Raw genomic sequence first — 72,089 nt, forward strand, 5'->3', positions numbered from 1 at the left:
GTTGTCCTGTGAATGTAGAGAAATTGTCCTCTGCCAGCGGAGGCGGCCATCACGGTTCTGTGGGGAAGTTACTGTCCGTCGCTGCATTTCAACTATCGTCGGCTTGTGGAAGGAGAGTGGCCCCCAGCTAGCGGGTGTGTCTTGTGGAGGGAACGAGAGAGCCCCCGGTTGCCATCTGCGACGGACTACTACATCGCGTCGGATGATACCCTGCCCTATCCTCCCCCCTATCCCAAAAAGAGGTGACACTCAAATGATTGATGCTGTCCTGTGAGAAGAGTAACCCCTTCCCTTGTTGTCAAATTCCTACCAGTGCCTGCCGCAACACCTACCTCCGGCCGAAGAGGAGTTGCTGTGTGAATCCTTGCCAGTGCCTGTTCCATTACTCACCTCCGGCCGAATCCTTAGCAGTGTCTGCTCCATTACTCACCTCCGGCCGAAGAGGAGTTGTTGTGTGAATCCTTGCCAGTGTCTGTCCCACTACGTATGTCGGGCTGAAGAGGAACCGCTGTGCGAATCCTTAGCAGTGTCTGCTCCATTATTCACCTCCGGCCGAAGAGGAGTTGTTGTGTGAATCCTTGCCAGTGTCTGTCCCACTACGTATGTCGGGCTGAAGAGGAACCGCTGTGCGAATCCTTACCTGTGTCTGCTCCACTACTTATGTCGGGCTGAAGAGGAACCGTTGTGTGAACCCTTACCTGTGTCTGCTCCACTACTTACCTTTAGCCGAAGAGGAGTTGCTGTGCGAATCTTTACCTGTGTCTGTTCCATTACTTACTGCCGGCCGAAGAGGAACTGTTGTTCGAACCCTTACCAGTGTCTGCTCCATTGTCTGCTTCTGCCTGTCCGAAGAGGGATTGTTGTGCGAACTTCCCACGCAACCTGGTAGAAGCGAGAGGAGGATCAGCCAGTGGATTTTAGTTTGAGATTGGACTTATTTTAACTAAATAAAATACAAGTTTTTGATAATAAGTATCTTGTCTGTTCTTTGGTGTCTCTGGGTAACTCCTCGAGGTGGTACGTTTAGAAGGGGAGGGAAGGCCGCCCCGGCCTGTGACAGTAGCCTGCAGTAAATGGACAGACCCCAAAATTGGCCAATCACAGCACATAGCACATGAATTCTGTTGACATCCAAATACAGTAGTCATCATTAACTAAGCATCAGCTTCTCATGACTTCATCATGCATCATGTAGCACCTCAACTAAAGTGGTGACTTGGAAACTACTTGATGAACAATGTGTTATTAATGATGGCATAATTGTGAAATGACATGAATGTTGTGAAAGGAAAATGTTTGGTTTAAACAAGTTTTATTTTTTACAAATAACAGTTAACAACATGTAGATAATGAAAAAGACGCATTGGGATTAGCATTTACAGTCATTCTAAACTCTATTGGAGTTAGACAACACGTGTCAGGACCTACTCATTGTTGTAATCATACTATAGATCTAATATTGTCACATGGAATCAATGTTGATGCCATTGAAATTCTGCAGCAGAGCGATGACATCTCATTATCTAGTCTCATGTATACTTAATTTAGCCAAGGTTGCAAAGCCGACACTGTTACAAATATGTTAGACCTATAACTTCTGCCACTAAAGATTGCTTTATTAATAATCTTCCTGATCAGTTTCATCTCGTCAGCATCCCAGCTAGCTTAGAAGAACTCGATGTTGCAACAGAAATGATTGACTCTCTCTTTTTCAGCACTTTAGACACAGTTGCTCCTTTGTGCTTAAAGAAGATTAAAGGAAAAAGTCCAGCACCGTGGTACAACGAGCACACTCGGGCCCTTAACCCTCTGGGGTCGGCAGTCAGGCCGGCGTGACCAGCTCGCTTTTTTTCTTATCAGTGCAAAAGAGACCCATTAAATGTCTTCTTTTATTTGTGTGCACTCATAATAAAAACAAAATGTTGTGTTCTTCGTAAAATAAAGAAAATAAACATGATGCGCGATCTGCCGTCTCTCTAAATGTGAAGTTCATTCTGAAACGCAACAGAAAATGACCTGTAACTCAGTGAATGTTTGTCACACAGACTTGAGACGTATGTGTCAGCATTCGGCTGGGGTTTTTCTGTTTTTTGGCCACTAGAGGCCCCCATTGTGCTTTTTGTCTGATCCTTTTGTTTTTCCTTGGTTCCAGTTATTATTTGCACCTGTGCCTCGTTTCCCTTGAATGTATTTAAACCCTTAGTTTTCCTTTGCTCTATGTTTGAATGTTAGCACCCAGCCTCTGTGAAGCTGTGAACGTTTGTTGCTCCAGTTGGACTCTTGTGGTACTCTGTTTGGTACTCGTTTATTTTTTGGATTACCTTTTGAGGCTTTTTCTGCTGTACCTCCTTAACTTGTGGATTAACCTTTTGACTTTGTGGATTGCCCTTTTTTTCTCTTGGAATTACTTTTGACGTTGTGGATTTATATTTCAGCCTGAAGAACTTTACTTTTTTTTTCATCATTAAAACTCTGTCTCTAGTACTGCTGTGTCTGCCTCATCTTCTGGGTTCTGCCAACTAATAGTGGCTCAGTTTGCTAAGTGACTGTTTCTCACACTGGAGACCCGAGTTCGTAACCGGGTCCTGACAGAAACACAGAGCCAACATGAATCCAGAGGCAGCCAGTACCCAGGAGCTTTTCGCCATGCTGTCCCACCACGAGGGGACTGTCAACACCACGAAGCCGCTCTGGCTCAGCAAGAGGCCTTGATGACTAGACATTCTCAACTTCTGTCGGAGATCCTGACTTCCATAAAGCAGATATCTGATCGACTTCCTCCGGCAACCGCTCCCGCCCCAATACCTCATGTTCAAGTGCCCGTGGCAGTTAACCCCCTGGCTGAACCTCGTCTTCCGCCTCCCCAATGGTTCTCAGGTGATCCGAGTGCTTGTAAGGGTTTCTTTACCCAATGTTCTCTCTCCTTCGAGCTGCAACCCTCGTCATTTCCCACCGACCGGTCCAAGATCGCATACATCATTACCCTGCTGTCGGAAAAAGCCCTGGCATGGGCCACTGCTGTGTGGGATGCCCAAAGTCCCTGTTGTGCCAGCTACTCTGCCTTTGCTGAGGAATTCAAGCAAGTGTTCCAAGGTCCTACCAGCGGCCCTGACTCAGCCAAACAGCTCCTGACTCTCCGCCAGCGTGACGGACTATGCCATCCAGTTCCGCACGGTGGCAGCAGCGAGTGGCTGGAACGACAAGGCGCTCACGGTGTGCTTTCTTAACCCTCAGGGGTCTGAGATCACGCCGGCGTGATCTGCTCGATTTTTTTCCTTATGAGTTGATTGAGACCCGAAATTCTCTTTTGACTTTGATTTTACAAAACAAGTTTCATACATCAATCGATTCTGTTAAATGTGTATTATTTTTGTGTATACTCACAATAAAAACAAAGTGTTGTGCTTTTTGCCAAATAAAGAAAAATAAACACGAAGCGAGTTCTGCCTTCTCTCTGTCCGTGTAGTCCATTCTGAAACGCGTCCGAAAATGAACTGTAGCTTAGCGAATACTCAGTCAAACAGGCATTCAGACACACAGGCATGAAGCTTAAATTCTCTACTTTTTAATGAAGTAATTTATATAAAAAACAAATATTCTCATCTTGTGAAATCTGTATTAAAAGAGAGCGATTCCAGTCGACCTCATTAGAGCTAATTCAAATGTAATGTGACTCCGCCCACAGAGAGCGCGTGCTATTCAAACGCAAATGGCTGAGGCAATCCACGCAATCCTGTGAACGCCCCTATCATCAGCACAAGAAAACCAAAACACCAGTTTATTCAGAACATTACTTGTTTACAACGCAGCGCTGTGAGGAATAATGACGAATACGAGGAATACGAGCTGAGGAATACTAGTAAGTTTTTCCTTCTCAGGTTTCTGTTTATGAATGAATGAACGGCATAGATGCGCGCTGTTTACCACAGCTGGCAAAAAACAATATTACGTGACAGTTGACTTTCAAACATTCACAGGTACCTCAAAACAGAAAGTACAAATCCTTTCTTTAAAACGAATTTCGTTTTGTATCAATTGTATCTTAATTTTAATAATTTTTTCATTAACAAATTTCCTGGATTTAAAGTAAATATAGGCTAGCAATCACAACATAAGGTGCTTGAACTGGAGATCATCAACCAGACCGTAGCCTACTCGCCTCACATGTCTAAAAAATGTGAAATATATTTACATTTACAGCTGGTTCTAAACAAAACCATCCAAAACAAAAAAACTATGTAGCCTAATAAATGTGCGTTTCTCCGGTGCGTTCACTAGCCTACTGCGAAGATCGCGAGTCAATAGCCTATCATATTTTTTTTATTTTTTTATTTATTTATTGCACAAGTCATACATAAATTCATTCATTCATTCATTCATTCATTCATTATTACATGCATGAACGAATAAAAGAATACTTTATAAATGGATCAACCCCAATCCTCACCCCAAACACCAAATATTTTCAGTAATACCTATCTTTACACTTAATTATCATCATTTTAAGCATGTGTAAGCGTATTTCATGAAAACAACGTTACAGTCAGGTGAAATATGAAAGACAACATTTTGTTTAGTAGATTTGGGTACAGTTTTTACTGTAGAATATACTGCCTCGTCAAATAAGCTTTTGTTTAGCAATTTCTATATATAAAATAGCCTACTAATTTTGTCAAAAATAAAGTCATCAACTAAGATGTTAGCTGTTCCAATGTTGGCTATATTCAAAGTAATGAATACATAGATAAAATGTAGGCCTATAATCTTTTTTTTTTACAAAGAAAGAGTACACTTGAAATATTGTTGAAATTGTAATTATTGTTGTAATTGTAACCTTTTTAATAAAATAGCAAAACATATTTACAAGATAGATGTAAGCAAAATCTTAAATGGTCCTTGCATTGTGGCTCAGTCAGTTGTCACACCTGAGTGAATGGCTCATCATTATGCAGAGTGGGTGGTAATTCAGGTGAAAACCACTCCTCGTTCACGCCCCCCTCGCATATTGGCTTTCCAAGCAAAACCTGTTTTACATCAATTTAAATCAATGTATGGTTTTATGTGAACGATAAAGCAAGACTATTTTCACATAATTTTGAAGAAAAAACTATAGGCGATGATATCCTTTAGTCAAAAGTCTTATTGCCACATATTTAGTATGTGTTTTGTGGCCTTATTTCTGCAACTTTCATTTTTATTTTTTCCAATAACCACGCATAAACATTATTCTCTTAAAAATTCAAACATATACATGCATGTTGATCAGATATTTTGGTAGCCCTGTTTGTGCTATATAGAGTGAATTTACACCTTTGCCATTAACATGTTTATAAATAACTGAAAAAAGCACAAATGTCAGAGCATGTCAGAACACCTCCAGGGCCCAGAAAACAGCTCAGACTCCAGAGGGTTAAGGGTCTCTGGCCACTCGGGAACCACTGGACAATCTCAAGTACCTGAATAAGTTGGCCTCACGTATCAGACGCATCTCCCAGGCTGAAAGAGACCGCCGCGCGTGTCCCGGGCTCCAGGGAAACGCACTGTCCCGTGCAGGCCTGGGGGGACTGTAACGGGAAACATAACCTCCTGCCATCTGTCCAACTCCCGTCTGCTCATCCCAGTCACTCTTTCCTGGGACAACCACGAGCTACCCATTCAAGCCTTGGTAGACTCTGGAGCTGCAGGAAACTTCATGGACGGTATCTGGGCAAAGAAGAATGGCGTCTCCTCTGAACCTCTCATGGACCCCATGAGCTGCTATGGATACCTACATCAAGGACACACTGGCAGCAGGCCTCATTCGTCCGTCCATCTCACCCGCGGGAGCAGGTTATTTCTTTGTGGCCAAAAAAGCCGGTGGATTACGTCCATGCATCGACTACCGGGGACTCAATCCACAACCGCTACCCCCTACCCCTTATGGCCACAGCGTTTGAGCTGCTCCAGGAAGCAGCCGTCTTCACTAAGCTTGACCTGCAGAACGCATTCCATCTTGTGCGGATCAGACACGGTGACGAATGGAAGACCGCTTTCAACACGCCTACTGGTCACTACGAATACTTGGTGATGCCCTTCGGCCTGACCAACGCCCCGGCTGTGTTCCAAGCGCTCATAAACGATGTGCTTAGGGATATGCTTAACATCTTCGTGTTCGTTTACTTGGATGATATCCTCATCTTTTTGGGCTCCCTTCAAGAACACACAAAGCATGTCAGACAAGTAATCAAACGCCTCCTAGACAGCCATTTGTACGTTAAGCCGGAAAAATGCGAATTCTATTCCTCCCGAGTACAATTCCTGGGATTTGTAGTGGAACCCGGTCGAAACCAAATGGACTCCAGGAAGGTAGAGGCGGTAGCGGATTGGCCCCCTCCTAAGACCGTTAAGGAAGTTCAGCATTTCCTGGGCTTGAACCACAAGTTCATCAAGAACTTCAGCTCGGTGGCAGCTCCTCTCTCAGCTTTAACCAAGGGTGGCAACGCAAGGTTTCTGTGGTCAAAAGAAGCTGAGACGGCCTTCGAAGGACTCAATCAGCGCATCCTCTCTGCTCCCATCCTGACACTACCCACAGCAGATGAACCTTTTGTGGTGGAGGTAGATGCCTCAGAGGTTGGTGTTGGAGCTGTCCTGTCTCAGAAGGGTGAAGACAAGAAGCTCCACCCTTGCGCCTTCTTCTCACACCGGCTTACCCCGGCTGAGAGGAACTACGATGTGGGGGATCGTGAACTCCTAGCGGTTAAGATGGCATTGGAGGAATGGAGCCACAAAAATCTGGAGTATATCCAGCAGGCGAAGCAGCTGAACTCAAGACAAACTCGATGGCCTCTTTTTTTCAATCGATTTCAGTTTATCCTCACCTATCGGCCCGGGTCGAAGAATCTCAAACCGTTCGAGAAGATACTGATATGCATGTCCTTCCTACCGCTAAGATCGTGGCCCGATCTCGTGGCAAGTTGAGGACACCGTGAGACGAGCTCAAGCTACCGAACCAGACCAGAAAGGAGGTCCTGCCAATCGGTTGTTTGTCCCCAAGGCAGCGAGGTCCCAGGTCCTTCTGTGGGTACACTCTTCTCGCCTCACCTGTCACCTGAGCGTATGTCGCACCTTGGAGTTCATCCAGCGAAAGTTCTGGTGGCCCACCATAAAAGAAGACGTTGGCACCTTCGTCAAGGCCTGCCCCATGCTGCCAGGGCAAAACTTCTCACCTCCGCCCTCAAGGACTCCTTCACCCTTTATCTATCCCCCACCGACCCTGGTCCCATATCTCCTTGGACTTTATTACTGGCTTTCCTCTGTCCCATGGTAATACTACTATCCTAGTCATCATTGACAGGTTTTCTAAGGTGGCCAGATTCGTCCCCTTGACTAAGTTAACTTCTGCAAAGGAAACGGCTGAGCTGGCAATTGAGCTAGTATGAGAGTTTACTCTAATATGGTGAATATTAAAATGTTTAGACCCGCATTTACAGTTAAATACTGTGTTTGTGGATATCTGCTCAAATGTAGATATGTATAATATGGTAACAATAATGTTTCAATAATGTTTTGCTGATCGATCGCTTCAGTAAATGTTCTCTGCATGCGCTGTGAGTTTAAGTCACTCACGCTGTCCGTTTGAAAAGCAAAAGAATGGGTGTGGCCTTTGACTATATAGGCACCCATTCGGCTATGGCATTCATATTTTATCTCCTTCAGCGAACTCTGATCTCTCTGGCTGGGCCTTGCCGTCCACATTTATGAGGTTTTGTAACTTGGAAGCGAGGGTTCTTTCAGTATAAAGTATTAAGCACAATCCCCCTCAACGCTGACGACCTGGCCATTATGATGAGACGACAAACATGGGAGCAGATGCAGGCCAGCCTAAACCAGGACATGGACACCTTGGCAGCCTACCTGCGTGAGTGGCGTTTACAGCTCAGCATCGGCAAGACAGTTGCAGCAGCTTACCACCTGAACAACAGTGAGGCCAGACGGGAACTGGACATATTCGTTAATAACAAGCGCCTTGAGTTCCAGCAAGCCCCACGGTACCTTGGCGTACGCCTGGATAGATCTCTAACATTCAAACAACACCTTGAAGAAGTGACGGCCAAAGTGTCATCAAGGGTCGCAATAATTCGACGTCTCGCTGGTACTAGCTGGGGTGCAACTGCCAAGGTGCTTCGAATATCAACAGTAGCTCTCGTCTTCTCCACAGCTGAATACTGTGCCCCAGCCTGGTGCAGAAGCCCACACGCCAGGAAAGTCGACACTGCCATAAACACCGCCCTTCGGACTATAACTGGCTGCCTGAAATCTACCCCTGTCTACCATCTGCCAACACTAGCGGGAATTGCCCCGGCCGGCCTCCGACGAGAGGCTGCTACCCTCGCTCTTGCAAGGAAAGCCCAAAGATACAACTGGCATATCCTGCACAATACCACCACAACAGCACTGCCTTCTCATAGACTGAAGTCCCGCCACCCGTACAACAAGGCGGCACAAGACCTGCTCAGGTCCATCCCTGAGGACCTGTCTACAGAGGCATGGCTCGCGGCAGCCTGGAAGCAGGAGTGGGAGTCAGCAGGGCCCTCACGAATCCATCGTTACATCTATGACCCTGGAGGCGGTCTTGAAGGAGAGGATCTGCCACGCCGGCAATGGACTCTGCTAAACCGCCTGCGAACTGGGGTTGGACGTTACAAAGCATCGATGAGGAAGTGGGGCCTGGAGGACAGAGCAGTGTGTGAGTGTGGGGAGCCAGAGCAGACCGCTGAGCACATAATCACCACCTGTCCACTGTATAAACCACCCTCGGAGGCCGGCCTCTTCGACGTGGGACCTGAGATGAGAACGTGGCTGAGTTCTACTGAGCTGGACATTTGATGACGACACACGAAAGAAGAGAAGACTTTACTCTTCTATGAGCCTCAGGCTTCCTGCCCTGGATTATAGTATGGGGTGAAGTTTTAAGCACGCACAGCGTTTTGAAGGGGGTTCCCATAGCGTAAGCTAGCCTTACGCAATACGAGAGAACTCTCGAAAAAGAAAATCTCGGTTACTCACATAACCTCGGTTCCCTGAGATGAGGGAACGAGTATTGCGTAACCCGCCGTGCTACTGTGCTTCGATCAGGGGATCACTTCAGTCGATAAAAACCTGAATGCCATGGCCGAATGGGTGCCTATATATACATAGGCTATGACCATTCTGGCGGGCTCTCCATAGGCCTCAGTATAGGCTTCACCATAGGCTTATGCAGTTGCACAGCCAATGACTGCGCTAGTCGCTCATCTATGTGTCTGCTGTGCAGCTGCACTGCGTTTTTAAAATTTGCTTCAATATTCTCGAGAAAAGGAGTTTTCCCATAGCGTATGCTAAGCCTTACGCAATACTCGTTCCCTCATCTCAGGGAACAAAGGTTACGTGAGTAACCGAGACGGCTTCATGTTTTTACTCCAATCTCATTTCATAATGTCATAACGAATGGAAACATTTGAAGTAACATGATAATCCATATATTTTTCATTTTCATAAGTTTTCCTTTTTAACGATTTATAGGCCGCCTGCTATAGGCTATTTTTATTATTTTATGCAGCACTACACGTATATGTAGGCACAACAAACCTGGTGTTCATTATTTATATATATATATATATATATATATATATATATATATATATACTGTATCAGGGATGTAGTGGAGGCTAAACGCACGTAAACGCCGTTTACGCACCTCCCAAAATTTGGCAATAGCGTTTTCCCACCTCCCAAGTCACCAGGTTAAAGACTCTTTCCTCTACAGGGAAACACTGATCCACATTTTTCTGATAGACCAAACAACTAATCAATTAATCGAAGAAATATTCAACAGAATAATCAACTATGAAAATAATCCCAAATTCCTAATCATTATGCACAAGTGCATTGCATTGGAAGACCTGGATATAAGCATCCCTCTCTATCTCTCTTAAATCTCTCTTTAATATTTTTGTTCTCTCTGTTTTGTCATTTAGTAAACTTTATAGATTTCAACAATATTATTCCTTTTTGAGTCTCTTTAACAAGAACTTAGATTAATGTATGAATTGAATAGTGATTGTGTGACCTATGATGAGGGAACAACCAATGATACCCTTGGTAGTACCATAAAATGATAGCCTATAGCTATGTCATCAGGATACACATACACCGGTAGGCGGTGGCCCACCTTACCGGGTGACCACGTCGTGGTCCACCAGAATTTATAGTTTATCCACCTCTTTTTTTACCACTACACCACTGTATATATATGTGTGTGTGTATTTTGTAAATTTTGAAACGCAATTTTAACCAGAAAATCTAAAATGTATTCCCAAAATCGTGCAGCCCTATAGTTTCTCTTGATATCAGCATGTCCACAGCTGTTGTTGTTGTTTTTTACAGGGACCAGATGCCCCACTGATAAGTCCTGCTGACTTCAACATTCACATGAGTCTCTGTACATGAACATGGTAAAGTGAAAAATCAAACACCTTGGATATGTTCAATGCTCTTTCTTTAGATCAGTGTGTTCAATAATGTGCTTTTTTTGTCATTTGTTGTGTATCTTTGGATTATGTTGTGTTGTAAATAAATCCAAACAATCAAAAAGCCATTCTTTTTTAAATCTCTCCTCATTCTATGTGCAAGGTTCCTCATAATGATAGGGCCTAATAGCACCTGATAGGGCCATTATGTCAGACGTCAGCACACCTCAGACCCCAGAGGGTTAAGAGAGCAACCAGAAAAATGGAGCGTAGCTGGAAGAAAACAAAATTAGAGAAGTTTTTCGCATTTTGTGGAGAGAGAGCGCAATTGCGTACAGAAAGGCCTTAAACTGGTAGATCTGCTTATTTTTCAACACTTTTAGAAGAAAACAAACACAACCCTAGGTATTTATTCGAAACAGTGGCTAAATTAACAAAAATAAAGCTTCAACACCGGACGTTTCCAAACAGCACAGCAGTAATGACTTTATAAACTTCTTTACTTACAAGATTGATAATATTAGAGAGAAAATTATAACTATGCAACTGTCTACTACAGTATCGCATCAGACAGTGCACTGTAGTCTCCCTGAGGAAAAATGTCATTCATTCATTCATTGCTATACGCTGATTTCACGCAGCCACCATTTTGAAATCGAAAGTGAGGCTCCGGTGGGAAAAACCCCGGAAGTAAAGATAAACAACAATGCCTTTGGACTACCAACCTGAAGCTGCTGCCGCGATTTACACTATTGGATGTTAATATCCAATATAGGATATGTTTATAGTTCATTCCTGCTTCTTTTTTTACTTTCTGAATTATATTAAAAAAATATTTTATTTATAAATGAATTTCACTGTATATAGTCTAAAGTATAAAAGAAATGTATGTACAGTTTTAGAATTGACACAACATCATTAAACACAACAATACGCCATCGCATTCACGACTCTCCTGTGATTAAAGGCGACACTTCCGGTTTTCTTCCCACCGGAGCCTCGCTTTCGATTTCAAAATAACGGCTGCGTGAAATCAGCGTATAGGAGAGGAAGGACTGTCTAAACTTGTTAAATCATCTAGATCGACAACATGTATGTTAGAACCTATACTGACTAAGCTATTGAAAAAGATGCTTTCAGAGGTCATAGATCCTCTTCTTAATAGATCCTCTTCTTAATATCATTAATTCATCTTTGTCACTAGGATATGTACATATACCTAAAAAAAACTCTAAGCTGGCTGTTATTAAACCTCTTAATAAAACTTGATCCTAGAGAATTAGTCGATTACAGGCCGATCTCGAATCTACCTTTTCTGTCTAAATTAATAGAAAAGGCAGTATCCTCTCAACTATGTTCCTTTTTTAGAAAGAAATGGTATCTGCAGGATTTAGACCATGTCATAATACTAAGACTGCTCTCATTAGAGTTACAAATTATTTGCTCTTATCATCCAATGGTGGTTGTATCTCTCTATTACTGTTCCTGGATCTTAGTGCTGCATTTGATACCATTGACTACAACATTCTTTTGAATAAACTCTAAAATTATGTTGGCATTAGTGGAATTGCACTAGCATGGTTCAAATCATACTTATCTGACCATTATCAGTTTGTAGCAGTAAATGAAGAGATGTCTTATCATTTACATTACATTTACATTTATTCATTTAGCAGATGCTTTTATCCAAAGCGACTTACAAATGAGAACAATAGAAGCAGTTAAACTAACAGTAGGACAACAATATGCAAGTGCTATGCCCTTCTCAGCGCAGTACATGTTAATTTTTTTTATTTTTTATAATAAAATAGAAGAGAAGAGAAAGTGTTAGTATTACTGAATCAAGTGCTGTCGAAAAAGAAGTGTTTTCAGCCGTTTCTTGGAAGTGGCTATGGACTCAGACACTCTGGTTGAGTTAGGCAGATCATTCCACCAGCTGGGAACAGTCAAGGTAAAGGTCAGAGAAAGAGATTTGTGCCTCTTTGAGATGGCACCACAAGACGTCGTTCGCTTGCAGAGCGCAAGTTTCTGGATGGCACATAAGTCTGAAGTAAAGAGTTAAAGTAAAAGGGAGCAAAACCAGTGGTTGTTCTGTAGGCAAACATCAGTGACTTGAATTTGATGCGAGCGGCAACTGGCAACCAGTGCAATTTTGTGAGGAGAGGAGTGACGTGCTCTCTTCGGATCGTTAAAGACCACTCTAGCTGCGGCATTCTGGATCAGTTGCAGAGGTTTGACTGTGCAAGCTGGAAGACCAGCCAGGAGAGCGTTACAATAGTCCAGTCTGGATAAAACTAGCGCTTGGACAAGGAGTTGTGTAGCATGTTCTGATAGGAAGGGCCTGATCTTCCTAATGTTGTACAAGGCAAATCTACATGACCGGGCAGTTCTAGCAATGTGGTCTGTGAAATTCAATTGATCATCAATTACCACTCCATTAGGTTCCTGGCAGACCTTGATGGAATAATGGATGACAAGCCTAGCTGAATAGTGAAGTTGTGATGGAGTGTTGGGTTGGCCGGGACCACAAGTAGCTCTGTCTTCGCAAGGTTTAGTTGAAGGTGATGGTCCTTCATCCAGCCAGAAATGTCTGTCTGTCAGACAGGCTGAGAAATGATCAGCTACCGTCTGACGATACGTCAGGCTGGAATGAAAGGTAGAGTTGTGTGTCATCAGCGTAGCAGTGATAGGAAAAGCCATGTTTCTGAATCACAGATCCTAGTGATGTCATGTAGATGGAGAAGAGAAGTGGTCCAAGCACTGAGCCCTGAGGCACTCCAGTAGCTAGATGTTGGGTCTTACACACCACACCCCTCCACGATACCCTAAAGGACCACCTACCTGAGAGGTAAGGCTTGAACCATTGGAGTGCGGTTCCCGAGATACTCTTCATCTTTAGGATTGACAGGAGGATCTGGTGGTTAACTGTGTCAAAGGCAACTGACAGATCCAACAGGATGAGAACTGAGGATTTGGAGGCTGCTCTTGCCAGTCTCAGAGCTTCAATTACTGAGAGCAGGGCAGTCTCAGTTGAGTGTCTGCTTTTGAAACCAGACTGATTGTTGTCCAAGAGGTTGTTCTGTGTAAGGAAGGAAGAGATCTGGTTGAAAACAACTCATTCAAGTGTTTTCGCAATGAATGGAAGAAGAGATACCGGTCTGTAACTTTCCAGATGTGCTGGATTTAGAGTGGGTTTCTTAAGCAGTGGGGTTACTCAAGCCTGCTTAAATGCTGTGGGAAAGGTACCAGTGTAAAGAGAGGTGTTTATGATGTGTGTGAGTACGGGTACAACTGAGGATGAAATGGCTAGAAGTAGGTTAGTGGGGATAGGATCAAGCGGACAGGTGGTAGGGCAATTGGAAAGGAGGAGTTTGGAGACTTCTGCCTCTGAAAGTAGAGAGAAGGAGGGTAGAATGTGTGTGTTAGCTGGTAAAATGTGTGTGTCAGTTTTTGGATTGGTAAATTGGGTGCTGATGGAGGTTGTTTTATTTATAAAGAATGTAGCAAAATCGTCAGCTGTTAGTGTTGATGAAGGAGGAGGAGGGTTGAGAAGAGAGGAGAAGGTTTTGAAAGCATGCAAGAGTCAGAAGAACTGTTTATTTTGTTGTGATAGTAAGTCATTTTAGCAGTAGAGATATTAGCAGAGAAGGAAGAGAGGAGGGATTAATAAAGGCCAAGGTCAGTAGGATCTTTCGATTTGCACGATTTCCACTTCCTCTCTGCACCCCTGAGTTTAGAATGATGTTCACGGAGACAGTGTACAACACGCTGCAAGTGGAAACTATGGTAATGCTGGCCTGTCAATCAGCGGCCGTGAGCGGGGCCTGAGCCGGATGATGTCACACTGCTCAGAGAATCAAAACCGCATGTCTAATGAGATTGCTTTGGTTGAATGGGGATTCAATTTTTTATAATTGTAGGGTGGTTGTCTTCACACACTGCCAGCACACATGTAAATGGTGTTGTCCAAACACCATGTACATTTGGATTTTGCATAATAGGTGCCCTTTAAATGAAACTTCTGTCAGTAATTACTCACCTTCATGTCATTTCAACCCCATAAGACATTCGTTAATCTTAGGAACAAAAATTAAGATATTTTTGATGAAATCTGAGAGCTGTTTCACTAGCTACGTTTACATGGACACAATCGGAATGAAATCAATACGATTGATGAATCCGAACAAGATGTTTACATGAATGATAAATAAAGTAATCGGGTTGATGTGCGCGTTTATATGTCACAAATTTCAAATCGGATCTGATGTTTTGACATGCGCACACTCCACGAATATACAGAGTTTCCCGCTTTTCGCGCATAAATATTCTCCTCTATTGGTTCTTTATTTGTTTTAAACAGCAGACGTAATATTAATTCGTCTCTGGTCATAATTTAGAGCATATTAACCGTTTTGCCGTGCTGCTTATTGATCACGCAGTAAAAATGCCCCTCCCCGTGGCCAAAACCAGACGTCTGTGGATGAGAATCCAAAACAAGGACTGGTGGGACGTTGTCCTGCTTCACTTCACAGACGCACAAGTGAAATGAGAATTTTAGAATGACGGGAAACTTATTAATATGACACTTTATTCAATAGGAAGAACAGCTCGTTCCGCGCGTCATACGTCATTACGCTATTTAACGTCATCGCACATGCGCAGTCCTTTCAGTTTCGGTTTTCAATCCGATCAAGTGTTTACATCAGGGGTCACCAAACTAAGGCCCGCGGGCCGACTCAGGCCCGCCACCCCCCTTTGACTGGCCCCCGAGCCCCTCTGCCCCCGCTACTTGAACCGGCCCAATGAGGCAATCCCCAAAAGTCGTCATGGCCTATTTTTTTAAATTGCTTTTTGTAAAATAATAACATATCTGCATCTGGTATTTTGTTGATTTTTTCAGTTAAAATTTTTAGAATTTACCGAATTTTCGTCACCCGACATGCTCGAGATCAAGCAGTGACAGACAACGCGCGCGCACATAACTGTCAGATCAGATAACGGTCAGTGTTCAGGACAGCAAAATGGTTAGCGTTAAACGAAAAGTTGATAGAGAGTGCAGAGTTTTCAAAGAACAGTGGACCAACGAGTATTTTTTGTTCAGTGTAAGGACCGTGCCGTTTGTATTATTTGTAAAGAAAGTGTGGCGGTTTTCAAAGAATATAATCTGTGTCGTCACCACGAAACCCGCCACAAAGAGTATGCTAGCTTGCGAGGGCAAGCAAGAGAAGACAGGATTCGGAGGATGAAAGGCGGACTGGCTGCACAACAGAATTTATTCCTTCGCCAAACTCAGGTCAACCAGGCTGCTGTCCGAGCTAGCTATAAGGTAGCTCACCTACTAGCTACCCATGGAAAGCCGTTTACTGATGGGGACTTTGTTAAAGAATGCATACTTGCTGTGGCCGAGGAGGTGTGTCCCGACAAGAAGGATGCGCTCAACGCGGTGAGTCTTTACGCAACTACTATGACCAGGTGGGTCGAAGATTTGGGGGACAACGTGTATGACCAGCTGAATGAGAAAGCGTCAGAATTCGAGTTTTTTGCTTTGGCCATGGATGAGAGTAATGACGTGCAGGACACAGCACAACTGCTCATTTTTATCCGTGGAGTAAGCGCAAGCTTTGAAGTGTCTGAGGAGCTGGCAGCTCTAAAAAGTCTCACAGGTACTACGACAGGAGAGGATATTTTTGTCCAAGTGTGCAAAACAATGGAACAGTTGAATCTAAACTGGTCTAAATTGGCCAGCATCACTACAGATGGCACACCTAGTATGGTTGGCACAGCGAGGGGGCTAGTACGGCGCTTGAACAGCGAATTCGAGGAACGAGGTCTCACCCCCCCACTACAAGTCCACTGTCTGATTCACCAGCAAGCACTATGCTGCAAAGTTCTGAAGTGGGCAAATGTCATGAAGGTGGTTGTGCACTGTGTCAACTACATCCGAAAACATGGGCTGAAACACAGACAGTTCCAGGCCTTTCTCTCCGAGCTCGAGTCTGCCTACGGGGATGTGCTGTACTACACAGAAGTTCGATGGTTAAGCCGAGGCAGAGTGTTGCGCCGTTTCTATGACCTGCTACCCGAAATCAACACCTTCCTGCAGTCTAAAGGTGAAACAGTACGAGAGCTGACTGAGCCAGAATGGAAATGGGACCTCGCGTTTTTAACTGATGTGACTGAAATGTTGAACCACCTTAACGTCCAGCTCCAAGGCAAAGGGAAGCTAATCAGTGACATGTATTCCCACATCAAAGCGTTCGAGGTCAAACTAGTGCTGCTTGTGCGACAGGTCCAACAGCTGGACTTCACGCATCTCCCTGCCACCCAAAGCTACAGCGCTGAGAAACCAGCTGTCCCGTTCCCAGTCGAAAAGTGCAAGGATGCATTGGAAATGCTGCAGGGATGAGTTCAGTGCGCGGTTCCGTGAGCTTCATGTCAACGGTAAAGGAATACGCTTGTTCCAGAACCCCTTTGCTGCCGACATAAATGATGCCCTTCCCTCTCTTCAGTTTGAACTAGCCGAGTTGCAGAATTGCGATATCCTTAAAGACGCATTCAAACCTCATTGAGTTCTATGCTGCGCTCCCAGAGGAAACCTACCCACACATCAAACAGCATGCAATGAAGATGTCCACAGTTTTTGGCAGCACCTACATCTGTGAGCAAACCTTTTCTCGCATGAAGCAAACCAAGAATCCAACAAGGAACAGACTCACAGATAAACACTTGCATCAGACCTTGAGACTGGCTACCACTAGCCTGCAACCAGACATTGAACTTCTCACCAGCCAGAAGCAAGCACACAGTTCACACTGATATGGTAAGCACACTGATATAACAATTATTGATTTTAATTGCTATAAATATGAAATAAGCAAGGCAAGGCAAGTTTATTTATATAGCACATTTCATACACAATGGCAATTCAAAGTAGAAGAAATTAAAATAATAAAAAGAAATAAGAATAATTAAAACAAATTAAAATAAAATATTAAGGCTCTTTTAATTTGCTACATAGTTTGTACAATTATGTCACAGAGAAAAGCAGACAGCAGCACGTCTTGCCATTTACTGAATTTATGGTGCTGCTTGTGTTAAATCTGTCATCCCTCCATGCCAGGGCTCCAGAAGGCACCCTGAAGTGAGGAGAGGAGATTGCTGTTGATGACCCCATTCCAAAGACAGCACAATTCATCAAAGTACAAATCCAGCTCACCTACATATACCACTGATTTTGATTCCCATAATTCTGTATTATTGTTGTGCTTTAGTTTTGAGCCTACTGCTCATTTCATTTTCACCTTGACCTAAAAAATGTTTACTGAACATGCTCACCTGGATAAGCATAAGAGCTGGCTAGTTGTTCTATTACTCATGTTATTACTCATGTTATTATAATTTCAATGTTTATTTATTTATTTATTTTATAGGCCTATTTATTTTACATTTATTAAGTGCTGCACATAATTATTATTAATATTAGTATTAATATCAACAGGCCTAAATATAATTTATAATTTTTCACTCACCTTTGCCAGTGTCAATCGCCTCAACTAGGCAGATGTTTCTTTCTTCTTTCAGCTTTGATGTTATTTTTATTAGAAAATAAATAAATGGAATATCTGTGGTATTTCAAATTAAAACAAAGTGTGAAGACTCGATTACTACTTTTGCAAACCACTAGTAAAGAAACAAATATGTGCCAGGAATCAAGTGTTGATATAGTAGTGTGGATATAGTAGTGGGGATGGCTGTGCCAGGCTAGTAATCTCTACTACACAATGAGGCCTGCTGGTGGTCATTTTGGTCTGGGTCATACAATTCTATGTTATATAGCTGACCCGGCCCCCCATCACAGTCAGGAACGATAATGTGGCCCCCAGAGAAAAAAGTTTGGTGACCCCTGGTTTACATGTTCTCTCGATCGGATTACAAAAGGGATAAACCACCCCTTTCAATCCGATTGAGTCGTCAATCCGATTATAAGTGTCCATGTAAACGCAGCTACTCCATCATAGGCTGCTAGGTAATTGTTAAGTAAAGTTAGTATAGACACTGTTAAAAAAGTCTAAAGTGACTACAGTGGCTCAACCTTAAGTTTATCAAGCGACGAGAATACTGTTTGAGTGAAAGTATAAATATATATATATATATATTATAAATATACTAAAAATTATATATAAAATTATTTTATTCAACTATAAATTTTCTTCTGTGTGGGCCTCTGACGCGAGTTCACGAGAGCGCCACGACTCATGCGCGAGAATGAGCTTGAGTGAGTTCAGAACTACTATCCGCTTTGTGGGGTGTGGTTCGCTAATCTCAATCGTCAATGTCCATTGGCTTGTTTTTGTGTACACTCGAAGATGATTTGGCTCTCAGATGAGATCCCAATTCGTCAGACACCTGACATATTGTCGAGCGTGATTTACTAATAAGAAACTCAAACTTCTGCTCAGTATCTACAAGACATGTAGCCTAATACAAGGTTCAAAACTCTCTACGAGCCAGTCAGCGCCAATAGCCCCATGGTTAACGTGCCGACATATAGCGCAACTGCGCCTCCGGTGACCCGAGTTCGATTCCCAGCTCGAGGTCCTTTGCCGATCCCCTTCCCCTCTCTCTCCACCCCACGCTTTCCTGTCAAAATCTCTACTGTCCTATCAAATAAAGGCACAAAAAGACCAAAAACATAACTTGCAAAAAAAAAAAAAAAAAACTCTCTACGAGCCATAAATTACAAGTTTCTGACTCGGGGAAAACAAAAAACTATTGTATTGTTTTCACTTAGACGGCTGCTAAGCTCTCAGATACAAGTTGCTACTAAATTTACCCACTTCACTAATTTCTTTAAATTATAAGATTCATCTTAACTGAGATGCAGAAATATTACAGAATCAATGTTCTGAAAAAAATAAGTAATAATAAAAAAATTATATTATTAATACAAATAATAATAATAATAATTCATGCAAAAATCATGCAAAAGAATCTGCTTACCAACACGGCCGGTAACCTTTGAAATCAACTGAACAGTGTCGTAACGTCAACCGATAACTGACGCGAAGGCCGTTGATATTTTTATGATCATAAAGTGAGTTTCTTAAAATACCTTCATAACTTTGCCGGCTAAAATGTGTCCACGCTTGTGTTTATTTGTATAGAAAGGTGTCTTCTAGATTGATCTCTGTATCCATACGTTTGGAAGACTTGAAATATTTGATATTTTTGAATAAATGATTGTGACCATACTTTTATCTGCCTGTTATGTGTTTCATATTGAGAAATGGTTAGGGTTAGGGGTCGGGGTCGGGTTAAGTGCTCAAAAAATCATCTATAAAATAGTCATACCCCAGAATATCATGTCATGGCGACACAATTATGCCCCAATATATAAGGTCATGATGATAAAATTCCCATGTCTGTGTATTGACGCCAAAGGTTTCTCAATGAAAGCAATGAGCTACCGGCCGCAGCACAATAAAGAGGCTAAAGGGCGCTTTTGGCGTCTGTGTAGTGTCACGCACATTTGTCTTGGACACGTGGCCATATCGGACACCTTGGGAATGAGAAGCCGTTGTCTCATAGCCTTTTTACAGTTAACAAGATGCGATTTCTCAAGAATGTACGTTACCTGTCAATTCTGACTCTCGTCAGTATTTCATCAGCCAAGATAAATAAGAAATCGGTGTTGCAATGGCAAAAAAATCCTTATTTCCTTAAATCCTTTTTGCAATAAATCAAATTTCTTTATTTCAAATGCAACGATATTACTCAATCACAGAGTGCTAAAATCAGGGAGGAAGTCAAGTCAAGTCAAGTATATTTGTATAGTGCTTTTCACAATACAGATTGTATCAAAGCAGCTTCACAGTATTAAATTAAAATAATACAACAAGGTTTGTTTCAAGTGGAATTTATTGATTGATAAAATAAAATTAAATATCCCCAAAATATCCCCAACTGAGCAAGCCAAAGGCAACAGTGGCAAGGAACCGAAAAAACTCCATCAAGTGACCTAATGGAGAAAAAAAAAACCTTGGGAGAACCCAGGCTCAGTCGGGGGCCAGTTCTCCTCTGGCGTTTATGAACTAGAGGTCGGATTGTAGTTTGAACTGTAAGATTAAAAGTATTATATGAATGCCTGGCCGAAAAGATGCGTCTTTAATCTAGTTTTAAACTGGGAGAGCGAGTCTGGAATAGTCTTCCTGATACTGTTCGTTGCTCAGAGTTTTGGAGCTAAATGTGAAAATGCTCTCCTCCTTTGGATGATCTGGATATCCTAGGTATGACCAAAAGCCTCGAATTTAGTGATCTTAAAGAGCGCGATGGATTATAGGGCAATAGAAGATCGGTTAAATAGACTGGAGCTAAGCCGTTTAGGGCTTTATAAGTCAGTAGCAATACCTTGTAATTAATACGGGACTTTATAGGTAACCAATGCAGTGATGTTAAAATCGGTGTTATATGATCATATTTTCTTGATCTAGTAAGAACTCTAGCGGCGGCATTTTGGACTAACTGTAGCTTGTTTATTAAGGATGCAGGACAACCAGCTAATAAAGCATTACAGTAATCTAATCTCGAGGTCATGAATGCATGAACTAACTTTTCTGCGTCAGAAACTGATAGCGTGTTACGTAGCTTAGCAATGTTTCTAAGGTGGAAAAAGGCTGTTTTTGTAACATATGAAATATGATTTTCAAAAGACAGGTTGCAGTCTAGTATAACACCCCAGGTCTTTTACTGTAGAGGATAAAGTAACAGGACATCCTACTATGTTAAAGTTGTATTGTGAGAGGTTTTGTGGGCGGTTTTTTGAACCGATAAGTATTACCTCTGTCTTGTCTGGATTTAATAAAAGAAAATTGCGCGTCATCCAATCTTTTATATCTTTAATACACTCTGTCAATTTGGATAATTTAGCGTTATCATCCGGCCGTGATGAAATATAGATTTGAGTGTCATCAGCATAACAATGGAAACTAATTCCATGTTTCCTTATAATATTTCCAAGTGGCATCATATATATTGAGAATAACAGAGGGCCCAACACAGATCCCTGCGGCCTATGTATGAATTACGACAGTTTTGATGTAATTCTACTAACATTAAAAGAACAATACGGGAAATAAATATTGATATATGATCTTTTTACATGAAGATACAAAAATGAAGCTGAAATCAGTGAGTGAACTGAGAAAATGTACAGAACAAAGATATTTATTACTAGCCATTAAACCGAACTAGCAGAATGTTGAATCTACAGTAGATTTAGTCGAATAAAATCTAATGGTTTTAGTTAAATTGCATTAATTTAGAATTTCTCAAATATTTCCAAACCCATTATATACTCCTGGAGAAAACATCTATTAACCTGTAAATGTGAATGATTTTAAAGTTTGAACATGCAATAAAGAAACAGATTTAACTGCTGTGACATTAAAAAAAAACTTCTAAAGTAGAACACAGTCTTCTTTTTAATGAATGATATATGCATTCTTTATAACAACTTGCATACATCATTCTTTATTCTTTCAAACAGACATATTTATTTGTATAAATTAAATATAATTAATTCTTATTAAAGAGCAGTGAATGGTTTTCTCTTTTTTTGTTGATGAATATTAAGGGCACAAACGGCATTAGGTTTATTACGCACTGTCACTTTAAGACCGAATGTTCGGATCCAATTGCAGTATTGCACTGATGCACATACATTACACACACACACACACACACACACACACACACACACACACACACACACACACACAGTCACTCACTCACTCACACACACACACTAACTCACACACACACACACACACACAGTCACTAACTCACTCACGCACACACACTAACTCACACACACACACACACACACACACACACACACACACACACACACACACACACACACACACACACTTGCTCTCATTCACTTGCTCTCATTCACTCACACACACACTAACCCTAAACCTACCCATAACAGGAAATGTTATGCATTTTTAATAAAAAACTGTTTAGTATGTTTTGAAATATGAGGAAATATAGGAAAAGTACTCATAAATCACGTTGACATTGTAATACCGGTGTAATACCCATGTCATTATACAAATTTCTGTCCCCATAAATCAAAAAAACAAACACACACGCAACTCTTACATCAGACATTCATAAACCCGCCAGGTCTATAGATCTGCTGTGGGTCATTTAATGTATGGAGCATCTAATGTATCTAATGTATCAGGAGTGTGTCTGTGGATGGATTGTTAGTATCAAGTCATTGTTCTTGTAGCATCTTTAACCTGCAAAGACCAAAGACATTAAAAAATTAAGATCAGGCAACATTTTATGGGAAAAATGCAGAATTCCACATATTTTCACAGGTTTCAGACTTATTCTTGCCTCTATTATCAAAGTGCAGGAACTCTGTCCTTCTACAGCGTCTCTGACACACTGAGCCTCATACACACAGTCCAGACCACATTCACTCAGCCGCTCTATCCTGGGTTTACGGTTTATGAGGGATCATCAGTGAAACTGTGTTGATGAATGAGAATAGACTGATGAGAGACTCTACCCATAATGCTTTGAGCTGCATGATAAATCAGTGACAGTGAGATGTTCTAGAGTCTTTTATTGTCTCTTCATTACATTAATAACACAGCTGAACTTCTGTCAGTGAAATAACATGTCAGAATAAATGTGTGTAATGGATCCTCATATAGATAGTCAGATCAGTGTGTGTTTATGAGTGGCGGTGTGTATCTGTGCTTTTCTCAAACTATATTCAGTTCTTATTGTAGTGTCACATTAATCATTATTACTATCAATATTACCATTGAGTTTCAAATGATCACAAACAGGCATCATCAAAAATGCAATACTGCACTGTGAAATAATATTCAATACCTCAGAAGACCTTCATGACAGTTTCTGGACATACGAGCAAAATACATCAACTGATCAAAATAAGAAAGGGCATATATATATATATATATATATATATATATATATATATATATATATATATATATATATATATATAAAATGTGTAACATTTGTTACTTTTGTTAAACATCTCACATATTTCATCAGGTTTGAAGTGATGAACTTCACATGTAATCTCATTGTACCTGTGATGCAGTTGCATGATGGGACAAATTAAATCTCTGCGCTTTCATCCAATGAAAATCATGATGAATGTGTTTAATGTCACGTGCAGTTTTCTAATGGCGCCACAGACAGAGTAAAGAGAGAGTAAAGATGGTGTTTAATGTTTTAATGGAGGATGTCAGACACTCTCATTAGTTTCTTCTGCACGTTCAGAGACGAGCGACCCGTGTGATCTATACGATGACCTTTGCCGCTCCTGCGAGACGAGCCAATCCCACCCGATTATGACCCCTGTCATAGATGCTGTAAAACTGGGAAAGGAACACGTCCCCCAGGATCCAGATGGCTCCCGCGGGAGAAGGGAAGTCTATGGACTGGAAGCCGCTGAAGCAGATCTCCTTATTGTTCAGCATCTCCTACACAGAAAACCAGGCATAATCAATCATTCATTCATTCATTTAAATAGCTTTTCCCTTGAAATAGTCCAGTAAAGCAAGGGATTCATCTTTTACACCAAGTACCACCTCAGAAAATATTTGGCTCTCCAAGTACCGCCATAATGACCAATATGAAAACACAGTAGCGTAGTAGGCCTAAACTATTCAGCTACAGTTACGCACAGCTCAAAACCAGCCAGTTTTAGTCCTGATAAGAATATTTATTAACAGTTTGAACATTAACACTGCTTACATACAGGTAAATAAAAAACTTAAATAATGATTCAATTAAAATTTACTGTACCTAAAAGTGGTTTCATGCATTAATTGCTAAGATACACACACTTGGCCTGGGCTCTTCCCCTCTCCCACTCCAAATAAATCAAAATTTGATGTAGTTCGTTCGAGTCATAATTAGTAATACCCTTTAATGCTAGATGTTTTGCTATAAATTACAGACATGACATCTGAGGACTATTTCAATCATAAGCTTGTAGAGCACATACTAGAGCACGTTCACACATGCGCACTCTTCGATAACCATGCTTTAAATCTCTTGACAAACTAAAAGATGTAAATGATATTTGTATGTATTTTAAATAAAAGATATAGATTGTGCTGAATGTCAGATTGCTTATTTTGCTCAAGATAAGGATTTATTGAGTCCACGTCATGCAAACTAGACACTATATTTCTAACCACAGGTCGAGAGCTGTCGATCAAACACACAACTTTGTGATGTTGTTTGCGAATGTTCGTTAGAACGATGGTTTCGGGAAACACTGACTCGATTAACTGCTGATAACGACAGACCTTGCGACCATAGTTGGCTAACAATGCTTTTGGGAAACACACCCTTGATCCGCACTTCTCTTGCCAGATTGAAACCACAATAGCAGTTTCGTTGAACTTTTCATCATTTCATCATCCACCAGTAAAATTAATATTTAATTCAGTGATTCCTCTGCGCACCACTAGAGGGATGTTCGTTAGAACGATGTTTTCGGGAAACACAGACTTGTTGAACAATGATGATAACAACCGTACCACTCGAGGGAGCCTGCATTGAGAATCAGTGCTGTAGAGACTATAGAACAATTCTACATAAAACATCTGAAAAACATCCAATGTTGAAATAAAGGGAGGAGGTTACATTAAAACCCCACAAGTACTTGGTCAGGTCAAGAATAATTTATGCAATCGTACATTATTTATTTAAAAGAACCATTTCCATCTTTGTATTGTTCAACTGGTCGAGGTTGATATGGGATTTAGAAAGTGATTAGTAATGCTTTTAAAAGAGAATAATTAGAACAGTACACTACATACACTCTTGAAGTCGTTATTAGTAGCTGATAACTCATTACTTTTTAAGAGTAACTTCCCCAACACTGAGGCTGAGGTAGAGTTTGAACATGTAAATGTAAGACGGCACCAATTCATCTCAAGAGATTATGATGTCAAGCAGAACAGAGGTCAACCCGTGAACATTTTATAAGAGCGTGTGTCCCAAGAAACACAAAAAGACTAGTTTTATCATTTCAGACCAAATTATTTCAGTATTCCGCTGCACGATTAATTTTATTTTAATCCTCATAACTAAATCTGCTGCTCTTGATTCATTAATAAGAACCGTCGCAACTGGTTATTTATCCTGAAATGTTTATTTTCGTTTTGTCATGTGCACTATCTTGCATTGGTAACAAGCCTCCACAAGCGTTCATGTTTGAGGTTGCCAGATGTCAATAGTTTAAATCCCCCAAACAGAGCTTTTCTCTTAAGAGGATACGGCTTCTGCCAGGTGTTTGACTTAATCTGTGAAATCTGGCAACCTCTCACACTCTCTCTCTCACTACACTGCAACCGATGATCTGATAACACGATCTTCATTGAGATGCTCAAATGAAAGTGTGATACAATAGCCAGTCTGTGTCTTCATGAGCCGCTTGTGCGGTCTGTGTGACTAAATCTGCCAGAGATCTGTAATAAATCCAAACATCTTATGAGTGTTTTGAAGTGAACTGCGTTATCAAGAATTTCATAACCAGCATGGTCTAATGATGATCTGAGCTAAATTTGGTGAAAATCTGACGAAAAGGCGTTTACAAAAAATGATTACAAAAAGCAATACTTTGAACAATACAGCATTTTATGGCAAACAGCCAATGCTAAAGGAAAACTGGGTAATTGATCTGTCACACAGAATCTAAAGAGAGCAGTGATTTTAGGAGAAATGTTTCAGAAGTTTCAGTTTCAGAAGACCCGTAGGTGGCGCTGTGATGAAACTGCTCAGGTACCCTCAGCTCATGGTTGTCATTACACACACCAAGTTTGGCAAGGGTGGACTTTAGTCTAAATCACTTAGGCTATTGTGATTGTCAAAACTTTGGTAGCCTAACTGAACAATTTTATTAAGTTTAGTGACAACATGTTACCATGCAATGACTGGTTGGCTACTGCTTTTATTATTGCTTGATACAAATTTTACAATTTCAATTCAGTTCTTGTGATTTGAGTCTGATCTTGTTTCAATATCTATTCATTTGGATAAATATTAGGTACAGTAGATGCATGTTGATTTTTCTCAAGAAAGAAAATCTCACCTAATGCTGTAAACATAGGATTCAGAGAGCCCTGTCAGCTGGTATTATTAAAGGTTAAAAATCAAAAATCAAATTAAATATAATTTAAAATATAAGTACAATGTAAAATTGCGTTCAAGTTCAAGTGTATTGTATCAAATTATTGACTTAAATGTTAGTAGTACATAACAGTTAAAGACACCCAAGATAAAATGGGACCAAATTATGTCATAGGGTGCAATGGACTTTGCATGGGAAACAATTTTTGTTTGTAGGCCTCAAGTTTGAGCTTTGGGTGGTACTATAAATTTGAGATTGAGACTCCCAAGTTTGCTATAGTAAATCTTCAAACTGTGTGGCAAATTTCATAACTTTCTTATTCACTGTTCTTTGGGCTGCCATAGACTCAAGGGAAAAAGAAGAATGATTAGTCCATTAGTCAAAGTCCAAAGTAAACCCTGAGTTTGTGTTTTGTTGTACTCACCCTCCTGACATACTGCTCTCCAGTGAGGGAAAACTCCACACCGTTGATCATGAAGGACACTACAGGAAGACTCCTGATCCTGGCACAGTCTAACAGATACTAAACCCACAAACAAACAAGCCTTCATTTACTGAAGACGTCCATCAACATCAGTGAAGTCACATGCTCACTGGATTATCTTTTACTGAAGATAACCAATCCATACTCGCCTCTCCGGCCACGGTAGGCGTTCCTCCGAGGAACTGCTGGAGGAGCATGATGTCTTTCACTGGGCCGCCGATCAGAGACGTCCCTGTGTCCACTACAGCTTGACAGCCATGATTACTACTATAGCAGAAACTCAGAGCTCCCTGAACCTTCACACTGGACACAACAAACACACTGATTTCTGCGGTCTTTGAGTTCAGCTCCATTAAAGACACTTGTGTCACACTCACCCATCTAATCTGATCTGCCAGTAACCCTTCTGAGTGACTGGGGCCCAGATGATGGGAGAAACGAACCGTGTTTCATCCACTCCTCCGAACATCACCTCCCCTCCAAAGCTTGAGTCGCCGTTCCTGTAGTCGGGATCAGGACATACGCTCTCATAAATACTATCATTTTTGCACATTATAGTACTTATCGGTTACACTTTATTTCGATAGTCCACTTTAGACATTCTGCTAACTATAAGTAACTTTGCAGCTACAAGTCAACTAACTGTCATTAGAGTATTAGTGGACTGTCTGCTTTGTATTTGCAAACACTTTATTTTGTTGGTCCCCCAACAGACCTTCTACTGACTATAACTTGGCAACTACAAGTCAACTTATTCCCCTAACCCTAAAACCTAACCATAACAGTCTACTAATACGCTAATGATAGTGAGTTGACAAGTTACTAATAGTTAGTAGAATGTCTAAAGTGGACTATCGAAATAAAGTGTAACCGACTTATCAAACGGATAAATGAACATGAATGTGAGAATGTCTCTACAGGGGTGACATGTAGAAAACCTGATGATCATGTTCATGAACGAGACGTCAGAAGACATTATGGGAACCCTGTAGGGTGAAATCATTCTGATTGATGAATACAAACGTAGTGTTTACATGAACGCTAAATAAAGTGATCGGTTGATGTGCGCATTTATGTGTCACAAGCTTCAAATCTGGCTTAATCTTTCGACAGGACTGTTTTCTGTTGAATAGAGTTGCAACACAAGTCCCTCTCCTGATGAATAACAGTGAGCGGCGTCTCATTCCCTCTTTCAGGGAACCTAAGGCCCTGTTTACACTAGAGCGTTTTCGTTTTAACACGCATAACTTCGGCTACGGTTACGCCTGGCGCCACTCTACTCCAGAGCTTTCAACCCTTGAAAACGGAGAGTTTTGGAAACGCTGCAGTTTTAGCTTGAGAAATCTGGGGTTGTGTTTCACTGTAGACGGACCAAAATTGAGACTTTGAAACGAAGGCCCACATTCGCTCCCTGATTTGTCAAGCGCCATCACATGACCATTACGCTACTGGAATACGACAATACCAGACCACCCTCGACGACCGTGTACACAATAACATGGAGACCGAACTGCATCCATTCCCTCCATCTTTCTTGAGAACCAGAAAGAAAACCTTTTCTGCATGTCCTCGTGAGGAACTCTCTTTATCCTGTAAGAACTACAAAATGCCGGACAGTCTGTTTAAAGAGCGACCAGACCCTGAGAGGACAAAGGACCTCTCTGGAAATTACCATTTGAACTCCTCCTCATGCACCATCGAGACTAAAGTCTCACCTCCGAGTCATCTAATCTACATCTCTTTCCCTCTCCCCTCACCCCCTCTCTCTCATGCTCAGATGATCACCTGAATTCACCCAAGAAAATGTATAGTTTAATGTGAATGATTATCACAGAATATTTTTCATGTTTGGTATCATTTAAAATATCACAGTGTGACTGGTACAAATGTCTCATTTCCAAAAAAGTAAAACAAAAGGTAATAAGGTTTTTAAGAGTTTATGGATAACTGACTTACAAAGCTACCTCTTCACCAGAGAATTTGATGTTTTGTATTGATTATCTTTGAAATGATTATGAAATTGGCATGATACATTTACCTGACATAATAAATTGTTACATTTGATTATTGTAACTGACTTTGACATTATTTTACTAAAGAGTTAAAAGGAATAGTCAAACATTCGCTCACAATTAATGATCCACAGATATCATTAAAACCTTTTCATTTATGGAGTCAGATGAAATAACGAGAGAATACATATTCAAATGTATTGCATTTAATCAAAAAATACTTTGCCTCGAGAAAAGGACAGTAACACGTAAAGACCTTCCGCGCTGGTCGGATGCCGGACTTTGGGCCGATCGAGCGCGAGCTTACAATCCCATGATCTTTGAGAATAGACTGATCCTCTCTACTTAATATTCTCTGCATCCCGTAACAAAACATCTGAGAATATGACACCATTTTACAAGCTGAATCACATAACCTGCAGCATCCATGGATAAAACCTAGTTCAACACTACATTGGTCATTGTAAACCCTGAGTAAACACAATCCTGGGTTATCTAGATTCACGTTTCACATTGCTCATAATTTACCTGGGGTCAACAATTAATCCGGGGTATATTTATGAACTGCAGTCTCTTACTGGCATATTTTAAGAGTCAGTGTCATTGACTAGACAAATGCAGCATACAACCCGTGTAAAGCCTCAAGCATAACGCAAACCTTCATTAATCAGCTTTCGTTAATCTTTCCTCCCAGACATTTTGTGTCTGAAAGTGAGACTCCTACAAATGCATATGCAATAAGGTCAGCCGCAAAAATACCGGTCCACGTCTAATTTTTCACTCCATGTCTTTAGTAAATCCTGGGTTTACGTTTGCGCGAGCTGTTGGTAAATCTGGCCCTTAGTCCATTGCCATAGCATCAGTGTCCAAGTTCCTGATTTCATTAAAAAGCATCAAAGTGTGGATCAGTAAGTGATGTTGTGGTGATTTCTTACTTGAGATAGAAGGAGAAGATGGGTTCATCCAGCAGGCCTTGCGCTATCATGCTGTCGAACACAGGAGAGCCGACCTCCTCTGCCAGCTGAGGGAAACCCAGACCCAGAACCCCGTCAAAATGAGCCAGGACGAAAGAGAAGCCCGGCTCGTATACAGCCTCACCGAACACCTGATTCTGGACCCTCACCGAGCCCACCTGAACCCAAACAAGACATTCTCATACAATATAGTTATTGCCAAAGTGAGGCCACTGAGGATCATGAGAGCCAGTCCACCTCAGAAATGGCCTTTTAGGGCTGAGTGTGAACGGATACCTTCAGTTGTTCTCTGGCCATCACTCCCTGAAGGTGACCGGAGCCGTAATGGATGCCGAAGACTCGTCCGTCGTGTGCGTACGTGCTCGATTCAAAGGCCTTGAACTTGTGGTGGATCGCTGTGTAAACAACAGCCAGGTCACTTCATCAACATACGGCAGTTCACACATTAAACGCGGGTGAATGTGTGTGTTAGTTACCGCACGCTTGGCTCACGCAGTAGGACGACGGGACCCAGAGGTCAGAGGATCCCGTGTCAAACACCACCGTGAAGTTCTGCTCCGGTTTACCCAGACTGATCTGACCGAAGAACTGCGCCTTCACAACACATGATTCAAAGCCAGTTTCAGTCTTAATCTTTGGCCTTTTTAAAAGAATTTAATACTTTTATTCAACAAAGATGCATTAAATGGATCAAAAGTGACAGTAAAGACATTTATAATGATTTCTGTTTTAGATAAATGCTGTTCTTTTGAACTTCCTATTCATCAAAGAATCCTGAAAAAAAAGTATCAGTTTCAACACTGATAACAATCATAAATGTTTATTGAGCATCGAATCAGCATATTAGAATGATTTCTGAAGGATCATGTGACACTGAAGACTGGAGTAATGATACTGGAAATTCAGCTTTGATCACTGGAATAAATTACACTTTACTATATATTCACATAGAAAACAGCTGTTTTAGGCTACACTGGAATAACATTTGACAACATTACTGTTTTACTATATTTTTAATCAAATATATCCAGTTGAACAGAGACTTCTTTCAAAAAAACATTAAAAAAAAATTACCGACCACAAACTTTTGAGTTTGGGATTTGTTGTTGTTGCATTTATTCCATATCTCTATAAATATATCAATTTTAGTTGATAGTGTACTATTTAAAATACTTAAATGCTGCCATTGTTATGCATTGTCTTGTAAATATATTGTATATTCCATAAATAATAAAAAGTCATAATGTCATGATCCTTTGAAGACGCGAATGTTTTAAAGATAATTTAACATCTCTGCTGTTTTTTACCAGTCAAGATGGGATGAAGACCATCTTAAGATGTCAACCCTCATGATTTAAAGTTAACAGCTGATAATTGTAGAAACATCAGCACTCGTTCTAAGAAGCATCTTTCCTGACTGACATTGTTAAACTAAAACGGTCAGCCCCATTACCATCAAACCCCGTTACCCCAGACAGCAACATAGTGAAGGCCCAGGTCCGGCCCACATTAGGTACACTGGTACCCCGGATCTGGGCCGACACTATGTTGCTGTCTGGGACCCTTCTGAACGCGTGATTTCATCGGTCTAATCCTGCCCCGTCGAGGCCGGTGTTTGAAGGAATGAGGTTTGGCGCGTGTAACAGCAGATGAACACAGATCTCGGCTCACGTCCATGTAATTGTAGAGTCTCTCCTTGGCTCTGCCGCCCGTGCGCAGGTAGTGCTGAGCGGGGGGGAAGCAGTGGGCGTAGCGCCGGGAGAAGGCGTCGGGCTGGTGCTCGCGCAGGAACTCCTCCAGCTGCCCGGCGGCGCGCAGGCGACCCCGCAGCGGGGGCACGCGACTCAACGGCACCCTGGGACGGGACAACACCTCGTCACCACCACATCTCTCAGAAATTACTCTCGTATTGAGAATGACTGGGCATTCTGTGGCCTAATAGTTGTACAGTATCTGTGATAAACTCTCAATTTCTTTTGCTTTCAGAAGTGACTATAAAAGCCTTTTTAGATTTGGGAAACAAAATGTTTTTGTAACACTTTACAATAAGGTTCATTAGTTAACATTAAAGTATTAAGTAACACGAGCAATACATTTGTTACTGTATTTTTTTTTTAATCTTCACAATTTCTTTGATTTCAGAAGTGACAACAAAAGTCTTTTTAAATTTGGTAAAAAACAGTTTTCTTTCTGAAATAATGATTAATTTCTCCCAGTTCACATACTAGAAAACGTATTTAGTTTTGTGTTTATTAGAGTTTTTCTACAAAATAGTTGAAACCATTTCTTAATCTTGCAGCTATATGGTTTTAATAAAAATGTATAGTTAAACCATAGTTAAAACCATGGCTAATTTTGTAGTTATAATGGTTATACTGCAATTATGTGGTAAAAACATGATTGTCTTTATAGTTAGTATGATTTCACTGTAAAAACCATAGTTAAATCATGGCTGAAACACTCAGAATATGATCATTCATGGGCATTTATTGTAGTAGTAGTGAGCAGGTAAGCCCGTTTTAATCAGAAAGTAGAGACAAAGCAATGAAGCGTGTTGTTCTTACCTCACCAGACTCTGAACAAAGCCCAGCAGCCCCAGCAGGATCAGACCGGTCCTCATGGTGCTCTCGATCAAACGCTCACTCAGGGCCGCAGTGACTCCAGCCGATGTTTAAATGCAGATGTCAGGTCACCGCGGCCCTTTCACGTGTTGATTTAACACTCAGCAAACAGACCAGAGGTGAAGACACGAGAGCTTAGGACACAAGCACAAGTACAACAGCTAACATTACTGTGCTTTTCTAAATTTCTCTGAAATATAAACCTTATTCCCCATTCCGGTTTCCCCAAAATTAAACAGAAATTCAGCACTTGGTGTTTGCACAGAACACGCTCAAAGAAAAAGACCATCACAATGTTTACAATATGAAAACTAGTAGTAGGCCTATGCAAGAAGCTGAAGATGTTCATCTCCTGAAAACCAGACGTTGGTTTATTGGATGTTGATGTTTATTAACTCTCGCCTAAAGCAGCTCGATGAGGAGCACCACAGATCCAGCGGGATTCACAGTTTATTTAGGTTTAGTAGAAATATGTAATAGGTTTATTATATTTATGCATGACCTACAAATGAATCATTTAAACGAGGAATACTCAGGAAAAAAACATCCTCTCAATTTCAACTGATTTTTTCTTAATGTGTAAATATTTGTATGGACATAAAAAGATTCAGAAACAAACACTGTAACTGAACACGTAGAGCTTCTTTACAGCAGAATCTGAAGTGGTCTCACATCACAGAGTTATTTCCCTGTTTGTCCCGGTGAAGCTGCTTTGAAACTCTGTCCCGTGTGAAGCACTGTAGAAATAAAGCTGACTGGACTTGGCAAGAGACTCGAACACAACAGGCTTGGTTTGATCGTGACAGTTTTTATTGAGTAAACAAAAGGTCAAAAGCCAGCGCTGACATTCAGACATGCTCGAGAAGTGCATCGACACAAGAAACTACAAAACAAAGAGAATCCGCTTCCTGTCAATAAATACACGGGCCGCTAGCGGTGTGTGTTCAGCAGGGGTGATGATCCGGCACACGCTTCCTGAAACACAACAACACACACACGTTAAACACACGCTAAAATAGCTCAACAACCTCTCAGCTGAGTCTCCTGAACAGATGAAGCTGTTATCTACACCGTTACTGAACTCAACACACACACAAAAATACCTCAACCTCTCAGCTGAGTCTCTGTCTCAGCACAGACTGACTTAAGACTATCACACTATTGTCTCTTTAGAGCAGAGTTTGAACTCGTATTTTATTTAGTTTGCATCATTTATTTAGATTTCCACCCAAAGTTCTGAGCAAAATTAGATCTAGCATAAAGCATTTCCATCCCATGTGCTCGAGAACAAAATAGTCTCTCCCTAAGAAATTGGTGCAAAATATCTAGTAAACATGGTAGAATCTTCAATCAGGGAAGAAACCTCCATCATAAAGGAGCTGTGCCTCAGAGCGTCAGACGAGACACGATAAACGCCGTCACGTTCTCTTGTGTTCGGATGCTGGTGTTGACAGACTTTTAGATCAGGCGTTTCAGAACAACCAAAGCTACATCCGAGATGCTGCAATGCCATTGGTCCGCTGGTTAGTCCAGTCATCCAATCACATCCACAGCTGAGGCAAAGCCACCTGAGGTTTGTGTTGCGCATCCAGGGGTTTATTCTCTATAACTGTTCTCATCGCAGTTTGTGCGCATGTCTTAGCAGATAAAAAATGATGTGCCTCAATCATGTTTATGTGCATTTTTAGAATATAAGCACATAATGTAACGTTTGCACATTTCTTTATCATACTTTTTCAAGTCAATGTAAACAGGTCGGGTATGGGATGTTTTTTTTATTATTATTTATTGGTAAAAAAAAAATGTTTTTGTCTTCCAATAAAACTTGCTTGACAAAAAAAAAAAAAAAGGACACAAGCCCATCTTGACATTTCCATTAAGCACAAAAACAGCTAATAACTCCTACGGTGTGTCCTGTATGAATAAAGCTGAGAGCACTGACCTGGGAGCAGCTTTGATGATGTTGTCCACGCGCAGGATCATCTCGGCCGCCTCGGCTGCGCTCAGCAACACCTGCCTCTTCACCTGGAAGCTCTCGGTGATGCCCAGATCCGCCATGTCTCCCACACAGCCCTGGGTCATGTCTGTCAGACGGCACGGGTCAAGGGTCAAAGGTCAGAGCAGAGGCGCGGGCTAGCCTGACATCAGGTGTGTGTGTGTGTGTCTTACCCAGGCCGAAAGTGATCTTGTTGTCCTGATGGGCGGCTCTCAGCTGGGACACCAGCTCTGCGCTGTCATATCCTGCGTTATCAGCGATGATGGTGGGCAGCTGCAACAACAAGCAGCCTTAAAGCTTGAGAACAGACACCGATACACATTCAGAAACTAACAGGTGCTGAAGTGCCAGCTAGATTAACTAATAAATGCCCCCAATATACAGATGCAGGGGCACAAAAAGCACTTACACATACATTTACATCACATGATATAGTGAAGCTTCATCACAGGCGAGCGGGCCGTTTTTCCCCAATATCAGCAAACGGTTCAATACACGACGTTAATAGTGACTGCCATTTTAGACACAATAGTGTCCGTTTTTGTTCTTTTCGCCAATAAAAATAGCAAATCAGTTGAGTGAATGATTCATCAAGTCACTCATTAAAACAGTGACTTGCTTCTTTTCAGAATGAATAAGTGTTTTGAAACCAATCGTTCGAGTGAATGATTTAATGATCCATTCATACAGTCAGGGGCTCTATCTGACATCACATACTTCCCGATTATAGTAGTGTGTCCAAATTCACAGTAGGTGAATAGCAGCCATTCTGAAGCGCACATCCAGTGGACACCTAACTGTCCCTTCAGGCAACAGGAGAGGATTCGCCACTGAATGATAGCATAACTTCGCAAATAATGCTAGTAGGTCACATGACAAAGCAACATGATGGGTGTAATAACTTACTCTCCGAGTAGGTACTTCTTTTGAATTTGCAATTTTGTACACAGACAGACTCTTGCTTAATTCCTGAATGAATCCATGTATGTGAACGAATCGGTTGAGTGAATAATTCAATGACTCACTAATTAAAGGCTTTGGATGAATCGGTTGAGTGAATAATTCAATGACTCACTAATTAATAATTTTAAACAAATCGGTTGAGTGAATAATTTAATGACTCACTAATTAAAGGCTTTGGATGAATCGTTTGAGTGAATTATTCAATGACTCACTAATTAATAATTTTAAACGTATCGGTTGAGTGAAAAATTCAATGACTCACTAATTAAAGGCTTTGGATGAATCGGTTGAGTGAATAATTCAATGACTCACTAATTAATAACTCTGAACAAATCGATAATTCAATGACTCACTAATTAATAATATTAATCGGTTGAGTGAATAATTCAATGATTCACTAATTAATAACTGAACAAATTGATAATTCAATGACTCACTAATTAATAATTTTAAACGAATCAGTTGAGTGAATAATTCAATGACTCCGTAATTAAAGACTGACAACTTCTGGTGGTTTAAGTTTCACATAATTTCCTTTTTTCCAATGTGTATGCATTATGTGATTGTAATTGCACTGTAAATTTCCTACAAATATGATGTATTTAATAAGTTAAGAAAACTTATAAAACTCATAAAAGGTAAAAATACACATGGAAACCAATTTAAGGGGAGAAATATATCCTTAAGGAGAAGTAACTCCGCATCCCTGCACTGATCATCTCTAAACAGCCAGATATCAGCTGACACAACGTGACGCACCATCATCAGGGCTTTAGCGAAGGACTCCATGGCCACGGCCTCTTTGCCTGGCGTCCGGTTGGCCAGATCTGACACCACTCTAGCCATCAGCATCTCAGAGCATCCTGAAACACAAGCACACCGGCGTGAGAGCGCGTCCCAGCAGACACCGGTCAGAGAGCCGCTGGCGTGGCGAACTGTACTGACCTCCGCCGAACACGGTGCGCGTCTCTTTGACGGTCTGCGACAGCACACACAGGGCATCGTGGAGCGAGCGCTCGGCCTCGTCCAGGATCTGCTGCGTCGCCCCGCGCAGGACGATGGTGCACGCCTCTCCTGCACACGGGAACACATCAATGACACAACACTGCTGATAAATCTGCAGTCAACAAAGGAGAAGACTCGAGGGCTTAGATGTGTTTGCCCAGCACTTACCCATGTCCACTCCTGAGAAGTGAATGAGCATGTCCTCTCCGATCATCACTTCCTCGATCAGCTTACAGTGGCCGATCTTCACCAGCTCAGGATGGTCAAAGGTAGACGTGATCTCACCGCCTGCACAAACAAACCAGCTCAATGAGTGCTAGCTAAAAACAGTGCGCTACTTAGTTCTGAAATGAACACACTTTGTATTTAACTTCTGAATCTTTTGCCAGTCTGATCGGGTAATGAGTCACACACAGTTGGTGATCAGGATCAGGGCAGTGCACACTGGGATAGTTTTCACAGCGGTGTGTGTGTGTGTGTACCTGTGACGAGGGCCAAGCGCTCCACTCCTGCGAAATCAGCGTGTTCGATGGCCATCACGCCAGCGGCGGCAAACAGCTGCTCAGGGTAGTTATAGATCAGCTGCCTGAGGATCCACAACACACAAACACACACTCATCCACAATTCTGGGGTTTTACTTGGTCAAAACATTAGAGTGTGTTTAAAGTTATGTTACTCTGTGCGTTCGCCCCGTAGCTGCTACGAGACACACTGCAGGAAGCTAGATCAATATTAGACTTTCATATATTAATAAAAGCTGGATGACTTGTGCTGCTAAATGGCAGTATTCATTTTAAAACATTGTATATGGGAGGAAATGCTGTATATCTGTTAAAGCTCTATCTGATTATGCTACGTTAGCCAATTGACAGTTTTGTCTAAACAGTTGCTCATCCGTCTAATAAAATACAATAAAATTATAAATTAAAGTGTCTTTGGCGTTTCCATGTTTTCTACAAAGGTAAAACCAGACACTGGATATTTTATAATCAATAATCTGCATTTTTGACGGAAATGGTCGAGTGAATGACTAAATGAAACACTCATAAAGACAGCCTCTACGTTCTTGAATGAACCGGCCGTTTTGCTGACACCTACTGGGAGCCTGAATTTATGTCATCTAAGTTTTCCAAATTTTTTATGCATATGTGATTGAAACTGCAGCGCAAATGCCTAAATGCACACATTTAATACGATTAGAAAAAAACTGTCCTTATAAAAGGAAAAATTCCTCTGGATATCAATTTAAGAGGGCAAATTTGGGCCCTTAATGAAGCCGCAGAAATCAGCCGACACATCAGTCGAGGGCTGAGAACACACTCTTACAGCACCTGTTGATGAAGCAGTTGATGCCATGCTTGAGAATGCGCTCCACCTTCTCCTTCATCTTCTCCTTCTCGGCCATCTCGATCTCGGCCACCTTGGCTGTGGAGTCCACACGCACCCTGGAGCCGAAGATCTGCAGGACACACACACACTCACGTTACTGGTGTTAAAGGTGCCGCTTTAACAGTTTAACTGGCGCTCAGTGCCTGAGCGAGGCCGTACCTTGATCTTGTCCGTGTCCATGCCGGTGTTGGCGATGAGGATGTTGGCGTTCTCGATCCTCTTGGGCTGGTTCACTCCGATCCTCTTGTCCAGCAGGAAGCCTGTGAAGAACAAGAAGAGCAGTCACATGACCATTACGCTACTCGTGTGCCGCCTTCTGATTGGCTGAGCCACACACCGTTAACCAATCGCACAACTTTCACAGATCAATTAAACACCTGTTGTTACTGATACTTTACAAACACATTATTATTATTTGAGATGAGATGAATATAAAACTATAATGAGACCTAGTGATATGTTTTGCAACAGTATATTTTGTACACAAGTAATAAAGAAATATGACATTTATAATGAGGGAAATTATATTTATAGAAAGATTAAAACACCCATTACTTAATGAAGGCCATTTTAAAGACTATTCAAAACATTACAATTCTGCCCCCCCAAAAAAAACTATTTTAAATGTTCAAATAAAGACTGATAACATTTTTATTGGTGAATATAAAATTGTATATAGGTGTAATTTATATGGGTGAAAAATTAGTCATTTACACTGGCGTTGAATCATCAGGATGAAGGCAAGTATTTATTGAAGGCATGAATTATTAATATTATATAAAGGGATAGTTCATCGAAAAATGAAAGTAACCCCATGATTTACTCTCCCTCAAGCCATCCTAGGTGTACATGACCTTCTTCTTTCAGCCAAACACAATCTGAGTTATATTAAAAAAAAGTCCTAGCTAATCCAAGATTTATAATGGAAGTGAATGGGAGGCCAACATTTGAAAATTAAAAAAGTGCATCAATCCATCATTAAAGTAATTCCCACGGCTCCGGATAAAGGCCTTCTGATGCGTAGGTGTAAAAAAAACGGCCATAGTTAAAACTTTTATAGCTATAATAACTAGCTTTCGTCTGAAAGAAGGAAGTCATGTACACCTAGGATGCCCTGAGGGCGAGTAAAGCCTGGGCTAATTCTCATGTTTGGGTGAATTAAGCCTGTAGGATGAGCTGTCCGTCACACACCCTCGTCCAGGTAGGAGTCGGTGAGGCTGCCGCCCAGCTTCTTGATGACGTGGATGGCCTCCAGGTTCCCGGAGCCCTTGAGCCGCATCACGGCCTGCACCGCCAGCCGGGCGAAGTGGTCCTTGTGGTGCGTCAGCAGCTTGGAGGAGAGCGTGGTGCGTGCGATGTTCAGCAGGTCCACCTGGAACTTCTGCTCGTCGTTCCTGAGGAGAAACACACACACAAGCTCACGTCCACCGCCTCTACTGTTCACACACACACACTAGGGGTGGAGAGGATCGCAGTTGATGGTGATGCGTACGGTTCGGCACGCATGTGATTTGCGGTTTAAATGCTAAATTTAACCATCATAGAGGGATAGTTTATCATTTGGACATGTTTTGTCTTGCCAATTTACACATCCAAACTAAGGATGCACCGATCCGATACTCAGTACCGGTATCGGCTCCGATACTGCCATTTTTGCCGGATCGGGTATCGGTCAGATGAGGCCGATCCAAATCCCATATTGTGCGTATACTATTCAGTGTTATTGTTAAGCCGCATAAAAGACACACAAACATTATAAAGCACCAGAAGTTTTCGTGCACAATAAAGTGTTTTGAAGCCATTATATACTATAATGTGAGATAGAAATTACTATTTAAGTCATTAAATTCAAGATCACGTAAATGTTTCCCTCAGCTGCGGCTGTCAGTCATTCTTCATTCAGCATCAAACAGTGCGTCGCGTTCGGTTACGACAGTTAACACGATGAAACTCTCTCCAAGATGATTAAAAGTTACTATTATTATACTTGATCTGTAGATAAAGGTCTATGGTTTCGCATAAAACAACTTTATCTTGCTGGACTTTATTGCTGTACCTTAATCATGTTCTACCGGGTGTCTGTTAGATCACGACACTGCAGTAAAGTCAGAGCACTATTTGTTCTTCACACGCACAGTCACTGAAATTTAAAACTGTTAAAAGAAAATGCTGAATAGACAATTGCATAGATATATACTGTATAATACACTACGCATCAATTTGTATTGTCCTTGTGCTTTAAACTTTTCAATGCGGACTCGACACTCTGCACCCTGTGACTCGTGTTCAAGAGCATCATTCTGCGCTCGGGATGCGCATAAGCGCTTTTGTGCCGCACTGGAGCCTTTCATATCATAATACAGGGACGCAATGAAAGATTATCAATAGCCGTTCTGTCCTATCTATCATTGCTACCTCATTAAACAGCTGTGCTATACAATTAAAAAATGTCTCAATTTTATAGTAGGCTATATATAAAATAATTGACATTTTTGATTTGTTATCTTGTTTTTCATGAATGTATTTTACAACAATACAAAGAGCAATGTGTAACGTTTTACCAGATTTAGTGTTACACTTATTGTCTCTAATTTGTTCCCCACTAAACTTTTTTTTTCCCCACAAACTGTTCAGATTTTATACAATTGTTGTGCACTCTGATTTTTCTAGACTAAATTTTACTGCTGAATTATCCACTAATCTAGTTTATAATAGCATTTATGTCAGATTATGATCATATATTTTATTTTTTATCTTTTTTCAGTTCTTATTATCAGTTCAACACAGAGTTATAGAAATTGTACTTGATTTAAAATAAAAATAAAAATCTGTGCTGATGTCGACCGACACTCGGAATTTTTGGTATCGGATCGATTCTGAAAAAAATGGTATCGGTGCATCCCTAATCCAAACAAAACTTTTTAAAATCTATTTTATTTTAAGTTTTCAAGTTATATCAACAAACACAAAAGCATAAAACAGTCAGGACAACAAAAGACGCATTAACACACAACGGAGAAAAAAAACACATCTGGACTGGCTCAGTCAGCAAATATATGCAAATTAATTAGTGAAAATATAAACAAATTACAATATTCACAATTGATTTATGAATCAGTTAGTTCACCACAAGAGAAGAATAAAAAAAATAAAAAAAATAGAGGGGCCCTATGATTTCCTTAATGCGGAAAACGCGGACAAAATCACGGAATTTACACATGAAAACGGAATTCTCTTAAACGCGCGGAATCTGCATATAGTTTGCTGACATTAAATAAACTATTTTTTTTTTACTTCTCATTTTTTCAGTTTAAAGTTCTCTACCTAAACCCATAGCCATATAGAGAGACATCTGTCAATACAGTTAATATAGAGGGATGGAAACAGAGCGCTTTTCAGTGAACCACTAGTGTTTCTTCTTGCTGCGTATCTTTTACTGTCTATGGCAGGGGTCTCCGTGGCCTGATTGGAGGTAACTAGCTCGTCAAGGGGCACATGTCGTGTCTTTTGCGCGCTCAAGTTCGTTACTTCAAATGTAGGCGCACGGCAAGCACGCTCATAATTGAAGCGACATGCTCATTTTTTCCAGGCACAGCGAGATGAACACCTCAACTCTTCAGAATGCCGCAGTTCATGTGACAAGAACCAACATATCAACTTCACCCTTTCCGTAACAACATTGAAAGCTCAGTCAACATGAAGGATGGGGGTGCACCGCTCCACAAACACTACAGGTGTTTTTCTCTTCTCTGTAAATAAATCTAGTAGCAGAGCTACAGCAAGCGTTTTTCGGTGGTGGAAATCTATTAGCTACTAAAACTTTGTCGTTGTGGAGAGCGCAGTGCTTGGTTGCATAGCAACGACAGACGCCACGGGAAATTTGGACCGAATTTTACTATTAATAATAAAAGATAAGCTAATATGCATTGTATTTGTAAATGTCAGTAATTTATCTTTTTTGACTCATTCTTTTTATAAAAAACGATTTAAAGGCTTAAATATTTGAGGTTTATCTTTTTATAAAACAATCTTTGTGAAAAATGATTTAAAGGCTAATTTAATCTTTAATTTAATATTCATCAATCCTTACCTTGTAACTGTTACCTTCATGTTCATATATATACCTCTTTTTTTGCCAATCAAAAAAATGATCCGATCCGTGGCTATCAAACACACTCACGTCCAACGCCTCTCATGTTCTAACACACACACACACACACACACACATCATTACCCATGATCCACTGCTGCCTCCCTCAGGGCGTCACGGGCCGCTTGCGTGGCCTTTCTCCAGCCGGAGATGATGATCTGAGGATGGATCTTCTTGGCGATCAGCAGCTCTGCTTCCTAAGGCACAAACACACACACACGATCAAGCCTGCGCGGCGTCCGGCGGGAAACACAGTGAGTGAGTGTGTGTGAGAGAGTCGTACCCGCAGCAGCTCAGCGGCCAGCACCGTCACAGAGGTCGTGCCGTCGCCCACCTCGTCATCCTGAACCTTCGACATGTCTGCGCAGGTTCAGCAGACACACAACCACATCATGACGCATGTATGAATAATATTTTACAGGAATTAATCTCTGGTGTTGCTCTGTCATTTTAGACAGAAAAAAAAAATATTTTTAATTTTTTGTTAATCGTAACTTCATCAGAATGGTATGAAACATGGTGGCCTTTCACTTGCTATGTGGTCAACGACAAAAACATGTGGACTTCGAAAAAGCTAAAATGGTTGTTAAAAAAACCTAAAAGTCACACTCGTGTTGTTCGTGATCAGCACAGGAAATTAATGGAAAATACAGAGCAATTTTTGTGCGGTACAATCTATAAAGACTTTTGTCAAAAACCAGTCTTTGATAATCTCTACATATAAATCCAAATGCATAACCTTATAAAAGCAAGCAATTATGTCTGAACACACTGTTCTCAGTAACCAGGGAATATATGCCGTCTTCACACAGAGGGCTAGTGGTTACACAGATGATTTTACCATGTATAATGTTGACTATAGTGAGTAATAATGCAACGGGGGAATATTTGTGGGTGCTGATGAAAATTAAATAATAAAATGCCAAATTTCTGACGTTACCAGTAGAAGTGGCTTAATATATCTGGTCAGTGACGGAGTGCAAGCATATAATAGTCTAAAATAATAATTCTGTATGTTCAGCTTCAGCTGGCAATAATATCATATCGTGAGCTCAGTATCGTGACATGTACCGAATCGTGACATGAGGGTTTCGTTACACCTCTAGTCAAATTAAATATAGTCCATTATTTCATAAAAAATAATTTATTACTCCCAAATGAACAATACCAGAAGGTTAATGTATTTTATTACTATTATTATTATCATAGTGAATACACACACAGGGAGACTCACCCACGAGCACTTTGGCGGCAGGGTTGTCGACGCCGATGGCCTTGAGGATGGTGGCGCCGTCGTTGGTCACGGTCACCTGACTGTCCCTGCCGCCGCCCAGCAGGATCTTGTCCTGTGAGGTCAGAGGTCATTAATCAGCAATATTCACCGGTTATGATCATGACGGGGCGGCCGCCGGCACACGTACCATGCCCTTGGGTCCCAGAGTGCTTTTCACCAGATCCCCGATGGCAATGGCGCCGATGAAGGACGACTGAAAGCACAGAGAGAGCTCTCGTTAGCCATGATCACGGTTATTAATGATCACGGTTATTAATGATCACGTTCACTGCACGAGTCTCACCAGTCGAGCCGTCTCGGCCTTCTCCTCGTCCGCTCCTTGTCTGAAGATGTTCATGGGGGCCATCGATAGAGACGCCTGCACACACACACATATTATGATCACGATCAAGGCTTGATGCACATGCATAATGTCATGTACACTTCTGATATTAATAATGAAGTCAGTGTCTATTTATCATCTGAACCATGAATCAGTCAGTGTCCCTCAGTGCGTGGTCATTCTGGAAACCCTGTCTAATATAGACAAGTGACTACAGTTTTGATTAAATATTATCATCATTATGGCATTTTCTCCATACTAATTACATTAGAAAGCTTTCTAGAGAGAGTACGGATTCATTCAAGCAACTGTGATTTTTAATATTATTATTCATTTCGTTATTATGCTAATATTAGATACTTCCATACTTAAATCTTGCTACTACTATTTTAATAATTATATGCATAAATTTATAATATAACTGCACTCTCATGCTCGGGTCAGTGACGTCAGTGGCCACGCCCTCCACAGAAAGCGCTAGAAACTCCCTGACGATGATCCGCTATTTTATACCATCCATCACAACACAAACTATCGAAACACACACGAGTAAACTCATCACACAACAAATAAAACAACGAGATGTGTTAATGAAGGCAAACACGTCCATTATAGCATCATACCGCAGTCGGCTCAACTCATTGTTCGTGTTCACGCGCATGCCGCGCACAAACCCGCACTCTTTAGCGTGAATAAAGTGCGATTGTCGCGGCAAAATCACATTACCGAGTCACTACCGTCACACGCGCTGCACTACACCACATCTCACTCATTATATCTCCGCTGAATTATGATTTAACCACAAAATCGCTCACCATGATGATAATAGGATGTGCAGAAGAGACGCGCACGAGACAGGAAGAACAGAGCGGGGAAATGCGCGACAGATCTACCGCTTCCTGTCTGCGCGCGAACACTTTTCAACTTAAAAGTCCCTATAGTGCGCTTACGCGTTTGAGCAGCTTTAATTAGAAATGCATTTTTTTATTTTTTTTTAGATTTAGCTACTTTAATAAGCTAAAAAGATGATTTAATAAATGTACTTTCATGATGTTTAAGAGAAGTATTTTGTGTTAAACAATATGTTTTTGTCTATTGCAGTTTTCGGACATATTATACTGTTAATCTTTTAATTATAAGCCTATAATTCATTGTATAATCTACCTAAATGTTTTTAAACTCTATATTAATGAGGAGTAAACTAATCGATCTAATCTTTTAGCGATATCCCAATTTTTCGTTCCCGAACAGACATCCTAACGTTCTCTGTTGGTTTGGAGAACGTTCCCCTAACCTCTTTAATCCGATATAATTTACTGGACAAGCGCGTGCATATCAGAGGCTGGATCTGTTCTGTGGTGCAATGACATAATGATTTACACATTAATAAATACACATCATTTAAACCTCGACTGTATTTATTTATGAGACAACATATCCCTAAAACTCACTCCCATACACGATAGGCAGCGTTTCCACGCAGAAAAGAGATGGCCATGGACTGTGCTTTGCTTTTTATAATGAACATCCTCATCCGTCCCATAAAGCAAATGAAAATGAATCAGTACATCATTTTCTAAGATGTGGGTAAATACTGTGCTTGAAAGTTTGTGAACCCCCTGCAACATCTGCCACGGCGCGGTCCCCAAATGCTCCAGAGATCCGATCCATATACTGTAAAAAGAAAATGATGCAAAATGTGTATTCTGATTTAAGACACCAACACACTTTTATAAGTAGGTCAGAAATTGCACTAAAATCATAGGCTACTGAGAGTAGAAAATACTATGCGGTACGAGCAGCAGATGAAAAGGAAACCGTAAAATACCTCAATCATTTTTTTTTTATGTTGCATAGTATCATAAAATCCCCTCAAATTCTATTCTAAATAATTAAAAAATATGATTGAACAAAACATTTCCGTGTTTTCACTGTTATATGATAGGGGGCGCTATTAATACTCTATGAATCTCAACACAATCACAAACTGATGGCTACTGTAGTGTTTCTGTGTTTTTGTTCATGGCTTGTTTCATGTTTTGGATTTCGTGTGTTACATGTTTTTTATTTTTGGACTTTCAATGTAAATAAACCTCCGTCGAAACCGTTACAAAATGCACTTTGTGGAAGTGTATCTCATGCCTTCATTGATTATGTTGTACAAGATGTTGTCAGAGAGTCAATGGAAGGATGAACTGGGAAGAAGTGTATGCTGACTGTTCTGACACTGAAAGTCAAGATTACTGTAGTTATAAAAGTTTGCTAAGATGTCAGCAAAGCACAGAAACACATTTGACAGTCACTTTAATAAAATAGTGAATTGTGTCACAGTTGTGACTTGTGCCATTAAACTACTTTTCTCAAATTATCATTATGTTGTTATCAGCATGTTATTCTGTTATTCATCACTTATTTTATACACAATAAATGCCATTTTGTTCACATGCAGAAAAGTGTCAGCTCCACCATATGCCACTAGATGCCGCCACAATCTCATCTGCAGGAAAGTGCAGTCAAACCAGTGTACACACAGGCTCCTTTTCATGATAAACTCACACAGTTGAGCTGGAAAATTGGTAACATTTTAGATTAAGGAACATATATTCACTATTAACTGGGAGTTTTCACTCAATAAACTCATAATTGCTGCTTATTAATAGTTAGTAGCCAATATCCTAGTAATATGCATGCTAATAAACAACTAGTTCATAGTGAAGTTGTTCCCTAATCTAAAGTGTTACCCTTTCATCTTTGAAATATTTATAAATATGTATATTCCTATGTGGTCTATATGACCCCAATCGACTTTTCCTAAGTTAGTAAACATGGTTTCCTTCATCTTGTTCTACATTATCTGTCTACACACACACAAAAAAAGTTGCAACCAAACCCTTCTTCACATCCCTTAACATCTAGAGACCATCTCAGCCGCTTCAAGGTCCACTTCAACCCTTCTGGTACCAGCCGTTTTAATAAATATTTACTTATTAATGATGTTATGTTAATCAAAGCAAAACTATATATAAAAATATAAAACATAAAAATTAAAATATTTAAAGAGATGTTTATTATTTTGACCTTTGTTCTTGTACGTACAAGCGCTGGATTAAGCATTACATAAAATATTGAATGAAAAGTCTTTCTGTTGCTAAATGTAAATGTATAAATACTTCTAACCATCTTCATCTGCAATAAAGACAGCAAACACTGTAAGAGTCACTATAGGCAGCAGGACATGTACGACTTCATTGCTCCTAATCTGCGACTAATCTCACTGATAGGTTTGTTTGAGATCTGCCAAACGCCTCGCTTTAAATACAGACACAAGTATGTGGGATGCACTCATCCGGATGGATCTCCACGTCAGAAATATCAGATATAGATTCGACCCTGGACGCCGAATCCCTGTCAGAAGATATAGAGAGTTTGACTGAGAAAGTCTGGGAAGAGCAGAAGCAGGAGACAAAATCATGATAATAAAAGAGCAGAGTTTATTGAATAATCTTAGTTGTGTACGTTTCAATGCTCAGACTTCATCTGGATGTTACACTTTGTCTGACCAGTACAATTCCAACAAGTGTTATTATATCGAGAGGAAAACAATGAAAATTACTGCTTCACAACATCGTCCTGTGACGCTAAAAACCATGAAATGGACACATTCTCTCATCTCTAACTCATGAAGACAAACATCCCTCAAACCACACAATCATGAGATTAAACAACAGTAGCAAGCACAGCAAGAGCAGGGAAATAAGTACAAATAGATTAAATGAGAATAAATGATAAATCAAATGACTACTACATAAATTACTAATGATTATGAAATTAAATATAAAAGGAAATAAAATAAAACAACACCAATGTCTGGTTGCTTTCTTAAAGTAAAACACATGTTGTTATTGAAAACCCTTAGATCCTTGACACGTCCTCATTATCTTTAACCATTTAGATATTATATCATAAAGTACACAAAGTTGTTGGTGAACAATCAAAATTATGTTATTACGTGAGCTTAGAATTATAAGGTTCTATCTCCACTTTTGGTCGAAATTGAGTTTTTGACATAATCTGATCCATTAGGTGTTTATTAATGCCTGTGTGGTGTTATTTTTGTAAAAAAAAAATTTTTGTTAGTAGTTATTAATAAAATAAAAAGGTTCCATCTCACAAAACATAAACCGAGTTGGGATTATAAGGTTCTATCTCCAGTAGATTCAATATCCAATCAAAACCCTGAATGAACACGGACGGACCAATCAAAACCCACCTCTTAGCTCTGTAGCCTGGACACAGAGCTAAGGGCTGGACATTAGCCTGTACATTTGAAGCCGGCGAAAGATGGCATTTCCATCTTTCTATCTTTTTTTTATAACGAATCAATCGTTCTTTCTCTCTCTCTTACTAATCTATCTATCTATCTATCTATCTATCTATCTATCTATCTATCTATCTATCTTGAAACTGTTTCTATCTATCTATATTTCTTTCTTTCTAATATATCTTTATTTCTAACTAATCCATCTTTCTTTCTTTCTTTCTCTCTTTCTTTCTAACTAATCTATCTTTCTAACTAATCTTTCTTTCTTTCTTTCTTTCTAACTAATCCTTCTTTCTTTCTAACTAATCTATCTTTCTTTCTAACTAATCCATCTGTCTTTCTTTCTTTCTAACTAATCCATCTTTCTATCTTTCTAACTAATCTATCTTTCTTTCTTTCTAATATATCTTTATTTCTAACTAATCCATCTTTCTTACTTTCTTTCTTTCTAACTAATCTTTCTTTCTTTCTTTCTTTCTTTCTTTCTTTCTTTCTTTTTCTTTCTTTCTTTCTAACTAATCCATCTTTCTTTCTTTCTTTCTAATCTATCTTTCTTTCTTTCTAACTAATCCATCTTTCTTTCTAACTAATCTATCTTTCTTTCTTTCTAACTAATCCATCTTTCTTTCTTACTAATCTTTCTTTCTAACTAATCCATCTTTCTTTCTTTCTAACTAATCTATCTATCTTTCTTTCTTTCTAATCTATCTTTCTTTCTTTCTAACTAATCCATCTTTCTTTCTAACTAATCTTTCTTTCTAACTAATCTATCTTTCTTTCTTTCTAACTAATCCATCTTTCTTTCTAACTAATCTTTCTTTCTAACTAATCCATCTTTCTTTCTTTCTAACTAATCTTTCTTTCTTTCTTTCTTTCTTTCTTTCTTTCTTTCTTTCTTTTTTTCTTTCTTTCTTTCTACCTAATCCATCTTTCTTTCTTTCATTCTTTCTTTCTTTCTTTCTTTCTTTCTTTCTTTCTTTCTTTCTTTCTTTCTTTCTTTCTTTCTTTCTTTCTAACTAATCCATCTTTCTTTCTAACTAATCCATCTTTCTTTCTAACTAATCCATCTTTATTTCTTACTTTATTTCTTTCTAACTAATCCATCTTTCTTTCTTTCTTTCTTTCTTTCTTTTTTCTAACTAATCCATCTTTCTATCTTTCTAACTAATTTATCTTTCTTTCTTTCTAATATATCTTTATTTCTAACTAATCCATCTTTCTTTCTTTCTTTCTTTCTTTCTTTCTTTTCTTTCTAACTAATCCATCTTTCTTTCTAATCTATCTTTCTTTCTAACTAATCCATCTTTCTTTCTTTCTTTCTAATCTATCTTTCTTTCTTTCTTTCTAACTAATCCATCTTTCTTTCTTTCTTTCTTTCTAACTAATCCATCTTTCTTTCTTTCTAACTAATCTATCTTTCTTTCTTTCTAACTAATCCATCTTTCTTTCTAACTAATCTTTCTTTCTAACTAATCCATCTTTCTTTCTTTCTAACTAATCTATCTTTCTTTCTTTCTAATCTATCTTTCTTTCTTTCTAACTAATCCATCTTTCTTTCTAACTAATCTTTCTTTCTAACTAATCTATCTTTCTTTCTTTCTTTCTAACTAATCCATCTTTCTTTCTAACTAATCTTTCTTTCTAACTAATCCATCTTTCTTTCTTTCTAACTAATCTATCTTTCTTTCTTTCTTTCTTTCTTTCTTTCTTTCTTTCTTTTTTTCTTTCTTTCTTTCTACCTAATCCATCTTTCTTTCTTTCATTCTTTCTTTCTTTCTTTCTTTCTTTCTTTCTTTCTTTCTAACTAATCCATCTTTCTTTCTAACTAATCCATCTTTATTTCTTACTTTATTTCTTTCTAACTAATCCATCTTTCTTTCTTTCTTTCTTTCTTTTTTCTAACTAATCCATCTTTCTATCTTTCTAACTAATTTATCTTTCTTTCTTTCTAATATATCTTTATTTCTAACTAATCCATCTTTCTTTCTTTCTTTCTTTCTTTCTTTCTTTCTTTCTTTCTTTCTTTCTTTCTTTCTTTCTTTCTTTCTTTTCTTTCTAACTAATCCATCTTTCTTTCTAATCTATCTTTCTTTCTAACTAACCCATCTTTCTTTCTTTCTTTCTAATCTATCTTTCTTTCTTTCTTTCTAACTAATCCATCTTTCTTTCTTTCTTTCTTTCTAACTAATCCATCTTTCTTTCTTTCTAACTAATCTTTCTTTCTTTCTAACTAATCCATCTTTCTTTCTTTCTAACTAATCTATCTATCTTTCTTTCTTTCTTTCTTTCTAACTAATCCATCTTTCTTTCTTTCTTTCTTTCTAAATAACTAATCCATCTTTCTTTCTAAGTAATCCATCTTTATTTATTTATTTATTTATTTCTAACTAATCCATCTTTCTTTCTTTCTTTCTTTCTTTCTAACTAATCCATCTTTCTATCTTTCTAACTAATTTATCTTTTTTTCTTTCTAATATATCTTTATTTCTAACTAATCCATCTTTCTTTCTTTCTTTCTTTCTTTCTTTTTTTCTTTCTTTCTAACAATCCATCTTTCTTTCTAATCTATCTTTCTTTCTAACTAATCCATCTTTCTTTCTTTCTTTCTTTCTTTCTTTCTTTCTTTCTTTCTTTCTTTCTTTCTAACTAATCCATCTTTCTTTCTTTCTAACTAATCTTTCTTTCTTTCTAACTAATCCATCTTTCTTTCTTTCTAACTAATCTATCTTTCTTTCTTTCTAATCTATCTTTCTTTCTTTCTAACTAATCCATCTTTCTTTCTAACTAATCTTTCTTTCTAACTAATCTATCTTTCTTTCTTTCTTTCTAACTAATCCATCTTTCTTTCTAACTAATCTTTCTTTCTAACTAATCCATCTTTCTTTCTTTCTAACTAATCTATCTTTCTTTCTTTCTTTCTTTCTTTCTTTCTTTCTTTTTTTCTTTCTTTCTTTCTACCTAATCCATCTTTCTTTCTTTCATTCTTTCTTTCTTTCTTTCTTTCTTTCTTTCTTTCTAACTAATCCATCTTTCTTTCTAACTAATCCATCTTTATTTCTTACTTTATTTCTTTCTAACTAATCCATCTTTCTTTCTTTCTTTCTTTCTTTTTTCTAACTAATCCATCTTTCTATCTTTCTAACTAATTTATCTTTCTTTCTTTCTAATATATCTTTATTTCTAACTAATCCATCTTTCTTTCTTTCTTTCTTTCTTTCTTTCTTTCTTTCTTTCTTTCTTTCTTTTCTTTCTAACTAATCCATCTTTCTTTCTAATCTATCTTTCTTTCTAACTAACCCATCTTTCTTTCTTTCTTTCTAATCTATCTTTCTTTCTTTCTTTCTAACTAATCCATCTTTCTTTCTTTCTAACTAATCCATCTTTCTTTCTTTCTAACTAATCTTTCTTTCTTTCTAACTAATCCATCTTTCTTTCTTTCTAACTAATCTATCTATCTTTCTTTCTTTCTTTCTTTCTAACTAATCCATCTTTCTTTCTTTCTTTCTTTCTAAATAACTAATCCATCTTTCTTTCTAAGTAATCCATCTTTATTTATTTATTTATTTATTTCTAACTAATCCATCTTTCTTTCTTTCTTTCTTTCTTTCTAACTAATCCATCTTTCTATCTTTCTAACTAATTTATCTTTTTTTCTTTCTAATATATCTTTATTTCTAACTAATCCATCTTTCTTTCTTTCTTTCTTTCTTTCTTTTTTTCTTTCTTTCTAACAATCCATCTTTCTTTCTAATCTATCTTTCTTTCTAACTAATCCATCTTTCTTTCTTTCTTTCTTTCTTTCTTTCTTTCTTTCTTTCTAACTAATCCATCTTTCTTTCTTTCTAACTAATCTTTCTTTCTTTCTAACTAATCCATCTTTCTTTCTTTCTAACTAATCTATCTATCTATCTATCTATCTATCTATCTATCTATCTATCTATCTATCTATCTATCTATCTATCTATCTATCTATCTTTCTTTCTTTCTACCTAATCCATCTTTCTTTCTTTCTACCTAATCCATCTTTCTTTCTTTGTTTCTGTCTAACTAATCTATCTTTCTTTCTAACTAATCCATCTTTATTTATTTATTTCTAACTAATCCATCTTTCTTTCTTTCTTTCTTTCTTTCTAACTAATTCATCTTTCTATCTTTCTAACTAATCTATCTTTCTTTCTAAATAATCCATCTTTAATTTTTTAAAATGTTTCAGTGCACAGAGGGGGTGGGGGTGGAAAGGGATGAAAACATAACTTTCATGATGTTACACAATATTTTGTATGTTTTAATCTACTAAATGAACCGTTTTTAATGTATGTAAGATGCTTCCTAAATGTTTTTACAGTACAGAGGAGTGGGGTGTAGTAATGTGAAGAAAACATTTTTTGTTTAGCTGTAATTTTTCCAGGTCCATGTTCTTTGAAAATAAAAATAACATTTTTTTCTTACAAACTTTCTTGGCTTTGATGTATACTATACTATTATATATTATATTTTATACTACAAGCTGTGTGCTTGTATTATAAATATATAAATTGATTAAAATCAATGGTTATATACATTTATTCTTTGAAATGGGGGGTTTTATTTGTAAAAGTGGAGATAGAACCTTATAATTCCAAACAGAATCAGAGCTCTCAGAATTATAAGGTTCTATCTCCATTTGGGCCATCTTAAAAAATCCCATTTCCAAATGTGCCAGGATTTTGATATTCTATCCTCAAAGTACCTGTAGGGTGATGGTCTTGTTGAGCTATAATAGTAGATTATACTACATAACAGTTTTGCCAGCTGGGATGTAAAAACTTTGATGCTCAATATCTCAGAACTACCCTAAACGGAGATAGAACCTTATAATTCTAAGCTCACGATTAGTTATGAGTAAGCTGTTGATGACATCAAACATACACCCTTGATATTGGTAACTATTATGATTAAAGCTAAGATTAACATTGACTGTAGATTATATGAGAGCATCTCCTTTATTTAACAATACACACTTAAGGCTGAAGACAGATGTAGTTTTTTCAGTGAAATCTTGTGTGGTCAGGCATAGAGCAGTGATAATGGTGAATCGTCATCATTAAATCTCCAGCAAAAGAAAGCAAAGCAGGAAGATGATCAGAGAGGAAGCAGTCTTGGCACTGGAGTTGCAAAATATGTCCACACATCTAAAAGAGGAGAGGAACACATAGGAGGATAAACATTATTAATGCAATAAAAACTACTCATAAGTGCATGCAATAAATCATTTCACAAATAAACGGGTCTTTTGAGGCAGTTCTGTTAGTAAATTCTGTTTGAATCACTCAAAGGACACAAATCCTTCACTAATTCAACTCACTGAATTTGTCAGAGATGCTCTGGAATTTTTGGATTTTTTGGGATTGTTGTAAAACCAATTCATAGATAAAGCAAATAGAGATTGTAACTGAAACACATCCAGATGCATCATAATCAAATCAAAGTTACTCAAAGCGTTTGAGTTGGAACCGAACTGAGTTGGGAAATGTGTATGAATACGCAGCACTATTTACAGTTATTACGTGAAACTCCTGTTCATCATTTCACTGTCGTAGCAGATTGCTGTTCTCATCATAAAGCAATGCTCTGTTGTGTTGGGATTCCCTTTAATGAATTAGTTTAAACTAATGTTGTAGTCTTACCCGTCAGTGGGCTCTGGTGTAGCTGTAGTGCTAGGTGTAGTTGTAGATGATGTAGTTGTAGATGGTGTAGTTGTAGATGGTGTAGTTGTAGATGGTGTAGTTGTAGATGGTGTAGCTGTAGTGCTAGGTGTAGTTGTAGATGGTGTAGTTGTAGATGGTGTAGTTGTAGATGTAGACGTTGTAGTTGTAGATGGTGTATTTGTAGATGGTGTAGATGTAGATGGTGTAGTTGTAGATGGTGTAGTTGTAGATGGTGTAGTTGTAGATGGTGTAGCTGTAGTGCTAGGTGTAGTTGTAGATGGTGTAGTTGTAGATGGTGTAGTTGTAGATGGTGTAGCTGTAGTGCTAGGTGTAGTTGTAGATGGTGTAGTTGTAGATGGTGTAGTTGTAGATGGTGTAGTTGTAGATGGTGTAGTTGTAGATGGTGTAGTTGTAGTGCTAGGTGTAGTTGTAGATGGTGTAGTTGTAGATGGTGTAGTTGTAGATGGTGTAGCTGTAGTGCTAGGTGTAGTTGTAGATGGTGTAGTTGTAGATGGTGTAGTTGTAGATGGTGTAGTTGTAGATGTTGTAGTTGTAGATGGTGTAGTTGTAGATGGTGTAGTTGTAGATGGTGTAGTTGTAGATGGTGTAGTTGTAGATGGTGTAGCTGTAGTGCTAGGTGTAGTTGTAGATGGTGTAGTTGTAGATGGTGTAGTTGTAGATGGTGTAGTTGTAGATGGTGTAGCTGTAGATGTTGTAGTTGTAGATGGTGTAGCTGTAGTGCTAGGTGTAGTTGTAGATGGTGTAGTTGTAGATGGTGTAGATGGTGTAGTTGTAGATGGTGTAGTTGTAGATGGTGTAGTTGTAGATGGTGTAGTTGTAGATGTTGTAGTTGTAGATGGTGTAGTTGTAGATGGTGTAGTTGTAGATGGTGTAGTTGTAGATGGTGTAGTTGTAGATGGTGTAGTTGTAGATGGTGTAGTTGTAGATGGTGTAGCTGTAGTGCTAGGTGTAGTTGTAGATGGTGTAGTTGTAGATGGTGTAGTTGTAGATGGTGTAGCTGTAGTGCTAGGTGTAGTTGTAGATGGTGTAGTTGTAGATGGTGTAGTTGTAGATGGTGTAGTTGTAGATGGTGTAGTTGTAGATGGTGTAGTTGTAGTGCTAGGTGTAGTTGTAGATGGTGTAGTTGTAGATGGTGTAGTTGTAGATGGTGTAGCTGTAGTGCTAGGTGTAGTTGTAGATGGTGTAGTTGTAGATGGTGTAGTTGTAGATGGTGTAGTTGTAGATGTTGTAGTTGTAGATGGTGTAGTTGTAGATGGTGTAGTTGTAGATGGTGTAGTTGTAGATGGTGTAGTTGTAGATGGTGTAGTTGTAGATGGTGTAGTTGTAGATGGTGTAGTTGTAGATGGTGTAGCTGTAGTGCTAGGTGTAGTTGTAGATGGTGTAGTTGTAGATGGTGTAGTTGTAGATGGTGTAGTTGTAGATGGTGTAGTTGTAGATGGTGTAGCTGTAGATGTTGTAGTTGTAGATGGTGTAGCTGTAGTGCTAGGTGTAGTTGTAGATGGTGTAGTTGTAGATGGTGTAGATGGTGTAGTTGTAGATGGTGTAGTTGTAGATGGTGTAGTTGTAGATGGTGTAGTTGTAGATGTTGTAGTTGTAGATGGTGTAGTTGTAGATGGTGTAGTTGTAGATGGTGTAGTTGTAGATGGTGTAGTTGTAGATGGTGTAGTTGTAGTGCTAGGTGTAGTTGTAGATGGTGTAGTTGTAGATGGTGTAGTTGTAGATGGTGTAGTTGTAGATGGTGTAGCTGTAGTGCTAGGTGTAGTTGTAGATGGTGTAGTTGTAGATGGTGTAGTTGTAGATGTTGTAGTTGTAGATGGTGTAGTTGTAGATGGTGTAGTTGTAGATGGTGTAGTTGTAGATGGTGTAGTTGTAGATGGTGTAGCTGTAGTGCTAGGTGTAGTTGTAGATGGTGTAGTTGTAGATGGTGTAGTTGTAGATGGTGTAGTTGTAGATGGTGTAGTTGTAGATGGTGTAGTTGTAGATGTTGTAGTTGTAGATGGTGTAGTTGTAGATGGTGTAGTTGTAGATGGTGTAGTTGTAGATGGTGTAGTTGTAGATGGTGTAGTTGTAGATGGTGTAGCTGTAGTGCTAGGTGTAGTTGTAGATGGTGTAGTTGTAGATGGTGTAGTTGTAGATGGTGTAGTTGTAGATGGTGTAGTTGTAGATGGTGTAGTTGTAGATGTTGTAGTTGTAGATGGTGTAGTTGTAGTTGTAGAGATCGGCTGAGGTGTGGAAGGTGCTCTAAGAAACAAACAAAAATACTGTTAGAGTTTTATCATCAGATGCATCAGTTTATCTCTGAACACCTTCTTCAAATTACGCAAGTCATCCTTCACCTGCTTTTTTTGTTACGATTATTAGTTCAAAATAGCAGCTTACGCTTCCAGCCTTACAGATGAGACTATATTCACACAGTAGAGCATGTTCTCTCCTACATTATTTCTTAAATATAGTGATTATTTGTAGAGTACTTTTACATTTTCTTTGATTTGTGTATTTTGCATAAGAGAACAACAGAGGATAAAAGGATATTCACCTTGAGGCACAGGGTCCCTGCTTCAGTGCACTTGCGTCAGTAGAAACGTTGAAGTTCTTCACTGTTGCTTTAGGGCAGGGCAGAGAGTCTTTCTGAAGAAGCCCTGAGATATCTGGATTGGTACACAACATTTATAAAGTGACACACAATGGAAATATCATTCCTGCCCAATCATCATTCTAATAACGCCAGGTTGCTCTTAATACCGCAGTTGAACTTGTTCTCTGTTACTTCACAAATCCTACCTTGCACGGAGAAGAGAAGTATGAGGTCACCACCCTTGATAAACTCTCTTCTAGTGAGATCATCTTTTGTCAGGAGCGTAAAATAGGCTGATCCACCCAGAAATTCATCCAAATCGTTGAAGTTTCGAGGATTGTCCCAGTAATATCTGCCATCTGTTAGAACACAACATGGCTTATAAAATAACCCTAAGATACAGATAATAACTTTGATTGTCAGCTAAGTTAAATGATGCATATAAACACATGAAAATTACAGAAAAATAATCAGTTTGCATTAAAGATCTAACCATAAAAAGTAAAATCAGGGTCAGTGGTGATGCTTTGCTCAAAGGACATGCGCTTCTGTATGTGTGGATTCTGGTCAAGGATCTGGACGGTTATTTGTCTCCATGGACAAGGCCACTGCAACTGGTCATCATATGCACCAGATACCAACTGAACAAATATTGAAAGTTGATTCCCTAAAAAAACTAACTGAGCCAGAAAGCGATAACCATCACTGGAGTAATACAGTGGACTCAATAAAACTCCACCCCCACTGTCCAGCTGCTTCTCAAAGTCCCTTATCTGCCATGTGAGGGGACACTCGGTCTCTGAAACATTGATATCATCCAGTGAGAATCCTCCACTGGAGTTTCCAGCTCCTTTACAGCCTTCAAACACAACTTGGAAAGATGTATTTGCGTTCAGTGGCACGTGATGCAGCTTCCAGTAATAACCAGGGGTTTCTGCAAGAAATGAAGCGGTCAGTAACACTGAAACACAGGCCTATATGAGTAAAGTTCTGCAGGAAGAGACGGACCTGTGATCTGATCCATGAGTCTGAGAGTTCCTCTGCTGTCTGCTTCATCCTGGTACTCTCGGATCCAGATGTTGAGCTGGTCAGACTCATTCCCGCTGTGATAGTAGTAGAACTGCAGGCACTGGACTTTACAGTCTCTTGTAGGGGTCAGTGTCTTGCTCTCCAATCTGGCTGAGTCCCCCTGGCTTCTGCCCTCAGTGCTGAAGTGCATGAAGAAAGACGTCCCTGCAGGCATGAGAACAGGAGTGTGGTTTGGGGAACTGGGAGGTACAGTGACTGCAACTGTGGTTGGAAGTGAAGTGATCTCACCATTCTCCTCTTTGCCCAAGTAGCTGTGGTCAGTCACATTGATGCCACTCACTGACTTCACTCTCTGCCAGCCATAATCAGCAGCAGAACAGACACTCATCTGACAGAGAGATTCATCATCAAAACTACAGTGGTCAAGGAAAGAGATGGAGGAATCTGCAATGCAAAAAAACAAACACTGAGACTAAATCAATTCACTACCATTTCAATTCATCACAATGGTCCTTGGTCCTCTAACAAAAAAGAAGTATAATTCAAGTTCATTTTATTAAGTATACTTTGTGTAAAATTACGTGACTAGTATCTGTAAAGCTGCATTCTTCCATCTTAAAAAATATCTAAATTACGTCATATGCTGGTAGGTAAAGGAAGGTAAAATAGTAGCAAAACTTGAGAGCACGTAGATGTGAATTTGAGAACTTGTACAATAAATATTTGTAATTGTACATGAACATTTACACTCACAGCTCCAATGTGAAAACCTGTCAAATAAAAATCTGAAGTTGAATGTTGAAATTTGCACTCGCAGACAATAGTCACAAACCTGTATTCTGAATCTGAAGCTGCAGACAAGTAGACACAAATGTGTAAAATGCCATTCACAGAAATACAACGACAGACACAAACTTGTAATATATATATTGCGTTTAATCTTACGTTCACATTCGCAGTACAGCCTCAATTAGGCACTTTTGTTGGCGCAGCCATTTTCCTGAATAATAACCGGTTATTTTAGTAAATTATACGGAGGAAAAACATACAGACATCACTCGGTATTCTGTTGGACCGGAACTACCTTTATTAGCATATATCCATTTATGGATAGCAGGTCACATACACGTGACACAAGCGAGCAGTATGAGGGCACACATTACAAACTTTAACACCCCCACTTGTTCTCATACTGTGTAGATTACCATTATAACAACATAACACATGAACAGTCTTGTATTTCTCTTGTGCTACATTTACATGCCAAACATAAGACTTTTGAACTTTTCAAGTTTAAATTTCGTTACTGGTTTAGTCATAACATCAGCCACCATTTCTTCAGTGGGGCAATACTCAATTGTCACTTTACCATCACTGAGTGCTGATCGAATGAAATGATACTTTATATCTACATGCTTGCATCTTTGTCGACACACTGGGTTCTTTGACAGAGCTATAGCACCTTGGTTATCTTCAAAGATTTGTACTGGTTCAAACAGACAACCATTTTCCATGCCATTCAACAACTGTACAAGATACATGCTTTCCTGTGTGGCTGCTGCTAGTGCCATGTACTCAGCTTCACATGTAGACAAAGCAACTGTGGATGTTTCTTTGACTTCCAGGAAATTAGAGGACCATTTTGAGTAAGACTAAAACAGTATCCTGTCATACTCCGCCTGTCATTTAGATCTGATGCCCAATCAGCATCACTGTATGCCACAAGTTTGAGATTTTCCTCTCTTTTCTTGTAACATAGTTCATGATCAATTGTACCTTTTAAGTACCTCATCACATGTTTCACTGTAGACCAGTGTTGTTCATTTGGATCAGACAGATATTGCGACAATTTACTGATAATCCAACTAAGATCAGGTCTGGTACATGTCATCAGATAGATTAAACTACCCACTGCCTCACGATACCTTTTAGGATCAACAGGATCATCATCACTGTTGTAGTCAAGCTTTTGCTCACATGGTGTTGACCTGGGTTTACAGTCTGACATATTGAATCTCTCTAGTACCTTTAAAATGTACCTTTTCTGATTCATTTTTACGTACCCTTCAGTCTGATGAAAATCAATTCCTAGAAAATATTTTAGTTTTCCCAGATCTTTCATTTTGAATCTCGCTGTCAGCATCTCTTTCACACAATTCAGTGAATCATTGTTACTAGCAGCAATGATCAGATCATCAACCCAGATTACAACAATCACTCTCTCCTTTTCAGTTTGTTTACTGTACACACAGTGGTCAGCTGAATTCTGAACAAAATCATTTTCACTAAGGTGGTCGTGTAAAATTTTGTTCCAATTTCTACCTGACTGTTTCAACCCATACAGTGACTTGTTCAGTTTACAGATTAGTTTCTCACCTATATCTGACTTCACTTCAAATCCTTCTGGCTGTTCCATGTAAATCTCACAGTCAATTGGGGCATGCAGATAGGCCGTTTTTACATCCATCTGGTGGAGTTCAAGATCATATTGTGCTGCTATTTGCATCAAGGCACGTACTGAAGTGATATTTGCTGTTGGTGAGAAAGTCTCTTTGTAATCTACCCCCATCACTTGACTATAGCCTTTAGCAACATATCTAGCCTTGTACGTCTCAGTCTCATCTGCGTTGTTTTTGACAGCATAGACCCATCTACCCCCCACTGCATGTTTACCTTCAGGTAGCGTAGTTAGAGTAAATGTGTCATTTTCCTCAAGGGAATTAATTTCCTCTTTCATGGCCCTAACCCACATCTGTGACTCACTTGAGCTCATAGCATCCTTGAATGTTTGTGGTACACCACACACTCTGTAACAGAAGTCCACATTAGTCAGAATATGGTCATCACATTCCACATCAGAAACATAATCAGACAAATATTGAGGAGCTCTCCTCTCCTGTCTCAGTTTGAGGTTTATGAGTCTCTTCTGGGATCTGATCAGTCAAATTTTCTTTTGACTGGGAGGATACATATCTTTGCCCAAGGAAATCATCATCTGACATTGAAATGTCAGTCTGTGTCTGGTGTTCTGTAACACACTTTGTTACAAATCTCACAAGCCTGTGCTTGAGAACTTTTCCTGTGTCTGGATAATAGACCAGGTATGCAGGGCTGTTTTTGTCCTACCCTACAAAGATCCCTTTTTCACATCGTGCATCTAATTTCTTTTTCTCCTGCTTGTATGCATAACATGCTGAACCAAAAACTCTCATTTTTGAAAGATCAGGTTTTCTCCCTGTCAGTGCATAGTATGGGGTTTGCCGTATTCTGCCATTGTAGCACCTGTTTCGAATAACTGCAGCAGTCATTACAGCATACGTCCACAACATCTTGGGTAGATTGCTCTCTAAGAGCATACATCTTGCCATTTCAAATAGCGTTCTCCAATTTCTCTCAGCAGTCCCATTTTGATGGGGTGAGTAAGGTGCTGAGGTCTCATGTCGAATACAGTTCTTACTTAATAGAGACTGAAACTCTTTTGCCATAAATTCTGTGCCGTTGTCTGGTCTAACACACTTTATAGTCCCATAAGGGGCTGTATCAGCGAGGAACTTTTCAGTAGCTTTCACAGTGTCACTCTTAGCTTTTAGAAAATACACGAACACTGAACCCGAGTAGTCATCAGTAAATGCTAGTGCATACTTGAAACCGTCTTTAGCTACTGGGTCGATAGGACCAGCTAGATCTGTGTGCACTAGTTCAAGTGCAGCCTTAGCTCGTGTGTCAGGTTCCCTGTTTCTGCCCTGAACAAATTTACCTTGTGTGCAAACCTCACAGTTTAGGTTAGATTTATCAATCTTATTCTTACCCTTGATTTTCATTCCCTCAACTACATCTTGCAATTTGGAAACATCATCATAATTGCAGTGGCCGAGGATCTGATGCCAGGTTTGAATGTCATAACATCCGTTACAACTATCATTGTCCTCGTTGACAGTGTTCAGATAGTACAGTCTGTTGTATTCTTGAATGTGAAATTTAGTACCGCTCTTGTGAATGAGTTCATCACATCCTTGTTGAAAGTTGATCGAAGCTCCATTCGTCGTTGCAGCTTTAACAGAAAAGATGTCCTGCGGGTACGATGGAATGTACAACGCGCTCCTCAGCGTCGTCTTCACCTGTTGTCCCTCGTTGTCAATCAAACACACCTCCGCATCACCTCTTTTCAGCGCCACTCCGCTCGCTCTGGTCCCGTCAGCCAACTCAATGTAGTGTTTCTCCGGCTGGAATTTGTCATCAAACTTTTTGATGGCACTCGCTCTCATCACGTTATCATCACTCGCGCTGGTGTGAAACTTTTCCGTACTTTCAAAACTTCTCAGCTTGGTTTTGAACTCTGCAAACGTTATGTTTTCATCACTTTGTGTGATATGGATGGCGAACGGTTTAAACGAGTCTGGCAAACCTTTCAAAATCATCGCAATTAACAGTCCATCACTGAGACTCTCTTCGGCATTTCTCAGAGCTGTGATTGCGGTTTCTGCCCGAATAATATAATCCGTGATGCTCTCATTTGCCATTTTCTGCAGCGACGTTAACTCTGTGTACAGGCTGATTATTCGCGGTTTTCCTTTACCAGCATAATAACCTCTCAAAATCTGTAGAGCTTTCCTACCGTCGTCCGCTGCATCTCTCATTACAAGAGACAAACTTTTGTCATCCAAGTATTGAATAAGCTCAGCATATGCTTCCTCGTTTTTATCGTCATCATCCTCTTCCTCACCACGAGCGGGAGGCTCTGATAAAATGGTGTCCTTTAGGCCTAGCAAACGCAGGTGGCCTAGAAATTTTCTCTCCCAAAGTTCGTAACTCTTCTCATCTCTGTCCAAATACAATCTACTCCATCGGTTACCTACTTCTCTTCTGGGCCCATAACCTGTTGGCGCAGCCATTTTCCTGAATAATAACCGGTTATTTTAGTAAATTATACGGAGGAAAAACATACAGACATCACTCGGTATTCTGTTGGACCGGAACCACCTTTATTAGCATATATCCATTTATGGATAGCAGGTCACATACACGTGACACAAGCGAGCAGTATGAGGGCACACATTACAAACTTTAACAACTTTCAACTTCTCAAATCTGTCACTGCAATTTCAAATTTCGCGCCTGGACTTTTGCTACTCTTTTCGCGATATATCAGGTGCAAAACTAACTTGTGCACTTGAAACTCAGAGGCGGTGAGAGAGAAAGGGGGGCGGGAGCGGGGGGTTTAAAGGAGCCGTTTTATTGGTTGGCAGCTAGCCAATGAAATGGGACTTCGATGATGTCACGAAACCCATGTGCACTGAAACGTTAACATGGCTTAATGCATTAGACTGATATTAAAAGAAATAAACGATATGATCAAACTCAGTAAACACAATGCTTATAATGCATACTACAGAAAAGCAGATGAGCACAGAATATGAACGCAACACGTTTAATTGAGACTGTGGTATTAAAAGACCAAACTCAGGAAACACCGTACAAATAAAGCATACAGAAAAGCAATTGAGCACAGAATATGAACGCAACGCGTTTAATTGTACGTTTTCCTCCCATAGAAAACCAAGAAAACGCTTAATGAGGCTTAATGGACCAACAGTTAGAAAATAAAAAATAAAAAAAATAAAAATCACATAATTAGTTACATTATTAATAAAACACAGGCAGCAAGTTTATCTGCACTGAACACACATTTGCTTTCTATCGTCATATTCTGTGCTCATCTGCTTTTCTGTAGTATGCATTATTAGCATTGTGTTTACTGAGTTTGATCATATCGTTTATTTCTTTTAATATCAGTCTAATGCATTAAGCCATGTTAGTGTTTCAGTGCACGCGGGTTTCGTGACATCATCGAAGTCCTATTTCATTGGCTAGGTGCCAACCAATAAAACGGCTCCTTTGAACCTGCAGCTTCAGATTCAGAATACAGGTTTGTGACTATTGTCTGCGAGTGCAAATTTCAACATTCAACTTCAGATTTTTATTTGACAGGTTTTCACATTGGAGCTGTGAGTGTAAATGTTCATGTACAAATACAAATATTTATTGTACAAGTTCTCAAATTCACATCTACGTGCTCTCAAGTTTTGCTACTCTTTACCTTCATAGATATCAGCCTGCATTTTGATCACAGATTTAGTCGCACAAACAGCTCAAGCGGCTCGTGACAGAACACAGACCAACTGAATGACACTTTAATTTAAGTAGAAAAGCTCAAATGAAGATCGCTGAACTCCAGCTTGTCTGTGTTTTCAGATCATCCGCGCTTCTTCAACAATGTAGAGAGAGCGCGCGTGCATAGTTGTGGCCAGATACTACTGAAAAGACCGGGTAGAAAACATGTTCTTTTAACAGAAAAGCTCTTAGTAACCATCGTAACGGGTGCGCATTAGTAACAGTTAATTTTGTTACGGTATGAACTTAATCATAGAAAAGGCAAAAAAATCTAAGACCTTTGTAACGAAATCCAAGACTTTGTATACCAAATTCAAGGCTTTTAAGGCCTTAATTTGAGATTATCAAATTTAAGACTTTTTCAATGCTGTACCCTGTTCATCACAATGGTCCTTGGTCTATCTGGCTTCAAATATTGGTCCGGGTGAGATTTTAGTCTTACACAGAATCCACAAATTAAAACCAAACATTAAAGGCCACAAAGGAAAACTGCAAATACTCACTGCATTTATAGAGTTTGTTGAGCTCAATCGCATCATATTCACTCATTTCCATTAGTTGTCCGATCACATCTTGAAACTCGGGATTCTTGGTAATGATCGTGGATCCATCACCGTTGCTGAAGGCATTTTGATCAAAATGCATCACAGAGTAATAATCATACGGGGTGTCTTGGGTGCCGGACACGTTCTCACTGGATTTATTGAAATAACTCTCATACCCTGAACATAAAGACTATTGCAGTTATTAAAGTGATTGTTCAAAAGGAATGGCTTATTTTCTGTAAGTTCTCTTTAGTAATATTGACACCCAGTATATAAAGCAAATTAAAACAATGTTAAAAATGTATAATAAAACGATATTGCAACCTTTGATGATGTTTTGATATCTGATTGTCACATAATCATCTCTGTCATATCGTGTCTGCTCATGGTAGAATCCCAGTGCATGGAGAAACTCATGCTCAACAATGGCTTTTATTCCACAGCCATTCCCAATGGAAAGAGTCTGGCCTCCAGGAGATGTGCGTCCGATATATGACCAACACCTGCAAAATAAGTCATTCACACAACACATAGTCGGATAAAGCTACCAGTCTAATTATGTTGTCAAATTATAAGTGTCCAAACTTTTGACTGGTAAATAATAAACTCAGATATTTGACTCTACAGATTCAGTCTAGCATAGTCAACATCAGAAATGTCTGTAATATATTCCTAACCCTTCACGACTCTCCACAGAGATGTAAAACTCTTCTGCTGCTCTGGGCTTAAAGTCAATACATGATTTCAGTCTGAACTGCTCAAAGGCTCTCAAAATGACTCCTCTGTAGTTCATACCTATAAACACAAGCAAAACTGAGTGGAAAACAATATAAAAGTTATATTAAATATTTCAAAGTTGATTGAAGCAAAAGTGAGGAATCTGAAATCTTACTGAGATTTACACTCAGCTCATAGGGGACGGGAATATCCCACCAGGACTGATTCCCTGGACTGGCGCTCGCTTGCCTAGGCTTTAAAGCAGATCATTTCAAGTATCCGGATATCATTTATATATAGACTTACATTCATTTACATATACACAGACTTACCTTCATGATGTCTCCTTCTGTGAGATTTAAACCTAATACCACAAGAGTGTTCAGTTCACAGTAAATATGCTTGAATAAAGCATGAGTAATAACAAATCAACAAAAATAGATAAAAGTTATCTTACTGCTTATAAAAATGTATTTGGGTTCTTGAAATGCTATAATAGTTTTACCTTTGTTTATATCCGGAATGCTCTTCCATTTCTCAAAATGGTCTTGGAGAAAATTATATTGAAGTCAACAAAAGACACAGAGAGGGAATGAGCATTAAGTGCATTGAGTACAGGACAAAATGTAACTTTAGTGAAACATTATGAAAGTAAGACGATAGATGAGCAATCACATCATCAGGCAGTAATGAGCAGTTAAAACAGGATATTTCATCCTGGAAACATATTATAATAACTTTACAACAGACGAATGTGACTGTACTGTACTTACCAGGTGGGTTCTTAGAACATGAGATATAAAAACAAGACAAAGAAAAATAGATTTAGCCTTAAAAATCAACAGCTGTATATTGCTTTAACAATGACAATGTGGACAATGACAATGTGGACAATGACTGTCCACTATCCAACTTACATCTGATGCATGACCAAGAGCCAAAGCCAAGCTCAGCAGAAGAAAAGCACATACATGCATTGTCACTGGAAATCATAATGAGCACATTTGATAAAGTTTCATCTTATCACTTATTAACCTGCAAGCAATTTAATTTAAATTTAATTATACATATATTTAATATTAATTAATGATTAGAAGACCATTAACTCTGGAAACTAAAAGAGGGATACATACCAGTTTGCAGTCACTAATGAGGCTTTATGAGTTCAAATGTGAAGCGAGAGTCTTTTAAAGAGCAATGCCTAAAACCACCCTGAAACTGACTGGAAAAACCAGCTAGATGGCAAAGTTAACATAACAGAAGTGGCAGATTGTTTGTTCATTTTGGAATTACTTAAAGATTTCAGACTCCATCATTGATGTTTAATATTTTGATATTTGGCTGTTGTAAAATCACTAAACCACAGCTTCACAGGGCTTGTTTTTTGTTAGTTTGTTTACGCATTTGGCAGATGCTTTTATCCAACGTGATTTACATTGCTTTATGCTAATAATCAGGGCTGGGAAGGTTACTTTTAAAATGTAAAATGTCTGAATCCACTTTTGCTAACAACACGAAAAAGTGGTCGGCGCGCCCAGCACAGCGTCGCAATATGAGAAACAACCGAGAGAAATATATCTAGGCTACTCCTTCAGATTTAACGTTTGAACTGTGTGTATAATCTCGTTCACGGTAGAGAAAGCTGCTTACATGTACAAAAGTAACCGTGAAGACTAAAGGTGCAGTCTGTAAGTGGTTTCTCCCTCCTCCTGCTCCTCAGACTGGACGGCGCTCACACGGGTTGCCAGTCTCAGCACACGCAACAGGAACAAACGTAATGGACAATGAAAATCCATCACAGACCAAAACAATAACAAACATTCCAGCCTGGAAACGCACATTTCAAAGTAAAATTACTGGCTGTAGAAGTGTTTTTCAGAGAAACGAGTATGTGAGCTTAGCATGTTTCCTCAATACATGCAAACATATTATGGTATTTTTATGCTTTAGTAGAGTGAAAAAGTTACAAACAGCACCTTTAAATGTAAACACAGCTTTTGAGTCTTTATCAGCTTTTCCATATTTGGCAACGTGATGATTACTCTCAGGGTTTGTCAAGAAAAAGTTTAAATTTACACCAGGGAGAGAATTATAGATACCAGCAACCCACCCCCAGAGGGCAGACTTGAAAAGCTACACCTCCAAAGAGACCCGACTAAGCCACCCTGGAGGCCAATCTACCGGGGAATCGCCTTTTGTAAGAATCACTGAAAAACACAGCAAACAAATGGTCATCCAAACCATTGGAGGCCTCGGAGAGAGTGTGTACTCCACACAGTGCTGAATCTGCAGCAAGCCAAGCTAGCGTTCAGCTGATATTCACAGTGTCTAGCGCTGAAACAAACACACTGGTAGTAGCAGTCACAGTCACAGAGGTCGTGCCGTCGCCCACCTCGTCATCCTGCACCTTCGACATGTCTGCGCAGGTTCAGCACATCAGCAGACACAACCACATCATGACGTGTATATATGAATAATATAGAGCCATGTCATCGGCTGGTGTTGGTCATTTTCAGATCTTTAGAAACAGGAGCTAAATCCTTTGATGCTTCGAATCATTTTACCAGTTTACCAGTGACATTGATTAATAATGTAATCATAACTTAACCAATTAAACATTTCAGCTCTACTTTTAGCCGGGGGAGCAAAAAGGAATCACAAAGTTATAATCATATAATTCATAAATAAACAAAGCATATGTAACCATATATTGTTTTTCCTTCACATCTGTAACCAGAATGAGTATGCTATGCCTTTAAGTGGGCAGGTGAGGTGATGGGCCGCATTTAAAGTCTCGCGGGTGTCAATGAAACAGCGTTTGTTCTCATTCTCCGCTTGATGAACGAGTGTGTGTGTTATTCTCCTATTCTGGCGCGTTGGAAGAACTGCTTGTGTGTTAACGCTGTGCCTGAAAATTCAGTGTGAGTAAATGAGTTTTTGTGCATTTTGTCTACCTGTTACAACTTACCCCAGTATGTGTTACAACCTACCCCAGTAGTGGGGTAGGTTGTAACAAAGGACCACCTTGTATTCATGATCATCTCACAAAGTCTGTGATATATTTGAAGAAATTTAAATTGTTTTAGTAGACAAATATGGGTACTTTGCCTAAAAGTTTCAGACGTGTAGCTAAAAAAAAAAAGGTCGTTTTAGGTGCTGAATAAAAAAGTGTTACAACCGTCCCCGGTCTCCCCTACTCAATACGCTATGGTTCACTTGGTTGACTGAGACATAACAGTCTCAATGAAAGGCAAAAGTGAGTTGTAACGCAGTCTATTCGGTACAACCGTCCGTAAATGCTGGCACTCGTAACTCGTAAGGTCTTTAGCACCACTTTTTACATGAATCATAAATAAACTTGCCCATGCACTCACATCAAGCGTTCTCAGATCAACAAGTCATTCAGCACAGGAATAATCCTAAAACACATTCGCAGGCATATTATACTAACATATCTCCTATTAAAATCGACTCCTATAAAAAACTAATGGTTTTTATTAACAACATTTTTATTTTAAATGAATGGCTGCAACAATAAAATATGTGTGAATATGGGGAGTGTATGTGCATATTTTGTGTGTTCTTCTCATCCCAGGTTTGTGGATGCTGTATGTTGAATTCCACCGTGATTTGATAGGCAAACTGCATCTTGATTTAAGAATTTTTTTTATATTTGGATTGGAAACAAGTTTGTAAAGCGAAATATAATGGATTGAAAATTGCCTGTCAAATATTAAATGTTGTATTTTTAAACAGAATGAACATTTTGGAAGTGAAATCTGAAAGGAGAATATGGATTATTGAATTTTGAATAATGAAAATGTGTGTGTGAACTGTTTTGAATTGCAATATTCATAACTTAAATATAAAAAAAAAAACAATTTCAAACCAAAAAAATACAATGCATTAAAATGCAAACATGGTTAATGCAATATATATATATATATTTCAGTTAGTGCAATTCAACAAGCTTTTTTTGTTTCAAAAACATTTGGCATTGCTTTACTTCCATATTGCCTGTTACAGTTTACATTAATGTTTAAATAAATGGGATTCAAATTCAAAGTAATCACTCTGGTAATCTAAAATAGTTTTTGGATGTAACTGTAATTAGATTACCACCCCTTTAAAATATAACTGTAATGAAATTCAGTTACTCATATTTTGCAGTTATTTTACAGTTACTCCCCAAACCTGCTTATAATATATTTCTGCCTCATACTGTGATCAGATCGCACTCGCTGGTGTCTGAAAGTGAGTTTTTAGCTGAGAACATGGTTTGAAACTCCAAATTTCTGTCATGAAACTCTAGATGGCACAGCATTTGAAATTGAACATCTAAGATGAGTGAACATTCTTTTACTCCTTATTACTGTGTATTATTGTGTGGTCTGCCTTTCAATCTTTAAATGAGCAAGAGTACACGTTTTAGAAGCAAGCGTCAGGCAGGAGTAAAGCATAAGCAGCAGCGAATACATGATTGTGTTTATGCAGCAGCATCAAGCGGTTTATGTTAAGTTTCATAAAAAAAGCTGAGAAAATATTTTTTTTGTCAAAGACTACATCCAGATAAGATTCAGAACGATGATCAAAACATAGATGGAGCGCATCGAGTCCATCAACACCCCCAAAGCTTCAGGGTCCTATAGCTCGTCCTGGATCGACATTTCATTCAGTAACATTGCGATTGTTTTGATTGATACTGTTAAATGTTGACGTTCACATTATTTTACATACGCTATGATTACAAATGATATCGCACTTGTTTCTGCATCATCTTCAGCTTTGTTTTGATCTGGATATTCTGTACTCTTCAGAAGATGTGTCATAGCGCCCCCTAGCATATAACATTGAAAACACGGAAATTGCGGGGAATTTTCTAAAAGCGATTTAAAAAAATAATTAAATGCTGAACGAGTGCGGGTAGATTTCAGATGCACGCAGTGTCAGAAGGCGCGTTTCCATTACAGATTTGCGCAAAACTTTTGCGATTTTTCTTTTCTTTTCTTTTTCTTCTAAATGTCGACAAAAAACTATTGCGAAATGACGGCGTTTACATTAACCGATGTTATGCAACTAAAACTACATTTTTTCCTCTCGCGATAAGTAAAATCATTCCAAAAACCATGGCAACGGACATTGGTAGGATTATGTATATCCCAGCCACTGCACTAGCCATTATTATTAATTATACCATGGTCTGGGTGAATACTCGATTCTGATTGGCTGCAGGGTGTCCGTTAAAAAGTGATAATGGACACCTAGGAAAGGCGTCCCGTCAATTTGCCTGATGACAGTTCTAAATGATTGCGCTGGCTCAAACTCACTGATCAACTGCTGCGGTCGGGTCGCTGTGGCCACGTTGCTTGGCAACGCCTGTATACGGTAGATATTAAATAGTGCGCTCGACTTAATAAATAAAAACCCTCACGATTTTTACTCTAAAACACATTAAAGTATTATTAATTGATTAAATATTTATTTCTTTCGTAAGTAACCATGGTATAAGCGGGTTAATGCCCTTCGAGGTGTCCATTATCAGGTTTTAATGGACTTCGGCGGAGGCAACCGCTGCGCGTCGGACGGTTAACGCCTCGCCGGCGTCCATTAAAACCTAATAATGAACACCTCGTCGGGCATTAACCCTTACTTGAAGGAGATGTGTGTGTTTTCCAAGCATTAATGGTAAGGAACGACCCTTATTATACTTGTGAGCGGCACATATGAGGTGTTTCTGGGTGTTTCTCCCTCATACCTGCTTCGAGGTCTTGATTGTGGCATTTATTTGAGGTTTAGAATATTCCTGTAATTATTTTGTCTTATATAAATTTAATAAAGAACTCGTATCTTGTATTCTGTCCAAACATACTGCATCATCTACGTCAGATGACCTGTAAATGTGCAAAAACCTTTTCCATAGCAGTTTTGCGAAATATTTCTTTTTCGAATTGCCTGAAAAACCTCCTCATGCGAGTGTAAAAACATTTTTGCGATAAATGGGTGTTTTTGCGAAATTGACGTGTTTCCATTGGGCATATTTTCAATTCGCGCAATTTGAAGGGTAATGGAAACGCGGCTAGAGTCACACTCTATGAGAAAACATTGCAAGAACAACGTTCATGGAACATCCTTACTATGCTATTTTTCCTTGACGAACATAACATTGAGAGAAAACGTTCTTAGAACAGCATTCTCGGAATGTCTTTACGTGATTAATATTTACTGAATGTTTTTGGAATGTTTGCATAAAACATTGTGAGAATAATTTTTATGAAAAATCCTTAGAATGTTTTTTGAATGTTAACAAACATTCAGAAATAACGTCTTCATAACTTAATGGGAATGTTAGCGAACATTCTAAGAACACATTTTTGATAGATGATGTCATACCCATTACCATGCCAAACACTCCAAGAGTTAAGAAATGTTGACGCTAACTGATAGTTATATATATCGTCGCTGTCGGGCGGAATCCTCGCATCTCCAAAACCATTATTTTTCAGGAAATTAAAAAAACTGCATATTTTTTGAGTTATTAAACATTGTATCGTTAAAGTTGGTATTATTCCTTATATTGCTATCATATACTGTTGTGTACCAACATTAACACAACATTTCCCCAAAATCATGTTTAATCGGAGATATAAGATTTATGACTTGGGAGCAGGGAGATACGAGGTTACGCTGTCATTGATAAGAGTGATAAGAAGATAAGAATAAGAAGTCTGCGGTCGCGTTGAGCCTTTTGACAAGAGACAAGGCTTTAAGAGCTAATCAAAGCTAATTATTGTGGTTACATCTTCCTAAACTCTATTTTAAACGTTTAAGAGCTATGAGTGATGCAATACCAAAATAAAACGATAAGCTGACTAGGCTGTCTAATAGGCGGAAATTAATCTGCACGCAAACAAAGTCGGCAGTCGCATTGAGCCTTCTGACAGGAGTAAAGGCTTCAATAGTAAACCAAAAGCTATGAGGGATAGCCTGGAAATCCAGACCTAAATCTAAAAGATTAATGGTCTGGCGTGGACTAATGAAAATCGGCCAGCTCGAGGGGCGGCACGAAGCATGCATTTGAAAATCTCACTGCACGTAATTGGATAACACTACGACCAATCACAACAATA

The 72,089-nt window shown here is 39.3% G+C and overlaps 3 protein-coding genes across 3 annotated transcripts in view; all 3 read right to left on the reverse strand.

Moving 5' to 3' along the window:
- LOC308689332 (uncharacterized protein) overlaps window positions 1–539 on the reverse strand; it is a gene marked incomplete at both ends in the record, with an annotated part of 5,861 nt that extends 5,322 nt beyond the window's left edge. The window contains one exon of the mRNA XM_081362983.1: window positions 431–539. Within this exon, the coding sequence (XP_081219109.1) occupies window positions 431–539 (109 nt within the window). The remainder of the gene's footprint in view (window positions 1–430) is intronic.
- A 23,216-nt stretch (window positions 540–23,755) lies between these two features.
- LOC308689365 (cathepsin E-like) lies at window positions 23,756–32,797 on the reverse strand. Its single transcript, XM_081363013.1, has 9 exons — window positions 32,720–32,797; window positions 31,827–32,010; window positions 30,632–30,749; window positions 30,432–30,550; window positions 30,117–30,313; window positions 27,547–27,669; window positions 27,319–27,472; window positions 27,110–27,208; window positions 23,756–24,022 (listed from the first exon to the last, which is right to left on the reverse strand). Exons 1-9 carry the CDS (start codon window positions 32,773–32,775, stop codon window positions 23,840–23,842), a joined length of 1,233 nt encoding a protein of 410 aa, XP_081219139.1. The 5' UTR covers window positions 32,776–32,797; the 3' UTR covers window positions 23,756–23,839.
- A 767-nt stretch (window positions 32,798–33,564) lies between these two features.
- On the reverse strand, window positions 33,565–44,835 carry LOC308690150 (T-complex protein 1 subunit beta). The gene is made up of 16 exons (XM_081364454.1): window positions 44,712–44,835; window positions 43,858–43,932; window positions 43,702–43,767; window positions 43,515–43,626; window positions 42,564–42,640; window positions 42,365–42,477; window positions 39,322–39,524; window positions 38,290–38,390; window positions 38,073–38,200; window positions 37,223–37,326; window positions 36,909–37,028; window positions 36,681–36,809; window positions 36,495–36,598; window positions 34,946–35,045; window positions 34,719–34,860; window positions 33,565–33,751 (listed from the first exon to the last, which is right to left on the reverse strand). Exons 1-16 carry the CDS (start codon window positions 44,712–44,714, stop codon window positions 33,721–33,723), a joined length of 1,608 nt encoding a protein of 535 aa, XP_081220580.1. The 5' UTR covers window positions 44,715–44,835; the 3' UTR covers window positions 33,565–33,720.
- Window positions 44,836–72,089: the final 27,254 nt, after the last annotated feature.

This window comes from Scardinius erythrophthalmus, assembly GCF_964197995.2.
Source record: "Scardinius erythrophthalmus genome assembly, chromosome: 4".
Classification (NCBI taxonomy): Eukaryota; Metazoa; Chordata; class Actinopteri; order Cypriniformes; family Leuciscidae; genus Scardinius; species Scardinius erythrophthalmus.

What these genes read in the sequence shown, in the direction of transcription:
- LOC308689365 (XM_081363013.1), bottom strand. Translation starts at nt 32,775, where the DNA reads ATGAGGACCGGTCTGATCCTGCTGGGGCTGCTGGGCTTTGTTCAGAGT. An exon ending in TTTGTTCAGAGTCTGGTGAG is followed by an intron (nt 32,011 to 32,719) that starts GTAAGAACAACA and finishes GTCCCGTCCCAG; the next exon opens with GGTGCCGTTGAGTCGCGTGC. An exon ending in ATCTTCTCCTTCTATCTCAA is followed by an intron (nt 27,670 to 30,116) that starts GTAAGAAATCAC and finishes TCCCGACTACAG; the next exon opens with GAACGGCGACTCAAGCTTTG.
- LOC308690150 (XM_081364454.1), bottom strand. An exon ending in ATCAACTGCTTCATCAACAG is followed by an intron (nt 37,327 to 38,072) that starts GTGCTGTAAGAG and finishes GTGGATCCTCAG; the next exon opens with GCAGCTGATCTATAACTACC. An exon ending in GCGCTTGGCCCTCGTCACAG is followed by an intron (nt 37,029 to 37,222) that starts GTACACACACAC and finishes TTGTTTGTGCAG; the next exon opens with GCGGTGAGATCACGTCTACC.